General features: G+C 35.4%; 7 protein-coding genes across 12 annotated transcripts; 3 read left to right on the top strand and 4 right to left on the bottom strand.

Annotated features, from left to right (window-relative positions):
* Positions 1 to 708: 708 nt before the first annotated feature.
* On the top strand, positions 709 to 4925 carry LOC105157004 (CDPK adapter, putative (DUF1423)). Of its 2 annotated transcripts, none has more exons than XM_011073289.3 (5): positions 709 to 955; positions 2043 to 2437; positions 3205 to 3755; positions 3865 to 3928; positions 4361 to 4925. In XM_011073289.3, exons 2-5 carry the CDS (start codon positions 2050 to 2052, stop codon positions 4795 to 4797), a joined length of 1440 nt encoding a protein of 479 aa, XP_011071591.1. In that variant the 5' UTR covers positions 709 to 955; positions 2043 to 2049; the 3' UTR covers positions 4798 to 4925. The 2 variants fall into 2 exon arrangements, with proteins under 2 accessions (XP_011071591.1, XP_011071593.1); XM_011073291.3 differs by having other exon boundaries at positions 4364 to 4925.
* Positions 4926 to 8387: 3462 nt separating this feature from the next.
* LOC105157006 (bifunctional riboflavin kinase/FMN phosphatase) lies at positions 8388 to 15829 on the top strand. 4 transcript variants are annotated; one of them, XM_011073293.3, is made up of 12 exons: positions 8388 to 8574; positions 12233 to 12315; positions 12411 to 12557; positions 12986 to 13172; positions 13871 to 14001; positions 14134 to 14203; positions 14304 to 14369; positions 14566 to 14720; positions 14796 to 14891; positions 15064 to 15215; positions 15300 to 15383; positions 15463 to 15829. In XM_011073293.3, the coding sequence occupies exons 3-12, from the start codon at positions 12488 to 12490 to the stop codon at positions 15604 to 15606; spliced, it is 1155 nt and encodes a 384-aa protein (XP_011071595.1). In that variant the 5' UTR covers positions 8388 to 8574; positions 12233 to 12315; positions 12411 to 12487; the 3' UTR covers positions 15607 to 15829. The 4 variants fall into 4 exon arrangements, with proteins under 4 accessions (XP_011071595.1, XP_011071596.1, XP_011071594.1 ...); XM_011073294.3 differs by having other exon boundaries at positions 12416 to 12557; XM_011073292.3 differs by lacking the exon at positions 12233 to 12315.
* A 2032-nt stretch (positions 15830 to 17861) lies between these two features.
* Positions 17862 to 21460, bottom strand: LOC105157007 (uncharacterized). The gene is made up of 6 exons (XM_011073297.3): positions 21135 to 21460; positions 20677 to 20782; positions 20010 to 20054; positions 19627 to 19735; positions 18624 to 18855; positions 17862 to 18251 (listed from the first exon to the last, which is right to left on the bottom strand). Exons 1-6 carry the CDS (start codon positions 21180 to 21182, stop codon positions 18072 to 18074), a joined length of 720 nt encoding a protein of 239 aa, XP_011071599.1. The 5' UTR covers positions 21183 to 21460; the 3' UTR covers positions 17862 to 18071.
* Positions 21461 to 23913: 2453 nt separating this feature from the next.
* Positions 23914 to 26663, top strand: LOC105157083 (Pentatricopeptide repeat (PPR) superfamily protein). The gene is made up of 2 exons (XM_011073376.3): positions 23914 to 24526; positions 25002 to 26663. The coding sequence occupies exons 1-2, from the start codon at positions 23928 to 23930 to the stop codon at positions 26593 to 26595; spliced, it is 2193 nt and encodes a 730-aa protein (XP_011071678.1). The 5' UTR covers positions 23914 to 23927; the 3' UTR covers positions 26596 to 26663.
* Positions 26630 to 28336, bottom strand: LOC105157008 (C-8 sterol isomerase). The gene is made up of 3 exons (XM_011073298.3): positions 27550 to 28336; positions 27267 to 27416; positions 26630 to 27161 (listed from the first exon to the last, which is right to left on the bottom strand). The coding sequence occupies exons 1-3, from the start codon at positions 28219 to 28221 to the stop codon at positions 26874 to 26876; spliced, it is 1110 nt and encodes a 369-aa protein (XP_011071600.1). The 5' UTR covers positions 28222 to 28336; the 3' UTR covers positions 26630 to 26873.
* Positions 28337 to 31015: 2679 nt separating this feature from the next.
* Positions 31016 to 31859, bottom strand: LOC105157009 (uncharacterized). Its single transcript, XM_011073299.3, has one exon. The coding sequence runs from the start codon at positions 31634 to 31636 to the stop codon at positions 31268 to 31270; it is 369 nt and encodes a 122-aa protein (XP_011071601.1). The 5' UTR covers positions 31637 to 31859; the 3' UTR covers positions 31016 to 31267.
* Positions 31860 to 62707: 30848 nt separating this feature from the next.
* LOC105157010 (folate-biopterin transporter 1, chloroplastic) lies at positions 62708 to 69096 on the bottom strand. 2 transcript variants are annotated; one of them, XM_020692204.2, is made up of 10 exons: positions 68797 to 69096; positions 67315 to 67359; positions 66981 to 67210; positions 66324 to 66388; positions 66073 to 66235; positions 64896 to 65044; positions 64308 to 64562; positions 64051 to 64219; positions 63880 to 63972; positions 62708 to 63308 (listed from the first exon to the last, which is right to left on the bottom strand). In XM_020692204.2, exons 1-10 carry the CDS (start codon positions 69050 to 69052, stop codon positions 63009 to 63011), a joined length of 1725 nt encoding a protein of 574 aa, XP_020547863.1. In that variant the 5' UTR covers positions 69053 to 69096; the 3' UTR covers positions 62708 to 63008. The 2 variants fall into 2 exon arrangements, with proteins under 2 accessions (XP_020547863.1, XP_011071602.1); XM_011073300.3 differs by lacking the exon at positions 67315 to 67359 and having other exon boundaries at positions 68797 to 69095.
* Between the last annotated feature and the right edge of the window lie 1318 nt (positions 69097 to 70414).

Raw genomic sequence — 70414 nt, forward strand, 5'->3', positions numbered from 1 at the left:
GTATGCCTAATTTTGATTTTAGTTCGATAATTATGTTCATTTTTGTTTAGGTCTAGTAACTTACGAAATTGCTTATTTTTAGTCCTCTGGCTGATTTTCGGACAATTTTATCCCTATGCAACTTTTGAAAGGCAGTTTTAGTCCATATGCACTCATAGGGGTAAAATTGTCCGAAAATCTGTCAGAGGACTAAAAATAGGCAGTTCCGGAAGTTACTAGACCTAAAAAAAAATGCACATAGTTATCGAACTAAAATTAAAATTAGGCATACTTAGCGGACTAAAATAATAATCCCATTTTATAATGTCAGTTATAATTATGTCGCACTGCAGTGATAAAAATCGTCCTGTTCATTTTATTTAATTTTGAAAAAAAAAATCACAATACATCATGTATAATTTAAAGTTACGATTGCCAATTTAACCAATGTTATATATTCATACAAATATTAAGTGAATTTGTCTTTTTCGTTTTTTGATAAATATAAATAAATTTCGTTAAGTAAATGGTAGTACATCAGTACAATACAACATGAATAGTCTAAATGATCACCTCGACAGGCCAAAAACTTTGTCTTATTTTACACACGCAACGAACGTACCACGACTTGATGTTTAAGTATATAATACATATTATGATAATTAAAAGATAAAAAATAAAAATAGCATTGTAATTTCAAATTGGGATACATTGAGGGAAAAAAAAAAGAAAAAACAAAAAAGGAAAGAAAGACGGATGAGGGGACTCACGCGCCAATGGAGCGTGTAAGAGCTGCACGGTCAGGCGACGGAACTCCGATATATATATTCCGACAGGGAAATGAGAGTGGAGGGGCAGAACAGTCATTTACTAATTACGTTTAATACTTCCCTCTATTTAAGCACTTTTGGTCCGAATATGAAAAACAGTCTTCACTTCTATAAACCATTTTAGGGTTTCTGAATTGAATTTCACTGTAAGTTTAGGCACATTCTCTTTTTCTGTTTTCTGTATTACAATCAATTCATTGAACATTTGCTTTTGCAAATTGAAAATCTTTGTTAAATTTATATTAGTGAATCAGTGAATTTTAAGGTGTTTTTGGCTGCAATTTTTGTGTCGATTTTTTTCCAATTTTTTCGGTGGCTTATTTTAGGAGCAAAAATGTTTAATTGATGTGTAAAGTCAATTTCTTGTTATAATGTGTTTCATTTTCTATCTACATTCACATTCATTTATGTTTTTTATTTGAATTTTGGCAAGTTAAGTGATTTATTTATTTTATTTTATTTGTTTGTGCAAATTGAGGATTGCTGTGAATACCAAAACCCTAAAGCTGTTCATTTCTCACTTTGTATGTTTCCGGAGTAGGGTATAGATTTTCCAAGGTATATGTAGAGTTTGTATTTTTGTCCAATCTTTGAGTAAATTGATTGAAGATTGTTTCTTAAAATGTAGTGCTGTTCATTGAGTTGGTTAAGATGGAAATCCTGTTTGTGTATGAGTTGAAGATGATTTGATTTGATCATGGTGGATTTATGACATTTAAAGAAGATGATTGGTTTATCAGCCGAGTTTGAACTTATTGAGGCTCGGCTAGATGAGATTTGGATCATTTAAAGAATTGGACAACAGAGTTAGTTAAAGAAATTTATTTGGTATTTGTTAAATGTGAAGTAATAAATGAGCTCTCCGATGTTCCAGTTTCGTTGGAAACGATCAAATGTCTTTATTATGTACGTTGTCGTCGTACATGAGCTCTCTAATATTAATTTGGTTGAGAAATGGATTCATGACACGTGTTTCATCATCAAAGTTCTATCCGTACTTCCAAATTATACACATGCAATTCATCGAACTGGATACCTGTCTATTCTTGGAAACTTCCTGAGGCTATAATCTGTTTAATTCATTTTCCTAGAATTATCTGAATGTTTCCCTTTTCTCTTGATTACTCTTCATTTTGTTTATTTTCATTTCAAAAGGTTTTGAGTTTATTGTTGTTGTCATTAATTAGATACTCCATAATGACCAGGCTGTGATGATTCTTATTTGTTATGCAGCAGTTAAATGACTAGTGAGCTACAAAAGGAGTCAATGGACATTGACAGTCCTGGAGGAAGTAAAGGGAGTCCACATAGGCTCCAGGGAAATGGTTTTAGCCTCTATCCGGTGTCCGTTAATGATTCAGGTGAAGGCCTGCCATATGCTCCTGAAGATTGGCCTAATCCTGGCGATAAGTGGGGTTGGAAAGTTGGGAGAAGAACTGCAATTTCTGGATACTATTTGGATAGATACATGTATCTTCCCGTCCGTCTCCGTGAGGCTGGACATAAAAAAGGGTTTGCAAGCAGGCTCTCAGTTGAACAGTATATCAGAGCAAAATTCCCTGACACAGATATTGATGCTTTTTTTGCCTCATTTAGTTGGAGGATCCCTTCAAAATCATCTAAGAAAGGTATGCCACTTGAAGTTGATTTATGTTGAATGAATTGGTTTGAGCTGCACTTCATCAATCTAATCTTATGAATTAAGACATTTATATTATGCTTATAGCATTCAGTTGTTGAAGTAAAAGTCATGGTTCTTGTTCTTTGCTCCTAGAGTAAGTTTTTCATTGTCTATGTCAATTTAGTGCATGTTTCCTTGAAGTTAAACTACATTCTCAAATTTAATGCCTCTGCCTCAGTGTTTCAGATGATTTTATACTGCCGGCTTCTAGTCAATAAAGGAAATTATGTTTAGTTTGAAGTTTTGGAAACATATATTTGCATTTATCATGTTCCCAGTCTTAATGCAGTAGTCAGGTTAGTTAACCTTGTTACTTTGACTGACTGGTTCAAAAAAATTTCCTTTCTCCCAAAAATGGTAATACGTCTATCTACAAATCTTGCCTTTGTCTTTAAGCTTCCAGAAATATAGAATACTTACTGCAATGTAGAAGATAACATCAGACTTGTTCTATCATCTTCAGTCTATGTATGAATGACCATGACCATATGAAATTTTAAGTTCGTTATGAGTCACTTTCTGTAATTAAGTTATCCATCTTACATCAACTTTGGACTTAGTAAAAGCAAAATCCAACTACATTCTGAAATCCCCTAATAAATAACTTAAATTAATGCAGATGGTGGAAAGGCATTCAATAGGTGTTTAAGCAATAGAATATATTGTTGTTCTAACTGTAGCTCTGGTTACTCCGATTTGATTGATTGTTAATAGGTGACAGAGAGATGTTCAGACATCCAGGGGAGACTGCAGATGATCCAGGATCTGATGTCCATATCAATGGGGTGCGTTGTAAGGCTGGTAACAGTTTTTGCAGCAGCTTAGCTGCAGGAGAGGACCATGTTTCAGAAGTCATGTTCTGTGATATTTGCTGTAGCGAACCTCGTTTTTGCAGAGATTGTTGTTGTATTCTATGTTGTAGAATTATTGATAAAGCTTGTGATAGCTATGGCTACATTAGATGCGAAGCAAATATTGAGGGCTATGCTTGTGGTCACAGTTGTCATATTGACTGTGCTCTTCGAGCTTACATGGCCGGGACAGTTGGAGGAAGCATTGGATTAGATGCAGAGTACTATTGCCGTCGCTGTGATTCAAGAACCAATCTGGTTTCACATGTTATAAAGCTTCTCGAAAACTGTGAGTCAATTGTTTCACGGGATGACATTGAGAAGATTTTGAAAATTGGTATTTGTGTTCTGCGTGGATCAAAGAAAGCAAGTGCAAAGCAGTTGTTGCATCACATCGAGTTGGCCATGTCAAAGGTATCTGAAGAGAATGGTAATCTAATGATTGTTTTCTTGAAGCAGTTTTCTTTGTTGTTTCTAGGATTTTTAAAACGTCACCATGACCGTTCTGATATTTACACTTCAGCTTAAGAATGGAACTGACCTTGAAGATATTTGGAAGAAGGAAGATGTCTCTGCAGCTACTGCTGGTATGTTTTCTCCTGACACTCTTCTCTTTACCATACTTGTCTACCAGTGGACAGATTTAAAATGCCGAAATGGTATTAACACCCTAGGAAGGAAATTTCCGCCGCATATAGAACATCTTTATAAGAAAGCAAGGATGTGATTTATTTCTAACTTAACTTAGATACATGCACCGTCATATACTTGTGGTATCGCACCTAGGCCTTAACAAAATTTCCTCCTTTTCCATGACATGGACTATCTGTGATGTAGCACTAGCACATGGTCTTCAGAATGTTTCCTGCTTTCTCATATGCTATTCAATTCAGTTGGTGTTTTATCTCTGCTATGGATTCTCTATTCTCCTTTTCTCCATTATTCCTTTCATTTTACTGTTATTAAGTGGATTTTCTGTTAAGGACTTTCCATGATTATGAACCAACCTGTATAATTAGTAGGGCTGTCATCGAACTCAAATGGTGCATTGGGATTTGCAAAGAACGAGTCACAGGACCAAGAAACAGGCTCACCGCTATCATCAAAATTTGACCATCGAGTCGAATCACTAAAACTTGAGGATGAAGTTGATCAGATCCTGGATTCATTAAGAAAGTCACAAGAGATAGAATACAGACTTGCGGAGGAAAGGCTTTCAGCTCAGAAGAATTATATTCTAAATCTCTATCAACAGCTCAACAAAGAAAGATCCGACCTCTCAAGGCATACATCATCAGAGGATCAGGATTCATTGCTGGAAGCTGTTCTGAGTAGGGTCGATCAGGTAAAACGAGAAGTCTCCCGACTCAAGGACATGGCTGAAGTTGCAAAAGGATTCGGGAGGGTTCCTAAACACATTCTTAAGGAACAATTTGATTTAGATATTGAGCATTGACAAAAAACTTTTGTTTGCTGATTTTATACCCACCACAGCTCTGATGTTTGATATCACAATTTTGTAACAGTGTTTATTGTAAGATGAACGTATCGTTAGAGAATGTATAATGAATTTGATTGTCAGGATTTGTCAGTGTGATTGATTGATTCATGGTGTTGGCCATGTTTTGGAGTGGGTTCAATTGTTTTGGCAAATCATTTTTCGAGAATAATTAAACCGTTATCTCTTGAGATTTAGTGTAATTATACGTAAATTTATTATAGTGTGAAAAATTACAATACTTAGTAGTTTTAACATGTATCTATTCAACAAATAGATCATTTTAAATCTAACCCTGGTTGATTTATTACGCACACCCACAATAGTATTCCAAACATTTTTTGCAACGTAGGTCTTGTTGAGTATTTTTAAGTCTTTTATCCCTAGGCCACCATATTCTTTTGGTAAGCATATATTATCCCATTTAACCAAACTCTTTTTTGTTGAGTTATGGTTTACATTTTACATAATTCTTTTACAAAGTTTAGTGCATGTTCTATTCCCCAGTGCATATTCGTTTGGGGGCACTGGTGAGCCTGATTGTCTCTTGGCATGGTATAAACAAGGATATGGTATTGAATTTTCTTAACGATTCCCTTTCTTGACTTATATCTATGATCACCCTTGGGTTTGGGAGGGATTGATGAAATCACGAGGCACCACATGAAAGGGTCGGATTATAAATTCAAATTGCCCCGGGGTGAACATGTTGCTTCTTGATCTTGAAGTTGCTAGTCGTATGAGATGTTCTTCTGACAGATCCTGGATTTCTTGGTATTCTGATGAAGTGTTGTTTGTTGGGTGAGTTGAATTCCGAAAGGAGGCTCGAATGTAGGAGGCAATGAGGGGCTTGAGGTTGGTGAGGATCATTCCTTCTCGTGGTGAAGAATGGGGACACGGGCAGGATAATCGTTTGGACTAGTTATGGAGGCTAGTTGTGGGTGTGGGAACGGGTTCTTTGTTACTGGAGTCTAACAGTATGTTTGGATTAATGTTTTGGGTGTTTTTGTTTTGGTGTTTTGGAGATAGAGAAAGAAAAATAGAGATAAGTAAGTACGTGTTTTGAAATAGATGGTATGTTTGGATTTGTGTTTTGATATAATATAAAATATTATAAAATAAGTGGTGTAGGTTTGATATTGGGATTTGGGAGACAGGAGTTACTGTCCATTGTCAAATCATGTTTTTTTTTTATATATATATTTAGTAATATATATGTGTATGTATATAGTATTTGTTTGTTAGTGAAATATAATATATATATATATATTTATGTTAAGTAACTTTTTTTATTGAGGAATTTCTTTTTATATTTTAAATAATAATTATAATTTTAATGCATAATTAAATACATTGTAGTATTGTCTCCAAACTGATTTTGTTAGATTTTATATTTGGAATGAAAAAATATAATATATAAAATTTAAATAAAAAATATAGAATTAAGTATGTATTATTGGTATTTTGTCCTCAAATTTCAAATTTCTCAAACATTTCAATGAAATAGGAAAAATTATGAGTACAAAAGATTTAAATGGTTTAAGTTGAAAAATTGTGAACAAACGTTAAATGCACTATATAACATGTTGAAAATACATTCATTAAAATTTTATATGTGAACAGATAAATTTTAATAGATAATTGAAGTAATAAAGTTACGAATTAGGTATATAGTACTGATATATTGCCAGTAGTGTACGTAACTGCTACAGTATTTCCGTTAGGTATAAAAGTTTTACATTTCTTAACTAAGTAACACTGAAAGTAAATATCTTTAATATCAATGATTTCATAAGTTAATAATTATTTTTTAGTAGTAATTATTGATCACATTTCACATATATTATGTATTAAATAATATATAATATATATAATACATAATTTAAAAAAAAAATTAAATCTCAGTTGCTTTGGTGTTGAATAGATTTGTTTATATTAAATCGGTGCGTTGAAAATAATTTCATGGGCGTTTATATTTGTGGTGAAAATATTTACTTGATAAATCGAACAATAAATACTTTGCATTACGCATGCAGTAATGTTATATTGCCCAATATTTTTTGAAAATTTTACAAATATTGTTGGTCATGTAAAGAACGATGTATTGAGTAAAAAATACTTAAATAGTTAAAGGTCAGTGAATTAGTATCGATTAGTTAAAAACAAAATAGATAGAATATTTTTACTTGTACCATATAAAGCTGTCAATTTCTAGGGAATTATTCAAATCTTAAAACACATCGGCATCACATATAAGAAAGAATGCGTTTGACAATGACAAAATGCTCGAGTAGTTGTTCTATTTTTACTAATTAAATCAACATTTGACGTAGATTTATCATATTCGGCCATTGTATTTTTAAGGACCATCACGCCGCCATGGTGGGTGTCCCTGTGGTCAGCGTGAGCGCGCTGTGCTGTCTCCCTCAGTGTACGACTGGGCACCCCGATCGACGAATGTAAGACATCGGCATCACATATAAGAAAGAATGCGTTTGACAATGACAAAATGCTCGAGTAGTTGTTCTATTTTTACTAATTAAATCAACATTTGACGTAGATTTATCATATTCGGCCATTGTATTTTTAAGGACCATCACGCCGCATGGTGGGTGTCCCTATGGTCAGCGTGAGCGCGCTGTGCTGTCTCCCTCAGTGTACGACTGGGCACCCCGATCGACGAATGTAAGACATCGGCATCACATATAAGAAAGAATGCGTTTGACAATGACAAAATGCTCGAGTAGTTGTTCTATTTTTACTAATTAAATCAACATTTGACGTAGATTTATCATATTCGGCCATTGTATTTTTAAGGACCATCACGCCGCCATGGTGGGTGTCCCTGTGGTCAGCGTGAGCGCACTGTGCTGTCTCCCTCAGTGTACGACTGGGCACCCCGATCGACGAATGTAATCAGTCCACGATCCAATCTCCCCCACTTCTGATCCTAGGTCAAGACTGCATCGTGCGGGTAACGGGGTACTGTGTTTATATTTATATAAAGATACATATATACAATCTATTTTATTACTTACAAATTTATGTCAAAATTTGGTGATTCCTATAAATTAATCTAAAGATAATAATAATAATAATAGTCAATTAATGATGGATGGATAATTTAATTATTTAATTATTATTTTATTATATATACATAATGAGATCAATCACTATTTTGTACATTGGTTTAAAAAATTGGTCTTTTAATTTTTTTGGTATATATTGAAATCAACAATTTTTAAAAAATAACTTATATTATTTCTTTTAAGTAATATTAATAACTACATAAAATTATGTGCAAGTATTTTAATAATTTAATGTATATATTTATATATATATATTATATACTTTTATTAATTATTCAATTACTCAACTCATTAATTATATTTATAACAATAAATTAAATATTGTATCATATTTTTAATATTTTTTATGATTAATACAATAATAAGTATTTGTAACAATATACTTCTATTAAAAAAAATATACAAAACAATAATTTTATTAAAAAAAATATACATTATCTTCATTCTCTTTCTTTCTCACAACTCTAAATTCTAAAAACCGCAGTTTCTTTCTCATTGCTCAATTCTCACGACTCACCATCACCACCACTCAACTGTTTTTTCTTTCTACCCCAATTTTCAAATCTAACCCTAACCCCAAATCCATCTACCAGTGCCGTCTGCAACGAGGAAAGGAACTGCTGTGATGCCGGCCAAGCGCGAAAAGGTTTGCCATTACATCTCTTAAGGTCTATTGTTTGATTTATACGAACTTCAAACGAAGCCTGTAAAAAATTCGAAAATCATGGCTCTTAGGTTCTTCTGTAACCCCATTTTTTGCTTTGGATCATTTTCTGTTTTTGTTTTGCTTTTATAAATTTTGCAAATTTTCATAATTGTAATTCTTTAATTAGAGTTAAAAATTTTATATTTGAATTCGAGCCGGAACTAACGGATTTGCTGAGTTGCTGCAAAAGTCATCTCACATACAAAATTATGTAGTTTAAAATAATTAATTTTTGGGTATAAGTTTAAAATATAGAGTTTTAATTCTTGAAGAAATACTTACATATTTAATTTTTTGCAATTAAAATATAATAAAACCATACTGCTCTGTATATGTTTACATTATCGTGATTTTTCTTAGTATTTTTTGCATTTTAAAAGTTTATATATTTTTCTGAAACCTGCAAGTTTTGAATTATTAAGTATAGAAAATTTAGTGGAGAAATTATTTTAATAATATCAAAAAAAAAAAAAATACACAAGTAGTGTTGTTTTGAAACTTTTAAAGATATAGGTGGCACCTTGCTTCCATTTTTATTAAAAAAAATTAGCGGCACCTCGATTTCAAATCGCGGTGCCTTTTCTTATTTAAAAAAAAGAAAGAAAAATTCAGTTGCACCACGAAATCAATTCGCGGTGCCATTTTCTATATATATAAAAAAAAATTAGATATTTTTGTCCTAAGGATTGTGTCTATTTCATCCTCAAATTAATAATACACGTGGTTTTATCAATTAATATAATACAGATGGTTTATCAATTTAGATGGTTAATAATATGGGTAAACTACATTAATGTTTTTTGAGGTTAAATCAAATTACACAAACACCGTGTTTTATATTAAATTAAAATTATTTTTTCTATAAAAAATATATTCTAATAATAATAATAATAATTTTTTGCTCAGTATCGTTACTTCAATTAATTCACACGATATAATTGCTGTCAGTTTTAATTTTATTTCTTTTAAAATATAAATACGAATAAATTGGCTCCTAAATTTTTTAAATGGTCATTTATCTTCTTATTATATTACATCAGGGGGTATTAGTGACAATTTTCAAACAATAAAAAGGTATTTATAATTATACCAAATTTTAATAGAACTCGTTGTAATTTACTAAAAAAAAACAAAGGAAGAAATGAAAGATGATAATATACATACACAATTAAATTATTATTTCGAAACGACGTAATATAATAAGAAGGTAAATGACCAATTAAAACATTTAAGAGCCAATTTATTTGTAACTTATATTTTAAAAGAAATGAAATTAAAACTGACATCAATTATATCGTGTGACTTAATTGAAGTAACGATACCGAGCAAAAAATTATTATTATTATTATTAGAATATATTTTTATAGAAAAAAATAATTTTAATTTAATATAAAACACAGACGGTGTTTGTGTAATTTGATCTAACCTCAAAAAATATTAATGTAGTTTACCCATATTATTAACCTTATAAATTGATAAACCATCCGTATCATATTAATTGATAAACCATGTATATTAGTAATTTGAAAATGAAATAGGCACAATCCTTAGGGACAAAAACATCCAAGGTTTTTTTTTAATATAGAAAATGGCACCGCGAATTAATATTGCAGTGCCATCGAAGTTTTGTTTTTTTTTAAATAAAAATGGCAGCACTGCACTAAAAATCGCGGTACTGCCTATATCTTTAAAAATTTCAAAACAACACTACTTGTGTATATTTTTTTTATATTATTAAAATAATTACCCCAAATTTATGAGGACGGTGTAATTAATTCTAAAAATTAGAATCGTCATAAAAATAGGGATAAAATTATGTTTTATTTTTAATTTATGGTCTATTTATATAAATTATTCATATATTTTTGTGTAATTACAGAAACCGCCAATGACAATCTAGACATAGTGTTAGTTTGTCCAGTTGATATGTTTTCTGGGGGGTGAATGTCTAAATATTTAAAAAAATTGAGGTGATTTATATAAGTGAAATTGATGTTTCTGGTGAATATGTATGTAATTTTTTAAAACATAAAAATAATTTATATAAATCAATCATTAATTTGAGGTGTAAATATAATTATTAAAAAAAAAACAGAAGATTATGAATAAGATGTCTGGAGCCCCGTCATAAAACAAAACGGGTTCCGTCCAAAACTCTGGAAAGTTAAACCCCACCACTTTGGACCCCTTTCCCAACTTTTTAGTTGTTTTTGAAGATGAGAAGAGGCAAATTGTGTAGCCGGCCCTAGGGCGGATATGTCTTTGTTTTTCTGTAATCTTGTTTTGTGTTGTTATGTTCCGATAAGTGTTTTCTCAAGACAAAGCGCAGACTATCTACAAGTGGTGTTTTTACTTTCTTTCTTGTAATCATGTGAAGTGCATGTGAGTGTGTATAATTCAAGATTCCACTCATTGGTTGAAAAATTATGAATCCATTGTTTGGGTACTTACCAAGAATCCATTTTTTCTTTCACTCTCTAATCTTGTTTGGTTGTTTAATTGAATGTTTAACTAGTTTTTGAAGTCATGAGTTGTTTGGAATGTTGATTCAGTGGTAGAACAAATTACTGGTGTGTTTTCTTCTGTATTTCCACAATTGTTTTTTAGTTGATCAGGTGGCTAATTTTATAGTTAGGATTCAACTATTAGATTGTGGGTTGTGTTATTCAGAAAAAGCTTCTTTTCTATATTGCTCTTCTTTTGAATTTTATGATTTTTATTCAACTTTGATTGTCTTAGATTGTCTGATAATCGAACCAGGAATTGTGGTAGTCTATCAAGGTGAGTGAAAGTATTATTAAGATCGTGTTATACTTCGATTTTAATCTTGTGTGAAATTGGCCAGCAGACATGTCAACACCTTATCGTTTGTTTCTCAACCTGCTCTTTGTGCACTTTGTAAACTCTAATACTGTCAAACTAATCTCCCTCACTCTTTTCCTAGAACTTTTTTATTGAGGATCTGCACGCCAGCTTTTCTCCTTTTACGGAGGAATTGCAAATGGTATCACTTTTTGTGGTCACATTGTAGAAGAAATTTGAGTATAACTTGATAGAAGATAAAAGCCTAGAAGTTAGAAGGTTGCTGGCTTAGAATTATATATTTGGAACCGGTAAACTTATTTTCTTTTCTCATTGACGGATGGTAAATTGTCCATCTGTTGAATTCTTTGTTCCTTTGAACATTCACATGGTACTAAGATGTCATTGGAATTCTATTATTCATTTCTATTTTCTCTTGTCGCTCAACACTTCGGAAATTTTGCAGTATTATGTGAAAATGATGTGTTACATGGGAGTAACTAGGATATTGAATGTAATCAAGGCACTTTCTAATTCTGATATGTTACTGCTCATACCTTCTTGCGCTAGATATGTTTTCACTTCATGAGCGTAAAATACCTCGCATAAAATTGATGGATATAAAAGGACGAATCTGTGGTGTTCTTTTTTCCCCTTCTCTTCCGTGAGAGGAACATGATTTTCAATTTGTAAAATCAAACATTTGGAGTAAACTTTTGTTCTATAATTATGACAATTGTGGTTTGTATGGTTCGTCTTGGATTATTTCGTTAACTCTATGTCACTTGAATTACAGAATGGATATTTGATTTGCCAATTTTGTTGCTGTTGTGGATTATATGTTTCCGCTCTCTATTGCAAATAATGCACTCTGCTCTGGTACATTGTCAATATTGCAAATTATGTTTCTTGAATCAAATCCAAACACTATCATGAATTCCTTTTTAATGTGTCATGGTACATTGTCAATGTAGGACAGTGGCAGTGCTTTCTTTACGACCACCTGCGCTTGATGGAATCATAAGCTTTGCTTTACATTTGGAACATTTCAATGGCAAAGCCTTTCAGGAAGCTTGTGTCATGTGTTATCCTTGATTTGGATGGAACGCTTCTTAACACAGGTAGGCTTTAGCTGGCTGTTGAACTAATGTATGGGAAATAATGGATTTCTGTTCAAAATTTTGGCATGTCTATGATTCTCTCTGCAATGACATGAGGATAGTCTTGTACATCTCACTATGACATTTTACATATTGAATTCATCTTCATGAACGAATGTAGAGAATGACTGCATTTTTTTATGTGCTTTTATCAGATCTAATTATTAAATGTGCTGTTAGTCATTGATTTCTACCCCTTTTTCATTGCCTGCTTCTTTTATCAGTATTTGTTTATATCAAATTTGTTAAACTAACCATTCAACTGTCAATATATGCTTTATATTTGAGTTCTAGTGTTGAAATAATTTCATCCAGTGTTTGTATTGAACTTCTTAATTGTTTGCATGTGTTTTGTCTTCCAACTTTGATGTAAAATTTGTTTATGTCAGATGACATTGTGAGCAATGTTCTGAGTGCTTTCTTGGTTAAGTATGGAACGCAATGGGATGGAAAAGCCGCTCAGAAAATTGTAGGAAGGACACCCTATGAAGCTGCTACTGTTATTGTTGAAGATTATGGACTTCCCTTGTCTACAGATGAACTTCTATCAGAAATTACTCCAATATTCTCTGAGAAGTAATATTACTTGTATCTTAGCTTCTGTCTTCTTTTTATATTAATTGAGTTAGCCAATATTAAAATCATACCCTACTAGGGGTTGAATTCTTCTTGGTTGTACAAGGTCATGCTTACAAATAATGGAGTCTAATAACTGTGTCTGTTATTTTGAAGTCCGAAACTTTTAGCATGATATAGTCTAATGATGTCGGCATGTACCACTCTTGGAACTCTTATGAGTTGAGAAACTAATGCCAAGTTGCTGAGATAGGGGATTTTCTTGAATGCTCTCTGGTGAATTTTTTAAAAACAATCTTTCATCTCTCTTTTCTGTGAAGGGAAAGAAATCAAGTCGTACATGTATATGTGACCACATTTTGCAAAAGTAAGTTTCAGGAAAGGAAACCACAACTCCATAATTGTTTAACGTACTATGTTTGCCTAGTGAAATTTTCTGCTAAATGTGAAGAGTACAGGTACCAATTTTATTTGTTTATTTTATTTTATTTTATTTTATTTTGAAAATTTGAGACTCCAGAAAGTTTTATGTACTAGACTTGCATTAGTTGAAGAAGTATACACAATGTTTCAAGCTCTTTTCCTTGAAAAAATTTGCTTTTTCTCATGTTAAGGTCTAAAATATGAGTGTTGCAGAACTGTCTTCTGAGATTGCTTCATCATCATTTAACTGATTATATCTCTAACTTTTATGGTAGGTGGTGCAACATCAAAGCTCAACCTGGTGCCAGCAGGTTAATCAACCATTTAAGGTGTCATGGCATCCCGATGGCCTTGGCTTCAAATTCGTCAAAGGAAAATATTGAGACAAAGCTATCTTATCATCAGGGTATTTATGTTTGAAATCTCAGCTAAATCATTACATTCTGCCTATGTAAGTTTATTTTTCTATGACTACATAACTGTATGGTTTTTGTTTGCATCACCTATGTGATCTCATTGACCAGAAATTTAATTGTAGGATGGAAAGAATCGTTCTCTTTTATTATAGGTGGTGATCAAGTGACCAGCCCGAAGCCATCTCCTGAGATGTAAGATGGAATACGTTAACTAGACTTTGCGTTTATTTATGCTTCTGTCATAAAAGAATTGAATCAATGCTTATAGTGAATGGTTTTTCATTTGTTGAAGATATCTTAAAGCTGCTAAGGGGCTTAAGGTAGATCCTTCCAGCTGTCTTGTTATTGAAGATTCACCGTAAGTATCATGAAGCATTGCGGATAAGCCATCCAGAATTTTGAACACTTCAATTATGAGTTTCTTTGATTTTCTATTTATGTAAATCTTAGATGTTTTTCCATTCTCACTGAAATCTGTGTAACCATGGATGCCCACAGCCAATGTGATTATTACTACTGCAAATGCTTATGTGAGGATTGCTTATTATATCTAGGCCAGGTGTTACTGCTGGTAAGGCAGCTAGTATGGAAGTGGTTGCCGTCCCATCCCTTCCTAAACAATCCCACCTATTCACCTCCGCAGATGAGGTGATTAACTCCCTACTAGATTTGCAACCAGAAAAATGGGGCCTACCTGCATTCGAAGACTGTGAGCCTCTTAAACTAATTTGCATATTTTTAACATAGTGTATCACACTACAAATTTATTAAACTGCTGCCGCAGGGATAGAAGGTACATTACCAATAGAACCTTGGTACATTGGTGGTCCTGTCATCAAAGGTTTTGGCCGTGGCTCAAAGGTGCTCGGAATTCCCACAGGTTTCTCGACTTATGAATTCTCTTAAATGAAACAAACAAGGACATTCTTGTTGATTTTTATGTTGTATCTATGCTTGAGGTACTTTTATAGATAATATTACCACTAACTACTACAAGTTGCATTTTTCATGTGTTGTGAATGAAGTTTTTTCTTCTTCTCCTTATCTTCCAGCTAATTTATCCATAGAGGGTTACTCTGCAATCCTCTCAGAACATCCTTCAGGAGTTTATTTCGGGTGGGCTGGATTAGCAACTCGAGGTGTTTATAAGATGGTAATGAGCATCGGTTGGAATCCTTATTTCAGCAACACCGAGAAGACAATTGTGAGTTATGCTTCTTAATTGTCTGCATTTCAACTTTACTTTGTCTGATTCATGTATCATTCTTACCCGGTGACAATACTACAGGAGCCATGGTTGCTTCACGATTTTAACGAGGACTTTTATGGCGAGGATCTGCGTCTTGCTATTGTTGGCTATATACGGCAGGAGGTACTCCACAGCGGTACTTTATAGTCATTATTTTTGCTTTAATTTGTACTCAATAATTGCTTATGGTGTTGCTTTACAGGCCAACTTTCCATCCCTTGAAAGCCTGGTAGCAAAGATCCATGAGGACAGGCAAATTGCAGAAACAGCCCTTGAACTTCCCCAGTATTCCAAGTACAGGGACGATCAATACTTGAAAAGCTCTCCGCAGCAGCAGAGTTCCTAGTTATTTACCCGTTAATTTCTTTTTGCGGCTCGATTAATTCCGAATGTCGTCGGATATTACGACGTGAAACTCTATTTTGATGTAAAACAAGCACAAGATGTATTCTACCATACTTATCCGTGTAAGCAAAATCTTGTAATGGAATAAAGGTAAAATTCTAGCCTATGTCGGGTTTGGTCAAATAATTGACAAGTTTAATATATTAATTGTATGATGTTTTACATTTCAAGTGATTCACTTGATATGTGAACGTTTGAATTTTTTTTTCTTGGAATATATATAATTTGGAAAAAGAGTAACTTAAAATTAATGATAAATATATTTGCCTCCTGAATTATCTCAAGGGTACTAATATTCACCTATTTAAACTTTTGGATGAAGGGGGACTCCTTCATGTAGACTCCTACTTGGTGGGGAGTCCTCTTAAACTAAAGAGCCCAACTCTTTGATGGCACTTTCCTCCCTGCCGATTGGCCTTGGAAAGATGCAGCGGGCTTTTGTACTGGGCCTTCTTCTTAGGCCAAATTTGTGGGTTTCGTCCTTGGAGAGATTTTGGGGTGGGGGGCTCTTCCTTGGGCAGAGCCCAGTGAGCCTCCCTCTTGGGCCGATCTTGAGGATATTGGCCTCCTTCCTTTGTCATCTGTTTTCTAGGAGGCACTCACCAAGGTCGCCGCCAATCTACTTTTTAGGGGGTACCTGTCAAGGTCGTCCGTCTGTCTACTTAATAAGGGGCACCTACCAAGGCTGTCCGCATGTCTACTTTCTAAGGGGCACCTGCCAAGGCCGCCTATCAAGTGTTTTTGGGGCCTCTCATGATTTGGGTCTCCTAGGATGTTACGGGCCTCTCGTTCTTTTTTCTTTTTGGATCTTTTGGGCCTTTTTGGGCTAATCTACTTTTATGCACATCAATAAGTTGAGATTCCGATACTTATTAGAGTAGAAATCTTAGAGATGGGGTCCGAATGATGAATTTTCTTTTCTTCTCTCTCTTTTTTTTTTTTTTTTTTCCGAACTCCCGTAAAGAATATAATTAGCATAAGCATGCTTAGAATAAGAAGAACTTACTTCCTGTCTGTATGGAGCATGACTTTTTAGGAGGGTGAAAAAATAAAAATATTAATACATATTATATTTAGATATTTTAAATATATATGTACTCTATATATAATTATATATATTAAATTAACAATAAAGCAAAAAGTAGGCTGACAGACGAATTGACCTTCACTTGTCAATTCGGCTGCCAGCTGAATTGGAGAATTGGAGTCGCGGTTTAAAATTAAAAAAAAAAAAAAAATTTATGTGCCTTCGACTCTCAGTTGAAAAACTGAAAACAAATTTTTTTTTTTTGAATTTGCGGACTGTTATGATTTATTTTAAATATATTTTTATAATTTTTTTAAAATGAAAATATAATTAAACCTGCACTCAATCCATGTGAAAAAATGCATAAATATATAAATAGAACATTGTATAGCAATAAAATTGATATATTAAAACTTTGTGAATTCTTCAGTTGAAGAAAATAAAAGGATAAATTGCATAACACCTCTATATTTTAGAAAAATAGCATGAAACCCCTATGTTATGTTAATAGGTAAAAAACCACGTGTTATTTAAAAGGCAACAAAATACCCCCTCTCACCCCGTTAGAAATTAACGAATAATGCATATCACACGCCTAAAATGAGATTGAGTTTCTTTTTTAACACTTTTTGAGATTATTTATATTTGTAAACGTCTATTTTTCTCTTTTTTTTTGATATGTTTAAAATCTAAACCCTTCATTCTTATTTAATGAAGATTAACTATCATTACAAGGACATAACTGTCAACTCCTTGAAAAATCTAACACTGTTAACCTTAATTAACGGAGGGAGAGAGTGTGTATTATTTTAAAAACACAAGAACTTATTTGTCTATAAAATTAACATAGGGAGGTTTTACCTAAAAAATAAAAATACACCAGAATTTTATGCGATTTACCCAAAATAAAAAGAATGGCCTAAACGTGCTCACGTATGGGGTGACCGCAGAAGAGTAGTAATGCAAGACAATGTCTTTCTTGCACAGTACAAAACGCGTACAGTTGCTTGTAAACATTTCAGGAAGTGTCATATAGGGTTTGGGTTGTGTGGGATTTTCTCTAAAATCTATCTTTTTACTCTGGGAAGGATGATTTCCACCTTTCAATCTAAATGAGAATTGTTACCAGAACAAATGAAGCAAAAGATATATTTTCTGACTAAAGAAAAGAAAAAAAGGGAATTCTCTCCTTCAAGACTTAGACAAGTAACATGTAATCCACATGGTTTTACAAATGCTATAAATATTTCATACAAATGGTCATAACAGAGTTTCAATGTTACCTGACATAGCTGAAAGTTCAGCAAGCGCTGATGCAGAACGACAAGGTTCCAACTTCGTTATTTTTCAAATTAATGGAGACAGAATCTTCAGGAATTTCAAACATCAGATTCATCTTGATGATGCCTCCTATGCCTACGACGAGCTCGTCTCTCTCTACGCCTCTGTCTCAAAGATGATACGCTGGGGGTATCAGCATGAGGAACAGTTTCGACATCTCCAGGTTGCCCAAAAATGAGATCAAATGGGTTCTCCATAATGTCCCAGGCAGTATCCACCTAATATTGGGGGAAAACACGGATATAATCATTCCATAATATGAATATTTACTTCAGCCCTCCACTGTAAATTAACATAATATATTCGTTGAATTATCACGCAAAGTTCCTTAAAACTTGCCCCTCAGTAATGGAAGAGGGGGGTCAGCTTATCTGTTATTCATCAAGACAAAGAAAAGAGTGCGACGATATGCTTTATGCACCAAGAAATAAAAATTAGCACAATTTGCTATTTTAAGTCCTATGCTTTGAAGGCCATTAAAAGGTTAATGACAACATATATATGATCATTGATGCAATTTTGTTCCTTGACCACATTCCCTTGTGTCGTTTTAATCCTTAAAATTTAGAAATTCTGGAAGATTCACTCACATTAACGTGCTTTGGCTCGGTTGTAGTTTTCTTGACATCATTATTCTGAGAATCAGTTTCGTCCCTGTAGGATGTACTCTCGGAACGAGTAACAGGATCTCCAAAAAAGTTACGGAAACGCCACCTAAGTGTTGGCCTGTCTACTGATGAATCGTCATAAACTTCTTCTGAGTAAAAATGCTTTGAGAGACGCTGCATCACCCATGGATCATTGTGATACTTCATCAACATTCTAAGGATAAATGCAAGCAAAAGAAATTACCAACCCAAACAAGATATATAGATGGAAACAGAAGAATACAGCATAACAGAAGAAATCTCAAGATTGATGGCAGAAAATAATCAGTTGTTTCTATGAGTCTTTAAGAAAGATCTAAACACAATATTAGGACTTCTCATAGAGAACCTAGGGAGCAGGGTTATTTATTCAGGCAATAGAAACATTAGCTACCATCAAGGAAATTCTGCTAGTGTTTCAGCTACTACAATCCCGACCAAAACATTCAGATGCCAAAGCAAGTTCTCATAATAAATATTCAAGTATCAATATGAGAAAAAGTCTGGAATACAGAAAAACTCATTGGTCTCTAAAGATCAACTTCTGAGTTTTCTAATCTCATCTTTAGTAAATAGATGAATATCATCCAGTTGCTATATTATAATATGTACAGTAAATGATATCTTGATGAAGCAAATGCTTTTTGCCTACTTTACAACTGCTGGTCGACATTGCCGAAAAATAAATAAAGTATTCCTGTTGAAGCATTAGATTGTGGGGACCCGAACGGATAAATCGTAGGAATGGAGAACTCTCCTAAGGTTAGAGAACAAATCAAATTAAGAACCAACGAGTAGTTTTCATGGTAGCTCTGAGTATATATATAAACAATTTGCCAATACATTAAGCACAAAATCAATGCTTATCTAGTAGCAATTTGTCAATTTCCATATACCAGCCAAATGAAATGAAGTGCAAAACTAACTGATTTTGTTAAGAACCTACATGTTTGCCAACTCTCTCTGTATCCGAGTCCCTTCCAGTGAAAGAATATGTTCAACAGATGATTCAACGGACCTACCAACTCTCCAGAATCCACAAGCAGCAGCAGCCCCTAAGTGTAAAGCAGAAAATGGATCATTCTGTTACAGTGACCATTAATACGGTCAATATAGATGAGCATAGTTGCAACTGGAATATGTGAGTGGATAATCACTTTGACTGCAGCAATAGACAGCAAGTGTTCCTTATCTTTTCGAAAATGGTCTTACATTAGTTGTCACAACAAAACTGATAAAACATATGCAGACAATCAAACTAGAAAAGTAAAGGTTCAAAAGTAAAGGATCTGCAAATAAGAAAACGAAGACAGGAACAATATCACTCACCCAGTGTAATGTTAAGGCGGAGTAGATAACGTAGCCTTTGGGTCGCTGACAAAAATAAAGTCGGATGGTTTGGTCAGGCAACAACGTTAACACCCACCAAAAAAGATTATAATTGATAACAAAAAATATCAGAAGCAATCAAGTGGCGTACATCCAACCTCAATAGAACAGACATATTAAAGGCTAACACCAGACATGGCAGAGTAATGCTGTGAATATTTAGTCTTTTCCCTTCCATACACAAGTTGACTTTCTATTTACTCTATATCAATGACTTCTAAAGATCGACTTAAGAATGTCACACCATCCAAGGGCCTTTTAGCACATTTCAGAAGCTCAGACATATCAAGCAACTAGAGAACTTGTCGCAGTTTTAACACATTGAAACAGAGCCGCAATTAGCATCTTTTTAGGCCTCACTTTTCAACAAACCTCTATTTTTCTTTACCTCTTCTTCAGCACCAAACAAGCAAATGATAGACAACTAGTCTTCAAGGGCACTTTATATTCTATGTCAGCTACTTCCTTAAAATTCTAATGGGTACTATACTTTTTGTGTGCACAACACGAACAAGCACGCAAACACATCCATATTTAGAGGGGCATAACTTTGATGCATAAAACAATTCTAACCGAGAATGTATAATATGATCGTCAATATGCATACCTAGCCAAGTAACAATTGAACCACCACCGAAACCAACTGTGAAGTCTCTCATAGCCTGAGCCCTCCATTGCAGCAATACATTTGCTTCTTCCAGTGTCAATTGCTCCTGATATTTTGGTTCAAGACTCTCAACAAAGTGGAAAATTTAAATATAAATATACTAAAATCAAGCAAATTTTGGATTTTGCGCAAATTTAATCCCTAATACAACAAAAAACTCGGCACACGACATTTTGTCTTGAACGGGTCAATTCCCCCACCCTTAACCATTACCAAAAAAAAAAAAAGAGGAACAATTTCGAGAAATCAAATCAAAAACCCCTCTTAAAGTATTCAACAACTAGTCCCAACAATCCAAAATCCTAATAAATCAGCACTTTTTATCAAAACAAGGAAACATCAACGCGTTTCTACTGCATAAAAGTGCAAGTAAAGGTAACAAAAAAAAAAAAATGCACCTTTTTTGAGCGAAGAACATGTTCGAGATCGAAAAGGGCTTCACCCATTTTCTTGATGAAGTGCAAATGGATTTCACGAACGAGCTTTCAGACGCTGATTTCCATCTCCACAAGCATATTTATACAAAAAGCAGCAGTTAATCGAGCTCAACTGTCAAGAACCCTAACGAACTGATCCACTAATGTAATGATGGAATGACCAATCGCCACGTCCAATTAGTACCGACGGCGCCCGTGTTTCTCAAAATCCGTTGTCGCCCTTTCCAATCAGCGACTTCTCTTGTCTTTCGAGATTGCCATTATGGATTCACTTTCTAGAATTCAATTTTGAAAGAACAGTTGTAGTTGTATTCTATTCTAATTAATCATAATTCAGAGGAAAAATAACAAAGGATAAAACAGACTTTCTATCACATAATTTTGATAGTTGAATCGAATTATCAAATTACCCGTAATAAAAAAAAAACCGACAACTACATGTAGATAATTAATTGGAGGGTAAAATCGTACTTTTATATCAGTCATCATAAATGAAAGAAAAATTGTCAAGAATAAGTTGGATAACATAGATTTTTTGTTGGAAGAGGGCCACATGACGTTGATAGTTCAAACGAATTATCAAATTATCCGTAACAAAAAAAAAAAAAAAAAGAAAACTCAACTGCATGCAAACAATTAATTGGAGGGCGAAGCCGTACTTTTATACTAGTCATCATAAATAAAAGGAAAAACATCCAAGGATAAAATAAACTTTTCACGGAAGGAGGACCACACGATTTTGATAGTTTAAATCACCTGTAACCAGAAAACGACAACCATGCTGCAAACAGTTAATTGGATGGTGAAGTCGTACTTTTGTATCAGTCATTATAAATAAAAGGGGAAAAAAATTGATGTATAACATAAACTTTTCGTTGGAGGACGGCCGCATAACCTTGGTAGTTTAATCAAATTACCAAAACATCCTCAACCAAAAAACCACAACCACATTAATTGGAGGGCGAAGTTGTACTTTTGCACCAGCCATCTTAAACGAAAGAAAAAATGTTGAAGGATAAAATGGATATCACCAAAGGAGGACCACACCATTTTGATAGTTCAATCGAATTACCAAATTATCCATAACTAGAAAACAACAACCACATACAGGCAACTAATTGGAGGGCAACATCGTACTTTTATATTAGCCATCGTAAATGTATCTTTTCATATAAATATTTTATACCATAATAGATACCTTGAGGATTTCTGTAATATTGAAACCGTTCCAAAACTATGCTCAAACCGTTTCATGAGAGATTACAATTACTACATTTTCTTGAATTGATTTTACAAAGTCTTATATCCTTTGTTTTTGCAATATTTTCATTATAGAAATATTATTTTTTAAATGAATTAAATCCGGATCCACCTTGGTTGAGACGGGTTTTGCAGTTTTAAATAGGCCTCGAGATCGGTCTGGATTTTAGTGGTTTGGACTCGAATCTGTTCTAATTAATGTTTCTATTTTGTATATTTTATGTATACTTATATAAAATACTTTGTACATAAACAAAAAAAATATAAATATTTTTTATGCTTACATATAATACATAAACTTGATGTTTTTATGAATTAAAATAATGATATAAAATTTATAAGTATTATAATGTTTACATAAGTAACACACATTCTATTTTTTTTAATATTTTAATGTCTATAACATGCATATATAAATTGATAAAAAAATATTAATATTTCAATAATATTATTGTCTCATATTTATAAAATTATGATAGTATTATTTATTTTTAAAAAATATTAATTGGATCTATCAAGTCCAATCTTGATAGGTCCCGAATTTGGGTTCGGGTTTAAGATTTTTTTGGAAAGGGCGGGTCCCAGATTTTGGCAAACCCGCCCCATTAGCATTCGTAAAGATAGATTTTTTTTTTGGATATACGAGCTAATAAATCCCATTGAATATGATATAATTGTTCAAATTTATTTAAATTTTATCAAATATTATAGATCGCTAGTGAATTTGATTTAATCATGAACTAATTCCGTCTTTTATATATAAAATGAGTAAAATTCGAACTCAAACAATTCAATAATTTTATATACAATTTATGGTGAATTACAACGAACTCTATTAATGTTTGATATAATTACAAATATTTTTTCGTTGTTTAAAAAAATTACTAATACCCCCATGATTTTAACGGCGGGATAGCAATTAGCTTAATTCGTTAGTTTTTGTTAAGTTTTCATCAATTTTTATGTGAACTGATCAAAATAATATTGTGGACTATGTATTATAATTTTATTTATTTATTTTTTTTTAAATTTTTATGGACTACTTGGATATTCTTTTTAATATAATATTTAAATTTTTTCCATTCACTTCGTTCAATTTCTTTTTAAAGAAAAATACGACAAGATCCAAGTTGACAATCCGTCTCTATCAAAGAAATTTTATCAAATATTAAAAAATATTTATAATTTTTCAAATAATAAAAAATATTTGTCTTTACGTCGAATTTCAAGAAAACACGTTGTAATTTCTCAATAATTTATAATTCATTACAAAATTAGGACAAGTTGAGCTGAAATTGGTTTGAATTAAAGCAAAAAATATATTGAAGCCAATCTTATGTATTCAACAAAATGAATCTAAATAATCTTTTAGAAATTAATCTTAAATTTAAATTAGGGTAATGATTTTATTTTATTGTTTTTTAACTTATTTTTTTTATAAGAACAAAGTGAGAGATTTCCCTCCATTTCTTTTATCAAACATATTTCATCCTCATGGCCCAGCCCCTCCTCTCCACGCCTCTCCACCCTCACTACCCCGCCGCCGCCGCCGCCACGGCCCTCCCCCAAGCCAACTTCAACAAGCTCATCTCCACCGCCACCTCTCTCCCCCACCTCAAACAAATCCATGCTCACCTCCTCAGGAATCCACACCACGGGCACCACCACCATCACCTCTTCAACCTCATCCTCTGTTCCCTCTCCTACCCTTCATACGCTTTGTCACTCCTTTCCTCTATCCCCGCCCAACGCCAACCACCGCCCCAACTCTCGAGCAAGCTCCTCAAACACCTCTCCCGCTCGAACAATGCCGATGAGACGCTCATCTTTTTCCAAACAATGCAGAAAAAAGCTTTCCCCATTGACAGGTTCAGCTTTCCGCTGTTACTGAAGGCGGCGTCAAAAGCTATGGCGCTCAGTGAAGGGAAAATGATTCATGGGTTAGCCGCGAAACTTGGGTTCGACTCCGACCCTTTTGTGGAAACAGCGTTAGTGGGGATGTACGCTGCTTGTGGGCTCATTTCGGAGGCCCGTCTTGTGTTTGATAAAATGTCGTATAAAGATGTTGTCTCTTGGACTATTATGATAGACGGGTGAGTTTGTTTTTTAAGGATGTGTCGATAAATTTTTTAGTCAGTGTAATTTTCTTGCGTTTTCTGAAGTGTGAAGTTTTTCACTATTAAATTTCATGATTTACCTTTATGAACTACATCATGCATCATTTCTATAGAAGTGGAAATGTATCATTTGTATTATGTTATAGATGGAAAGGATGCCGCCATCTTTAAAATCAAACAGGATTTTTTATAGCACATACTTGGATAATAGTGATAATCTGCTACCTAAAACGAAGCATATTTTTCATAATGGAATGTGTCGTTTCATCTTGCTTTTGCTATAAACTTATGAGGTGTAATGATTGGAAGATCAAATTCTATTTATGTACATAGTCAACACACTGAGGTTGCTACTTTTTAGTAAGTAAAACTAAGAGGGACTTCAGATTTGAAATGGTTAGATCTAGATTGGGTGTTTCCTGATTGTGATTTTGTGTACATATTCAAACAGGTATTGCCAAAGCCAGCTTTTTGATGATGTACTGGCCTTGCTGGAAGAGATGAAGGGCTCAAAAGTGGAACCAGATGAGAGAATTTTTACCACCATTCTTTCTGCATGCAGCCGTTTTGGAAATTTGGATGTTGGAAAACTAGTGCATGGGTTCATATCCGATAATAACATTGTGATTGACTCTCATTTACAGAGTGTACTTGTGAACATGTATGCAAGTTCAGGCGCCATGGACATGGCACAAAGTTTGTATGATAAGTTGAAGCCAACTAATGTTGTGGCCTCAACTGCCATGATCTCTGGGTACTCAAAAGTTGGCAATGTTGAAGCTGCTCGATTAGTGTTTGATGAAATGGTTGATAAGGATTTGGTGTGTTGGAGTGCAATGATTTCTGGTTATGCTGATAGTGATAAGCCTCAAGAAGCTCTTAAGATATTTCATGAAATGCTGCGACATGGAATTAAACCTGACCAAGTTACCATTTTAAGTGTTATCTCAGCATGTGCACATCTTGGTGCATTGGATCAAGCCAAAAAGATCCATCTATATGTGACTGACAATGGATTTGGGAAAGCTCTGCCTATAAATAATGCCCTCATCGATATGTATGCCAAATGTGGAAGTCTTGAGGAAGCAAAAGAAGTTTTTGGTCGGATGCATAGGAAAAATGTCATATCTTGGACCAGCATGATCAGTGCATTTGCTATCCATGGAGATGTGGATAATTCCCTGAAACATTTTCAACAGATGAAACTTGAAAATGTGGAACCCAACTGGATTACATTTGTGGGTGTTCTTTATGCTTGTAGCCATGCAGGATTAGTTGAAGAGGGACAAAAAGCATTTGAAAAAATGGTAAACGAATATGGAATTACACCCAGATTAGAACATTATGGATGCATGGTAGATTTGTATGGTCGAGCTAATCACCTTGCAGATGCCCTGGAACTTGTTGAGAGTATGCCAATGGCCCCAAATGTTGTCATCTGGGGATCCCTGATGGCTGCCTGCCGGATCCATGGTGAGTTTGAATTAGGAGAATTTGCTGCAAAACGTCTTCTCGAGTTAGATCCTGACCACGATGGGGCCCATATCTTCTTATCAAACATCTATGCGAAAGAGAAAAGGTGGGAAAATGTTGGAGCGGTGAGACAATTCATGAGACATAAAGGCATATCAAAGCAACAAGGACGCAGTATGATTGAAATGGATAATGAGATACATGAGTTTTTGACCGCAGATAAAAAACATAAACAAACAGATGAAATTTATGTGAAGTTAGATGAGGTTGTTGACAAGCTGAAACAAGCAGGCTACACTCCAAATACCAGCAGTGTTTTGGTAGACTTAGATGAAGATGAAAAGAAAGAGGTTGTACTTTGGCACAGCGAGAAATTAGCTCTGTGTTACGGACTAATAAGCAGGGAAAAACAATCCTGCATCCGTATAATCAAGAACCTCAGAATCTGTGAGGACTGCCACAACTTTATGAAGAAGGCATCAAAGGTGTTCAATGTGGAAATCATCGTAAGAGATAGAACTAGATTTCACCATTGTAGAGATGGTTCGTGTTCTTGCAAGGACTACTGGTGAGAATCAAGTAAAATTGTTCCATAACATTGAGATAAAACAGTGAATATATGTATATAAATCTTGGATTCTATCCATTGCAATCTATTTCTGCATCATTTCTATAATATCCATATGTTGCCTTGTTGAAGTAAAAGTGGTACTCATCAACAATATATCAATGAACAACTGCTGAAACATAAACCAGCTGCACCTAACTCGTATTGTCTCTAGAGCCAAAGAAATTACTATAACATCAAAAGATTCTCACAAGGAATGAGAATCACATGCTCTCTCATGTCTTAAGTAGGGATTGGGATACTCCTTTCTGTATAATCAAAATCTTGGCTTCCAAACACAGATAGCAGCCAGAATTCCTGCATCATCCTTTTAATCTCTCTTGTTAGCCTGATCTTCAAGAACTCCCCTGCAGCCGAAACCAGTTTTGGGTTGTCCATGAGAAAGCTCCGTTTATACTCAAGGATCCAAGTATTTGGGTCCAACTGCACCACAGAGGCGGTCCATTTTCCTTGCTCCCACGAACTATTACTAGCCCTCGGTATGAAATACTTGGCTTCCACATTGGACCACTATAACAAAATGATGCACAAATGACAAAATCTTACAAGAAACTTAGTCGATATATAACATGCAGTCGTAGTTACATATATCATGCAACTTGTAAGTTGTGTTACCTCTGCAACTCGTCCCGATATAATGCTAAACGATCGTGAAGAAAATTCTGCTTTGAGCAATCCAGCAGCTTGCAATGGCCATCCCCAAATGCTTACCTCCTCGATCATGGATTTGTAAAGCACACACCGTGAATGCAGCAATAAACCATCCTAAAATTGGATTCACAGTAAACCTCAAGCAAGGAAACAAAAAGATCAAATAAAAATGGAGAAATCAAAGTTCTTTCACACACAGTGACTCACAAAACACTCAACACATGAGCCGAAAGATTCAGCAGTAAACCTGATTGATTCTCCACAAGGAATTATCAGAACTGCAGCTTGAGACCTCCTTACCAACCAAACCCTCTAACTCATTCTTCAAGAAATGAAACCTTCTACCCAAACTCTTGAAATCCCGCGAGTTTGCACCCAAATTCTTCACAATATCCAGCGACAATCTAGGCTTCATAACCCCAGACACCAGCCAAGAAAACCCATATTCCACCCCAAGAACCAAGATCAAAACCCAAAATACTCTCACCACAAGGACCCCATGTCCCAACTCCTTCTTTTCGCTCTCCACCTTCTCCTCAAGACCTGTCCTCTCAGTCGAACCGGGAGGCGGAGATGCAGCCAGAGTCCTTGTCCGAGCGCTTGATTTCGGGGTCGAAAGATCAGCAGACGAAGTGCCGAACGAAATAGGGCTTCTTGAAATCACAGGCCTCGAGGCAGAGAATCTTGTGACAGAGCTTCTATGCATACTCTGCGGCATCAAATCAAGAGTCGCGTTTATGCTGGCAATGCAGATCTCGCAGTTGCAATTTGCATCCTTCCTGCATCCTGGGAAGTAAAAACTGTCTCGTGTTTCTGATGGGTTGCTGTCCACCGTGATGCTGGACTTCACAGAGGAATTTGGAGTGAGCATCACTGGTTTCATGGTTGCTTCGACGGTTTTCTGTTTTCTTGCAATCATTTTTCCTGGGATTTGAATGTCTCCGTTGGAACTTTGATTAGTTTTCCTCGGACTTGGTATAGAGAAACCAAGAAAATGCTGTGGGTTTTCTTTTCAAATTTTGAATCTAACGGTCGAGTGAGAAAGGTTTCAATTTAAGCAGCCGTTGGAGTAGGACAAGAGAGCAGGAAAGACAAAATGACCGTTTTGCCCCTAAAACCTTTTGATTTATTACAATTTCAATCCATTTTCTCCTCCTTGCTTGCTCTTTTACTCTTTTCTCCTTCCAAAGTTTTAAATTTAAAGGCCCGTGAACTTCTTTTCTGTGTGAAATAAATGATTGATAGAGCCTGTTGGATAAAATGCGGGCTAGAATAAAGAGTTTTTTTTAAAATATATATATGGAGAATAAAGGATTGGTTATACCTAAACTTTATTTGAAAATGTAAAATTATATATATATATTTTTAAAAATTTATATTTATATTCTCTTCGAAAATTTGTCGTTTACACTCGACTTCCTTCCTAGGATTTTGACTAAAAATGGTAACGGTAGCAAAAAAAAATTACATAAATTTTTTATTTTGCTCCTCATTTAATATTTTCGTGTATTGTTTTGTACTTATAAAATGATAAGTGTAATATACGCTATTTTTCGTCTAAATTCTGATAAAAGAAAGTCAGGTGTAAAAAGTAAAATTTTACAGGGGTATAAGTGTAATTTTAAATTTTTTGAAAAAAATGTAATTTTGTATTTCAAAAGAGGGTCTAAATGTAATTATCCCTAAAATAGATGAATAATTTCTATTAGTATTTTCTCGATTGGATAAAATATAGGATCAGAGCCGGATTATACTATCACAACCAAAAAGTAGGATAAGTTATCAAGCCTTAATAATATTTAGTTTGAGAAAATTTGTTTGACTTGCAATAAGTGAATAATAAGTCAATTGAGAGTAAATATGAATTTTTCCTGCTAATATCAACAAAAGTAAATTTTGACAAATGGGGATCTATTTACTATACAAAAATAAATATTAAGGGAATTAGATGTAATTTTTCAAGTTACAGGGGATTTATGTCTAATTATACCAAATTCTAGAGGAGTACTATGTAATTATGCCTAAATAAAATGTGGGATAGAAAAATTTAATAATTTCTGTTGATATTCATCCAATTGGATAAAATGTGGAATTAGGGCGGAGTATACTATCACAACTCGAAAGTATGGGATGAAAATGCAAATTCTAATTTTTACAGGACTAAAAATATAATTTAGCTTATTTTGCTTTTTCCCTCTTTCTTGTGTCAGCTCCTGTTACAGTGAAGAAAAATAATTTGGTTAGTGCAACTAATGACTCAATGTCAAGAACGTCTTACAGAGAACAAAATCTGCATAATGTTCCATATACACTCATTGTCTGTTGTAGTTGTCTATGTATCTTGAAATCCAGTTTTCAACAAAATTAATACTGCATTTGTCTTATGATATCGATCGACAATTGCTCGGAGTAAACTTCAAGAGCAACAGAGAGAAGAGTAGCTGCCTTCTTCTGTATGCGATCGACAAAAGATTAAAAGCAAGAAAGCATCATATACCGGCATCTGGAACGAATGTCAACGTTTTCCAATCATGCGAAAAACAGACAGCTATTAAGGTTAGAAAGTAGTGGTCCGAAAATTTCAAGTAAAAGGGAACTTGTTCATTTTTGAGTTGATCTAGGATTATCAAACGGTGTAAATCATGGCACGTTAATAGTGGGACGTCCTACATTATGCAGACATGACATGATTCATGGATTTACATATCTTTTTCTTGGTATTAATGTTATGTTTTGTCCTGTTTGTTTGGTAGTAAACAAGAATCAGTGATGTCTTAAAATCTCAACGCTCAGTTTATCGTCTCAGATGAATTGTTTAATTCGGTTACTCTTACAACAGAACGATACGTACGTCTTAGGAAGATTGTTAGTCCCACATTCATCATCAGAAGATTTGAGGACAGATGAAGCTTATCTTTGATGATCTGCTTGATTCTCTTTACGTCTGCTTTGTGGAAAGAGATACTGCTGAAATCATTACATCAAGTTGAGGAGTTAGTTGAGTTTGTTGACAAAATTTAATATTGTCTTTGTCTTGACCAAGTTGGTAAACTAATCAGTTGGAGAAAGAAATGCTCTACTCAATGATCATCACTCATCTTGTGGGGTGGATATTATGCAGGTGGATTAGCGTTGTCTATGCTCCATCGGACGGCTATCAATTCGATCGAAGCTTCATCTGATTCATGATCTCAAAGATCATGGTGATGCAACTCAGAGCAAAATCTTTGAGTCAGAAATTAGGTACATTATCAAGCACTATTATTACACTAACTAAAGCTTTGTAGCATAACTTTTTATGAACTCTTTTCTGGTTAAGTGGGAAGTTGACCTTTTATATTTTAGTTTAATGCATGTTACAGATTCCTCTCTCTCTCTCTCTCTCTCTCTCTCTCTCCCTCTCTCTCTTTTCTTTTCAAAAGAGATTTGGAGGATCCTTTTGTTGATGAAGGAAAGAAAAAAGTAGTGGATGTGATGGGGAAGTCTGTCCCAATGTTGCCTGAGCTCTCTAGTTACACCTAGTTGTCGGTTGGCCGTCCGTGGAGATAGTATGATGATTCTGTCCTAATAATAGAAACCTCGAATCAGGTAATAAGAGAAACTTGAGCGATCATGGACGACGTAGGAGTAGTTCTGCATGTCTATGCTATTACTCATCACTATGCATTTCCGAATAGATTTCAGTTGATGGGAATGGTGTGTATGATCCAAAATGAAACTCAAAATCACTTTCCCTCAAAATTTGAACTATCTCTTTTGTCTAAAGAGGAGAAGGATTTCAAATACAGTAGATAAGTAAGAAAATAAAAGGACAAGAACAAAAACCAGGTAGCAGCCTCAACTGAATTGACCTCCCTGTACAAAATCAGACAAGATGAGAATTTATCAAGAATGATAGACATATACCTTATTTATTTCAACCAAAATCTTGGAGGGCCGCCTCAAATTTTTGGTTCCTATATGACTTAGTAGTAAGAGAATGTGGAGTCATGATATCCCATTCGTGATGTGCTTGCTGATCTTGAATATTTCTTGGACGAGGACGGAGACGTCGACATATCCCCCGACCTTCTCCTCAGCATCTGCCTCATCCCATCTGCGACTTTAACTGCCGGATTCGATTTATACTTACGACAAAACGACATGTGTGCCTTAACAGCCTCTTCCATCCCAGATTGCTTCTTCCCAGCTCTATTAACCTCATCTCTTACAGCCTCTGAACACAGACCACACAGCCATTTCCCATCAAAATTTGCTTTCACTTTACTTATGTAGTCCTGTGTGCAGTCCTCCTTCAGCCCACAACACTCACACTTCACCAATTCTATGTCCATCTTTCCTAATCTCCTGTCTTTTCTCAAACAAAGGAAAAACAGACAAAGGTTTCAACTGACATATATGAACAAATTCAAGAAAAATTCCACAGCATTTCTATGTTGTCTTTTTTTCCTTTTCCTTTGCAAGAAACTGAGGAAAGAATTGTGAGTGTGTGTGTGTGGTTGGAGTGTGAAGAGGGGCAGAAGAAGGAGAGAGGTTTTATAGTCAGGGAAATTAAATCAGCCATAATTTTCTCCATGTTATAAGGGAAATTTGGGCAGTGGAATATGAGACAATGTGGTCTGTGAGGGCCCCTTAAGTGGTGTGGCCCTTTCTCTTTCAACATAAAAAATGTTAGCAGAGGGCTGATGAATTGGATTCTCTACTTGCCTTTGTCATGTTCTTACCATTTTTTTTAGCTGTTTTTTTTTTATGGGGGGGGGGGGGGGGGGGAGTTTTTGTTTAGTTTCAAAGGGATCCATGTGGTTCCATCAAAAGTAGAGGATAATTTATTCAACATTGCTAAGGTTGTTGATTTTAGTTCTGTTGGTATTGTTTCTCTACTTTTTCATACTTTAAAGTTTCGGCTCATATTCAATAATATCGGTTGATATGTGTCCAAATTGAATTTTAATAATCTATAAATACTTAAATTTATTATTCTTCGGTCTCTTTTACTTAGCGTGATGAGATTTAAGTGGTATAGATAATTTTAGGATCGCAATCCGGCCATAATTAGCTACAATAGCGGGCTTTAACTCTAATACTGGGCCGATTCAAAACAAAATAAACAAAAAATTCAGGGTGATTTCTTTTTTGGATATTCTTTGGACTATGATTATTTGGGTCATATTTACTTTGTGGGAGGGGATTATTGACGATATAAATAATTGCATGATTAAATTGGGGATATGCCATGACAAGATAAATTTGTCTTTTGTTTACTTAGAATGGCAAAATTTAAGACTAATTCATGATAATTTATCTCGTACACATCTCATTTTTGGTCTCTATCACTTAAGTCCTATTCACTTTTTTGGCCCTAATTATTACGGAGATTTCACTTTAAAGAATAATATTTTATATTTTGTCTTATTTTTAATCTATTTATTAAATAATTAAAAAATATAGTTATGTGAAACTCACGTGATCGTTAGGTGGGAAAATGGAGGGATAACTTAACGGTTTTTTACTTTTCGTTATGCAGTTAAATATTTGATGAGAACAACCGCGTGATGCTCGTGTGGCCGTTAAGTTGGGTGTGTTGGGGGAATTCGGGCATGTAAGAGGCACATGCTTCATTCTTTTAGGAATTATGACTGCAACCTTCGATTAGAGAAGGAAACTATTAAAGCTTACAGCCTTACACATTTGGGTCCTCCGAAACTTGCGAGAATTGAACTTCTCTTGGTCTAAAAAAATAAGTGATTCAACTAATGTAAATTAAGTATCATGCGAGAACCTCATTGGTGCTTCAAGTCCAGATAAAAGGTTCTATGATCGTGACAATATTGCAAGTGTCAGTTTGCACTACCATGAAGAAGTGATACATGGGCTCCTTCACAGGTTGGACAAAATAGAAAAGAGGTGCCCATCGTGAGGAAAAAGGTCAAGATTTTCCTCCAAAACACCCACTTAACGGCTCCATGAGTATCACATAGCTATTTCCATCAATTATTTAATAGCAAGATGAAAAACGAGAAAAATCGTAAATCCTTAAAGTGAGAATACTGTAACCATTGAAACTAAAAGTAAACAAGGCCAAAGCTGTGGAATAATAAGTGAGATTTTCAGTGAGAAGCACATGTCTCTTTACCCTCCAAACTCCAACTTAATACTCATGTGAGTCTCACGTGACTATTTCTATCAATTATTTAACGTAGGGACTAAATGTAAAATAAAATATAAGATATCATCCTTAAAGTAAAATTTTAGTAATTATTGGGGTTAAAATGAACGCCAAAACAAACAAAGCGAAAGACGACGACATCCTAGGAGAGGACTTGGAATATCTAATTTTCTGGTATTTATGATTTTTCAAACTATCCCATAATTAAACAATACTTCACCATTATCCATGTTTGCTCAATGACTTTTCTTTTCCTCCATAAAATATAATTTGCTCATTTACAACATTATACGAGAGCTATTCGCATTTTACTGTACATAAAAGAATATTTTCTTGTAATCACCTATTTTCTATTATAAATTCAAGTTTAATAACAATATTTTATTTCATTTTATGCTAAAACTTCTTAATATACACAGTAAATTACAATGAAATCTCATGAATTTTGGTATAATTACATACAAATACTCCTCATCATTTGAAAAATTAAGAATATTCTTGGTGTTTGATGAAATTATGTAAGTTTTGAATGGAAACCTTAAATTATCAACTTTGTCCTTACTGTATATTTATTTTTTTTCCAAAAAGAAAAGTTGAAAAATTGTAAAAACAAAATAGACAAAGTGGATGAAAATATTTGAAAATTTTGTAAAAAAAGTTGTCCAGTTACCCCATAAGAAAACGTTCCATAATAATCAAAATTATAATTTACACTTCACAAGTACATTTTAGTTAGTTCATCATAAAAAATAGATAAAAGGCTTGAAAGCCTAATGGAGATCAATAGATTAGGTCACTAGTTGCATGGATCAGCGTACCAACATTATTACAATACCGCGTGTTTGAAGTATGGTGGGTGATCTGAGGTCCAAATTTGGATTAGATTTTAGGGTTAATTACAAATTCCTTTTGAAAAGTATAAAATTATATTTTTTTCAAAAATATTTTTAAATTATATTTACACTTCTTTTTAAAATTTATCATTTACATTCGACCTCTTTTTGTTAGAATTTGGGCAAAAATACTGACATAAGTAAATAAATTATAAAAATTTTCAATTTTACCCCTTATGTAATAATTTTGTACTTGTAATGAAAATAATATAATGATGTTAACCTCACCCCGTTTATATATATAACTACAAAATATACATGAAAATTTTAACTGAGGAGTAAACTTAAAAATTATGGTAACTTTTTTTCCTAATGTTATTATTTTTCATCTGACTCCTAACAGAAGGGTCGAAAAAAGTGTAATTTCACATTTTTAGAGGGATGTGTAAGTGTAATCAACCCTAAGTTTTACTTATCTCCTTTCTTCGGTATCAGGTTTTCATACATTCCCAATCTTGGTACAACAACATAAAAGATATTGATTAGAGTTTTTCGATACTTAAATTAGTAAGACCGAATCAAGGTGAAGCTTGGGAGAATAGAGAAAGTATTAAAAATTGTACCGAATATCTGGAGAGTGTATATTTTACCTACTTTGTCAAGTTGTACAATTCACAATAAACTACTAATCCAATTTTGACCGGACAACAAAAATGATCAAGTACATTATCCAATTTGGTTCGTAAAGCTGTCGAGTCGAATGTAGATTTGAGAAGTGCATATTTCACCAGCAATAACATGTTTGGAAAATTATATTTTTGATCCCATATGTTAGAGTCTTTATCAAATTAGTCTCATTTATTATGATTTTTTCACATTGCGTTCCATAAGTTGAAAATTTTCTCAATCTTAATCCATATAATGTGCATTTTTCATCCAATAATTAATTGAAAATTGTAAGTGAGACTACTAATGGCTCAATTAATTATTGGGTGTAATACGAGCGAAATATGCGACCTCTCCAAGGTAGGTTTTGAGCTTGCAATACTCCTCCCAAATATTGAAATAGTCCCTGAGAAGAAATACAAACGTTAAGCTAGTTAGGTGTGTCCCGACTAAGACCCTCCAACGTTCAAATCAGTTTGAGTTCGAGATGAAAAGTAGGTGATATTAAATAATAAATAAGGTAAAAAGTAATAAATATGTCATACCATAAATACTCTGGAAGGAGGGTATTTATAAGCCCAAATGTACTTCATCAAGTGGGCCATGTGGCTTCATCTTAAAGCCTCCATTGTCAGGGATCGTGTGGTTACAATGCACACGTCAGTCGGGTCTAGGTGTCGGATTGGGGGACGCGACCCGACCCAACCGACTTTATCTGCGCGGATCCTGTGACATTTTTTCTATTTCTCACCCTAAAAAAAGGGCATTCTAGTTCTTTTTCCAAGGACGGGTTATATCCCATCAGGGCAAAAAATATACATAAAGATTAAAATTAAAAAAAAAAACTTTAATTTATAAAATACAATGTAAAAAAATCATAGTAAATACAACTAAATTGAAAAAGACCCTAATATATAAGATCAGAAAATACGATTTTCCATCACATGTTGGACCCCCACTCATATTGTCCAAAATTTGTTGCATATATACATATGACTATATATGTTTTTGTCTTTTTAATTTTAATGTTATAAAGATTTCATAAGAGACAGCTAAATCAATGTTGTGGGACATATATATATATATATATATATATATATATATATATAAATGCATGAATTATTGTAGAGATGATCAGTTAGTACACTGTCTTGCATTGATTTCAAACTTGTTATATATGGCCATGATTCACCATTCATGCCAAAATTTATTGGAGAAGTTCTTACATAAATGTGCTGGCAGACAGTGTTAATTTCTGCCTTTAGATGCATTTCCAGCTACTGTTTTTTGACATTGGCAATCAACTCTTTAGAAACATGTACACATGTTATTACTGGTCGGTCAGTAGCTTTGAATTCAATGTATTTCGATTAACATGCACATGACCAAATTATTATTCAAACAAAAATGTACATCACAATTAAAATTGAGATAAATTTCAATTTTTGGGATGTAATAGGAGAAATCATATTAAACAGAACTAAGTTGAAAATAGCTCTAATGTGTAGGACCAAAAAATGCGAGTTTTTCACCAATTGAATATAAGAATTACATCGAGAGATATATGGTCTTACGAACCATATATATCTATACTATTATATAAAAAAAAATTCCTACTGTTGTATCTGATCGGGGAAGATTACGCGCCCACGTGAAAAGGGGTAAAATCCCATTAATTATTCCCCAAGAGAAATTTATGGATGCTGCGATCATGGGATTACCCAATTAAGCTACAAATTAGAGTGCATAAATAAGGCAAGAAAGCCATATATCCGCACTTACTCCATTCTACTTGGGGAGGAGATCATACTTAAAGGAGCAAAGAGGCTCCTAGCCGGGTAATGTTCACTTTATACTCTTGAGAACTAAATCACTCATATCTTTTCCAGGCTAGAAAAAGTACTGACTTGAGCGTCGGAGAGCCTTCGTCGGGAAACCTCCCGACTGGCTTAACCCGTTTTCTGTGCTCTCAGGGATTGTCTTGAAGCTCGAATCGGGATAGAAGTCACTTATCGCGACCTGACCTCGAAGAGAAGTCTTCTGACAATTCAGTATCAATTTTTGAATACCCAAATTTACTCCGTAATTTATTTCTTCTCTTAAAACAAAATTTGATTAGAAAAGTAATTTACCTTTAATTCTTTTTTTTTTCAACCCACTGCTCCATAACTCTCTCACCCATTCTATTTTTTTTTTCCACACAGATTTTTATATATTTAATAAACCCACAATTACAATTATTTTTTTTCCCCCTCAACTTACACTACATTTGTATCATTTCATTTGACGCTATATATGTGTTAAAATTGATTAAAATACGTAATTTAAACATAATGATTAATGTACAGTAACGTTTTGGGTAAATTATATCGATACCTTTTGAAGTTAGATTAGTTTACACAAATATTCCCTACTTTTTACAAAATTACAATTACATCCCCTAAGGGGTGTTAGTGTAGTATTTTGGTAAAATTATAGCTACACCCCCTGGGAGGTATTATTGTATTCATTACAGCTACACCTCCTGAAGGGTGTTGGTGTAATATTTTTGGGGGGTATTTGTATAAGTTTTGCATTTGTATGGGGAGTGTAGTTGTAATTACAATTATAACATCTTGGATTGTAGAAGTAATTTTGTAAAAAGAAGATAGTGTTTTAAATTTAGGCCTAATCTCAGTGGTGTCAACGTTATTTGCCTTAACAGTTTTATCGATTTTCTTTTTATTTGTCCACACATATGCGTGAACGGATAGTATATATATGTGTATATATCACTAATTACATGTAATAAATTATCGTAATAATAATTTTTATAATTTAATTAGTTTCAAGAATTACATGAAAATTGACATAATGTGTAGTTAATGACAAAAAATACAAAAGGTAATCTCATTATAAGAATAGTCTCAAATGCACCTGTTACGATTTTCACCGCCCGAAAACCAATTTGGTCCGCAAGTAAGTACAATCAGTTACACCAAAAGGTGTAACCGATACTTCTAGAATCACACCTATGATCCAAGTCAATCATAAAACGCACAAAGTTGTCATTATAAACAGTTAATGACACATGTAGAGTAAACAATTTAGTTGACATCTTATACACAATCTTTATTGTTGTTAAATTTTCAAACATTCGGGTAATTTTAGAAAAAAATTATAATTTCAGTCTTGTAAGTATGTGGGGGTGATAATTTTAGTCCTGTATGAATCTATTTTATCAATTTTGTTCTGTAAGTTTAAAACTATCTTGCATTGAGGATAAAAATGACTGAAATTTTCTAAAATAGCCTGAAAAGTGCATGTTACGAGCTTAATTGGGTGCACTTTTCTGGTAATTTTAGCACATTCCGACCATTTTTTTCCCTCAGTGTAGGAAAATTTTAAAATTACAGAACAAAATTGACAAAAATGAATTCGTACACCTCATATTTACAAGACTAAAATGATAATTTTTTCGATAATTTTTATTATTCTCAATATATAGTTTTCCACTAATTTTATCTTTTCTTGGAGTAGTTTAAGATAATAATTTTTTTGTCACACACAAGATCAATGAAAATTGTTAGTTCTTGCGCGTTATATAGACTTTGGCGTATCCCTTGGTCTGTCGAGAGAGACGCCACTTATTGAGCACTGTTGTACTGTACGATCGTACTATTTATTTAATAAAAATTATATTTACCAAAAAAAAAATCAATGAAAATTAGGAATGATCTTTGGGTTAATTGCAGGACTCGAAGAGTATTCATGTAATGGACTATGATTCTCCATAATTGTAATAATAATTACATGGAAGGTGTTGGTCATGCTAAGGATAATCTTATTATTATAATGCCAATTTGAGTATTTTTCAATACCTTACTAATAATTGCTTTTCTCTCACGTAATGTTGATAACATCATTATCAAAATGACACAAATTTCAATAATTAAAGCATGATACTCTTAGATTTTCCGCATTATAATTTAAAATAAATTACGATGGAGTTTTTTTTAAATTTATCATAATATCAAATATCTTTTCATTATTTGAAAAATTATAAATAATTTTTGAGAATTAATGAATATTTAACAAATACCCCTACAATGAAATATATTTATTAGACGATCGTAAACTTTAAAAATATTTATAATTTTTTAAATAATAAAAAATAATCATAGTTATCATATATTTAAAAAAAATCGTTGTAATTTATCCTATAATTTAATACTTAAATTATCCTATAACTTGATTTGGAGTGGTCCAAAGACTTTGATATACTTTGGAATAAATTATATTTATAAATTAAATACAGATAAGTACGGTATTAATTTTTTTTTAAGTTAAAATTCAGTCAAGTTATATTTTATCAAGATACTGAGGAAAAATTGTAATCTTTTCTATAATACAGAGGTTGAGTTTGGTATTAAATTTGGAATAAATTATATTTATAAATAAATACAGATAAGTATGGTATTAAATTTTTTTCGAGTTAAAATTCAGTCAAGTGATATCTTATCAAGATACTGAGGGAAAATTATAATTTCAGTTCTATAATATAGAGGTTGGCATCTTTTATCCTATACGAATTAAGTTTTGTAATTTAATGTTGTAATTCTTAAATTGTTAATCCTTTATCGACCAATGACGGAGTATTGAATGTGCTCTGCATATAATCCAATTAAATTATAATTTTAATTCTATAAATCAATCTGTGTAGGACTAAACATGCCAATATCTTAAGTTATAGGACTAAAAATGACAATCCCTCTTAAACAAATGCAATTTTGGTTCTCAAATATAATCACTAATGCAATTTTGGTTCTCAAACAATTTAAGATTGCAATTTTGATCCTAAAATTTTAAATTTTTTTGGCATTTTTGGTCTTTTCGTTAACTTTTTCATTAAACTTAATGAAAATTTCATTTAAAGTGGAAAAATTGCTATTTTCCTCCTATATATTGTCGTGTCCTTTAAGTTGTAATACAATGCATTTTTTTTTCTATTTTTCTTTCAAACTTTAAAAGAGAATAAAAAAAAATTAGTCAACAATTTTTTGAAATTGTTGGTAGGAGGGGGTGGGGGTGGGGGTGGGGGTGGTAGGAGGGGGCACCAGGGGGTAAAGGGGTGGGTGGGGTAGTTAGTTTTTTTTTAATATGTAATAATAAAATTTTAAATTATTTTTATATAATATAAGTTAAATAATTTGTTGAATCTAAATTTTTTATTTTTTTAAAATATAATTGTTGAGATTAATTGATTAGACTAACGATCAATATTTGATCAACAAAGATCTAACGGTCATTAAAATAAGAAATAATATATATTAAGGGTATAAAGGTCATTTTCTAAAAAATTAACACCGTTAGTTGAATTTAACGGAGAGGGGGCAGTTTCACACATATTTGAGTGGTAACAGTTTCCTAGTAATGTGGTTTTAGTATTGCAGAAATCAGGATATTAGGCCTATAAGTTGTTGAGTCTGTGGTGTTGCTGGATAAATGACACAGCTGTTCCTGTGGCTCTTCTTTAGAAAGTGAATGATTCCTTTACTCGAAGGAGACGCTAGCGTTAACTTTTTGGAAGAGAGGTAAGTTTCATGAAGTAATCAAAATTCATTACAAGTTTTTATGCTAACTTTGTTAAAGGTTGAGGCGTCTTGTGTGTTTTATGTTTCTTGTCGCTTGAGCTTTTGCTGAAATGTCTTAGTAAAACAAAGCTAACCCAGTGCTAATTGATTTTTGTTAATCATCCCATGTATTCATTGCATTTTGGATTTTGGTTTACTTTCTGATCTCATGTTGCTTTTGAGCAGTATGAGTAGTTGGATTACCTTGAAGGTACTTTTCTATTTCTTTTTTATTTTTCTTTTTAAGTAATTGAATGCACTTTTCTGAATCAGGTAAATTGCAGGTATAAATTGCAGGAATTGAAGTGCAGGCAAATAAAGAGGAAGAGTAGGAATGAGAAGAGGAGGAGGAGGAGTCACCATCATTCAGGTGATGATTCTTCTGATGATTCTGCTGATCTGCGGCATAAAAGGAGGAGCAGGAAGGCATATTCAAACCCTGATTCCGATGTCAGTGCTTTAGATGATTCGCGAGTAGGTAGGGGCAAGAAGCGGTCTGAGAAGAAGAGCAGGAAACATCGCCATGAAGAGGACTAGCTTCTACAGTGGGTGATGTGTCTTGTGCTTTTAGGGTTCTTCTAAACTGCTGCTAAGTGTGCTCTATTCAATCTTTAATCTGGTGGTTGATGAGCTTCTTGATGAAAACCATTTTGCTTAGTGGACAATGCACTAGTTTGGTGCATTTGCTGTTTTTCAGTTTGATGCAATGTATCATTTTAATTACTTTGTACTTCTGGTTGTAAGAATTCTGATATTTACTGAGTATGCTATGTGTGATTCCGACATGTGATCGGTCCTGTTAGTTGAAATATTGCAGTAATGCTTTGAATTTTTATTGAGTTTAAAGTTGTTTACTTGTTGGTTGCTATTCGATGCTTTGGGGGAAGTCTGCCTGTGGGCATCAAGAAGAGCTTATTAACTATTGCTGCTCTTTCGAACCCAATGCTATTATTGGAGCAAAAAAGATTGCAGCATTTCCCAGTGTGTTTTATATATGTAATTGTATTAGGGCAATAATTTTATCATTAATATTATTCAGTTCTTTGGATCAACCTCTCTGAAAATCATGATCTGGTGTAGCAGATTTCTGTTTAGATCATGATGTCAACGAATATATTTTTATATGTTCTAATTAGCTACTGCATTTTTTTTCAATTTTATCGACCACAAATTTGAAAAGTTTTGCTGAATGATACCCATCCTTGTTCTGGCTTTTCCATTTCCTTATCTGTGCGTCTCTTTCATTTGTTATGTGTGTGTGTATGTGGTGTGTGGGGGGTGTGTGTGTGTGTGTTTGTGTGTGCATGTGGGGGGGAGTGGGTGCATGTGTGTGTTTGTGTGTATGGGGTGTGTGTGTGGGGCGTAGGTGTGTGTGAGGTGTGTGTGTGTTTCTGTGTGCGTGTGGGGTGTGTGCGTCTGTGTGTGCGTGTGTGTGTGGGGTGTGTGGGTGCGTGCGTGTGTGTGTGTGGTGTGTGTGGTGTGTGTGCCTATGGGGGGTGTGGGTGCGTGTGTGTGTGTGTTTGTGTGTGCATGTGGGGGGGAGTGGGTGCATGTGTGTGTTTGTGTGTATGGGGTGTGTGGGTGTGTGTGTGGGCCGTAGGTGTGTGTGAGGTGTGTGTGTTTCTGTGTGCGTGTGGGGTGTGTGTGTGTGTGTGTGTGTGTGTGTGTATGTTTGTGTGTGTGGGGTGTATGGGTGCGTGCGTGTGTGTGTGTGTGGTGTGTGTGCCTATGGGGGGTGTGGGTGCGTGTGTGTGTGTGTGGTGTGTGTGGGTGTGAGTGTGTGTGGGTGTGAGTGTGTGCATGTGGGGGATGTGGGTGCGTGTGTGTGTTTGTGTGTATGGCGTGTGTGGGTGTGTGTGTGTAGGGCGTAGGTGTGTGTGAGGTGTGTGGGTGTGTGTGTGTGTTTCTGTGTGTGTGTGTGTGTGTGTGTGTTTGTGTGTGTGGGGTGCGTGTGTGTGTGTGTGTGGTGTGGGTGCGTGTGTGTGTGGTGTGTGTGTGGTGTGTGGGTGTGTGTATGTGTGTTTCCGTGTGCATGTGGGGTGTGTGTGTGGGGGGGGGGGGTGTGGGTGTGTGTGTGTGTGTGTGTGTGGGTGTGTGTGTGTGTTTCTGTGTGCATGTGGGTGTGTGTCTGTGTGTGTGGGTCACGGTAAAACATGTTTTACTTCCATTTTGAACATAGAAGAAGCGAGGTGTTGCTTTTATCAACGAATATATTTTTTCAATAAACTTGAGAAGTTTTGCTGAATGATTCTCCCTCCTTGTTATGATTTTTTCATTTCCTTATATGTGCGTCTTTTTTTTTATGTGTGTGTGTGTGTGGGTGTGAGTGTGTGGGTGCGTGTGTGTGTGTGTGGTGTGTGTGGGTGTGAGTGTGTGTGTGGTGTGTCGGTGTGTGTGTGTGTGTTTCTATGTGCATGTGGGGTGTGTGTGTGTGTGGGTGTGTGTGTGTGTGTGGGTGTGTGTGTGTGTTTTTTTGTGTGCATGTGGGGTGTGTGTGTGTGTGGGTGGGTCACGGTAAAACATGTTTTACTTCCATTTTGAATATAGAAGAAGCGAGGTGTTGCTTTTATCAACGAATATATTTTTATATGTTCTAATGAGCTATTGTATTTTTTTTTCAATTTTATCAAACCAAACTTGGGAAGTTTTGCTCAATGATTCCCCCTCCTTGTTATGATTTTTCCATTTCCTTATATGTGCGTCTTTTTTTTGTTATGTGTGTGTGTGTGTGGTGTGTGTGTGGGTGTGAGTGTGTGGGTGTTTGTGTGTGCATGTGGGGGGTGTGGGTGCGTGTGTGTGTTTGTGTGTATGGGGTATGTGGGTGTGTGTGTGGGGCGTAGGTGTGTGGGGGTGTGTGTGTGTCTGTTTGTGTGTGTGGGTGTGTTTCTGTGTACGTGTGGGGGGTGTGGGTGCGTGTGTGTGTGGTGTGTGTAGGTGTGAGTGTGTGTGGTGTGTGGGTGTGTGTGTGTGTGTTTCTGTGTGCGTGTGGGGTGTGTGGGTGTGGGTGTGTGTGTGTGTGTAGGTTACGGTAAAATATGTTTTACTTTCATTTGGAACATAGAAGAAGCGAGGTGTTGCTTTTATCAACAAATATATTTTTATATGTTCTAATGAGTTACTACATTTCTTTTTCAATTTTATCGACCCTAAACTTGAGAAGTTTTGCTGAATGATTCCCCCTCCTTGTTATGATTTTTCCATTTTCTTATATGTGCGTCTTTTTTGTTGTTATGTGTGTGTGGGTGTGGTGTGTGTGGGTGAGTGTGTGGGTGTTTGTGTGTGCATGTGGGGGGTGTGGGTGCGTGTGTGTGGGTGTTTGTGTGTGCATGTGGGGTGTGTGTAGGGTATGTGGGTGTGTGTGTGTGTGTGGTTTGTGTGCTAGTGGGAGGTGTGGGTGCGTGTGTGTGTGGTGTGTGTGGGTGTGAGTGTGTGTGTGTTATGTGGATGTGTGTGTGTGTGTTTCTGTGTGCGTGTGGGGGGTGTGGGTGCGTGTTTGTGTGGTGTGTGTAGGTGTGAGTGTGTGTGGGGTGTGGGTGAGTGTTTCTGTGTGCGTGTGGGGTGTGTGTGTGTGTGTGTTTGTGTGTGTGTGGGTGGGGTGTTTGTGTATGTGGGTGTGTGTGTGGGGGGGTGTGGGTGTGGGTGTTTTTGTGTGCGTGTGGGGTGTGTGTGTGTGCGTGTGTGTGTATGTGTGTGTGGGGTGTGTGGGTGTGTGTGTGTGTGGTGTGTGTGTGTGGTGTGTGTGTGTGTGTGTGTTTATGTGTGTGTGTGGGGTGTGTGTTTGTATGTGTGGGTGTGTGTGGGTGTGGGTGTGTGTGTGTGGGTCACGGTAAAACATGTTTTACTTCCATTTTGAACATAGAAGAAGCGAGGTGTTGCTTTTATCAACGAATATATTTTTATATGTTCTAATGAGCTACTGCATTTATTTTTCAATTTTATCGACTTCAAACTTGAGAAGTTTTGCTGAATGATTCCCCCTCCATGTTATGAATTTTCTATTTTCTTATCTGTGAGTCTTTTTTTTTGTTATGTGTGTGTGTGTGTGGTGTGTGTGGGTGTTTGTGTGTGCATGTGGGGGGTGTGGGTGCATGTGTGTGTTTGTGTGTGTGTGTGGGGCGTAGGTGTGTGTGAGGTGTGTGGGGGTGTGTGTGTGTGTGTTTGTGTGTGTGGGTGTGTTTCTGTGTACGTGTGGGGGGTGTGGGTGCGTGTGTGTGTGGTGTGTGTTGGTGTGAGTGTGTGGTGTGTGGGTGTGTGTGTGTGTGTGTTTCTGTGTGCGTGTGGGTTGTGTGTGTGTATGTGTTTGTGCATGTGGGGTGTGTGGGTGTGTATGTGTGTGTAGGTCACGGTAAAACATGTTTTACTTTCATTTGGAACATAGAAAAAGCGAGGTGTTGCTTTTATCAACAAATATATTTTTATATGTTCTAATGAGCTACTAAATTTCTTTTTCAATTTTATCGACCCCAAACTTGAGAAGTTTTGATGAATGATTCCCCCTCCTTGTTATGATTTTTCCATTTCCTTATACGTGCGTCTTTTTTGTTGTTATGTGTATGTGGGTGTGGTGTGTGTGGGTGTGAGTGTGTGGGTGTTTGTGTGTGCATGTGGGGGGTGTGGGTGCGTGTGTGTGGGTGTTTGTGTGTGCATGTGGGGTGTGTGTAGGGTATGTGGGTGTGTGTGTGTGTGTGTGTGGTGTGTGTGCTAGTGGGAGGTGTGGGTGCGTGTGTGTGTGGTGTCTGTGGGTGTGAGTGTGTGTGTGGTATGCGGATGTGTGTGTGTGTGTTTCTGTGTGCGTGTGGGAGGTGTGGGTGCGTGTTTGTGTGGTGTGTGTAGGTGTGAGTGTGTGTGGGGTGTGGGTGTGTGTTTCTGTGTGCGTGTGGGGTGTGTGTGTGTGTGTGTGTTTGTGTGTGTGTGGGTGGGGTGTTTGTGTATGTGGGGGTGTGTGTGGGGGGGTGTGGGTGTGGGTGTTTTTGTGTGTGTGTGGGGTGTGTGTGTGTGCGTGTGCATGTGTGTGTATGTGTGTGTGTGTGTGTGTGTGGTGTGTGTGGGTGCGTGTGTGTGTGTGTGTATTTATCTGTGTGTGTGGGGTGTGTGTTTGTATGTGTGGGTGTGTGTGGGTGTGTGTGTGTGTGTGTGTGTGGGTCACGGTAAAACATGTTTTACTTCCCTTTTGAACATAGAAGAAGCGAGGTGTTGTTTTTATCAACGAATATATTTTTATATGTTCTAATTAGCTACTGCATTTATTTTTCAATTTTATCGACCCCAAACTTGAGAAGTTTTACTGAATGATTCCCCCTCCATGTTATGAATTTTCCATTTTCTTATCTGTGAGTCTTTTTTTTTGTTATGTGTGTGTGTGTGTGGTGTGTGTGGGTATTTGTGTGTGCATGTGGGGGGTGTGGGTGCATGTGTGTGTTTGTGTGTGTGTGTGGGGCACAGGTGTGTGTGAGGTGTGTGGGGGTGTGTGTGTGTGTGTTTGTGTGTGTGGGTGTGTTTCTGTGTACGTGTGGGGGGTGTGGGTGCGTGTGTGTGTGGTGTGTGTAGGTGTGAGTGTGTGGTGTGTGGGTGTGTGTGTGTGTGTTTCTATGTGCGTGTGGGTTGTGTGTGTGTATGTGTTTGTGCATGTGGGGTGTGTGGGTGTGTATGTGTGTGTAGGTCACGGTAAAACATGTTTTACTTTCATTTGGAACATAGAAGAAGCGAGGTGTTGCTTTTATCAACAAATATATTTTTATATGTTCTAATGAGCTACTAAATTTCTTTTTCAATTTTATCGACCCCAAACTTGAGAAGTTTTGATTAATGATTCCCCCTCCTTGTTATGATTTTTCCATTTCCTTATATGTGCGTCTTTTTTGTTGTTATGTGTGTGTGGGTGTGGTGTGTGTGGGTGTGAGTGTGTGGGTGTTTGTGTGTGCATGTGGGGGGTGTGGGTGCGTGTGTGTCGGGTGTGTGTAGGGTATGTGGGTGTGTGTGTGTGAATGTGTGGTGTGTGTGCAAGTGGGGGGTGTGGGTGCGTGTGTGTGTGGTGTGTGTGGGTGTGAGTGTGTGTGTGGTATGTGAATGTGTGTGTGTGTGTGTTTCTGTGTGCGTGTGGGGGGTGTGGGTGCGTGTGTGTGTAGGTGTGAGTGTGTGTGGGGTGTGGGTGTGTGTTTCTGTGTGCGTGTGGGGTGTGTGTGTGTGTGTGTGTGTTTGTGTGTGTGGGGTGTGTGGGTGTGTGTGGGTCACGGTAAAATATGTTTTACTTCCATTTGGAACATAGAAGAAGCGAGGTGTTGCTTTTATCAATGAATATATTTTTATATGTTCTAATGTGCTACTTCATTTCTTTTTCAATTTTATCGAACCAAACTTGAGAAGTTTTACTGAATGATTCCCCCTCCTTGTTATGATTTTTTCATTTCCTTATCTGTGCGTCTTTTGTTTTGTTATGTGTGTGTGTGTATGGTGTGTGTGGGTGTGAGTGTTTGGGTGTTTGTGTGTGCATGTGGGGGGTGTGGGTGCATGTGTGTGTTTGTGTATGTGGGTGTGTGTGTGGGGGGGGGGGTGTGGGTGTGGGTGTTTTTGTGTGCGTGTGGGGTGTGTTTGTGTGTGTGTGTGGGGGGGGGGGTGTGGGTGTGTGTGTGTGGTGTGTGGGTGTGTGTGTGTGTGGGGTGTGTGGGTGTCTGTGTGTGTGTAGGTCACGGTAAAACATGTTTTACTTCCATTTTGAACATAGAAGAAGCGAGGTGTTGCTTTTATCAACGAATATATTTTTATACGTTCTAATGAGGTAGTGCATTTATTTTTCAATTTTATCGACCCCAAACTTGAAAAGTTTTGCTGAATGATTCCCCCTTCTTGTTATGATTTTTCCATTTTCTTATCTGTGCGTTTTTTTTTGTTATGTGTGTGTGTGTGTGGTGTGTGTGGGTGTTTGTGTGTGCATGTGGGGGGTGTGGGTGCATGTGTGTGTTTGTGTTTGTGGGGGGGGGGGGGTGTGGGTGTGGGTGTTTTTGTTTGCGTGTAGGGTGTGTGTGTGTATGTGTGTGTGTGTGGGTGTGTGAGTGTGTGTGGTGTGTGTGCCTGTGGGGGGTGTGGGCGCATGTGTGTGTTTGTGTGTGTGTGTGTGGGGGGGGGGGGGGGTGTGTGGGTGTGTGTGTGTGTGTGGTGTGTGTGCCTGTGGGGGGTGTGGGTGCGTGTGTGTGTGTGTGTGGTGTGTGTGCCTGTGGGGGGTGTGGGTGCGTGTGTGTGTGTGGTGTGTGTGGGTGTGTTTCTGTGTGCATGTGGGGTGTGTGGGTGTGTGTGTGTGTGTTTCTGTGTGCATGTGGGGTGTGTGTGTGTGTGGGTGTGTGTGTGGGTGGGTCACGTTAAAACATGTTTTACTTCCATTTTGAATATAGAAGAAGCGAAGTGTTGCTTTTATCAACGAATATATTTTTATATGTTCTAATGAGCTACTACATTTCTTTTTCAATTTTATCGACCCCAAACTTGAAAAGTTTTGCTGAATGATTCCCCCTCCTTGTTATGATTTTTCCATTTTCTTATCTGTGCGTCTTTTTTTTTGTTATGTATGTGTGTGTGTGGTGTGTGTGGGTGTTTGTGTGTGCACGTGGGGGGTCTGGGTGCATGTGTGTGTGTGGGGGGGGGGGCTGTGGGTGTGGGTGTTTTTGTTTGCGTGTAGGGTGTGTGTGTGTATGTGTATGCGTGTGGGGTGTGTGGGTGTGTGTGTGTGTGTGGGGTGTGTGGGCGCATGTGTGTGTGTGTGTGGGGTGTGTGGGTGTGTGTGTGTGTGTGTGGTGTGTGTGCCTGTGGGGGGTGTGGGTGCGTGTGTGTTTGTGGTGTGTGTGGTGTGTGGGTGTGAGTGTGTGGGTGCGTGTGTGTGTGTGGTGTGTATGCCTGTGGGTGGAGTGGGCGCATGTGTGTGTTTGTGTGTGTGTGTGTGTGTGTGTGTGCCTGTGTGTGTGTGTGTGTGTGTGGTGTGTGTGCCTGTGGGGTGTGTGTGTGTGTGTGGGGTGTGTGGGTGTGTGTGTGTGTGTGGGTCACGATAAAACATGTTTTACTTCCATTTTGAACGTAGAAAAAGCGAGGTGTTGTTTTTATCAACGGATATAATTTTATACGTTCTAATGAGGTACTGCATTTATTTTTCAATTTTATCGACCCCAAACTTGAAAAGTTTTGCTGAATGATTTCCCCTCCTTGTTATGATTTTTCCATTTTCTTATCTGTGCGTCTTTTTTTTATTATGTGTGTGTGTGTGTGGTGTGTGTGGGTGTTTGTGTGTGCATGTGGGGGGTGTGGGTGCATGTGTGTGTTTGTGTGTGTGTGTGGGGGGGGTGTGGGTGTGGGTGTTTTTGTTTGCATGTAGGGTGTGTGTGTGTATGTGTGTGTGTGTGGGGTGTGTGGGTGTGTGTGTGTGTGTGTGGTGTGTGTGCCTGTGGGGGGTGTCGGTGCGTGTGTGTGTGTGGTGTGTGTGGGTGTGAGTGTGTGTGTGGTGTGTGGGTGTGTGTGTGTGTGTTTCTGTGTGCATGTGGGGTGTGTGTGTGTGTGTGTGTGTGTTTCTGTGTGCATGTGGGGTGTGTGTGTGTGTGGGTCACGGTAAAACATGTTTTACTTTCATTTTGAATATAAAAGACTCGAAGTGTTGTTTTTATCAACGAATATATTTTTATATGTTCTAATGAGCTACTGCATTTATTTTTCAATTTTATCGAACCAAACTTGGGAAGTTTTGCTGAATGGTTCCCCCTCCTTGTTATGATTTTTTCATTTCCTTATATGTGCGTCTTTTTTTTTGTTATGTGTGTGTGTGTGTGGTGTGTGTGTGGGTGTGAGTGTGTGGGTGTTTGTGTGTGCATGTGGGGGGTGTGGGTGCGTGTGTGTGGGTGTTTGTGTGTGCATGTGGGGGGTGTGGGTGCGTGTGTGTGTTTGTGTGTATGGGGTATGTGGGTGTGTGTGTGGGGCGTAGGTGTGTGTGAGGTGTGTGGGGGTGTGTGTGTGTGTGTTTGTGTGTGGGGGTGTGTGTGGGTGTGTTTCTGTGTACGTGTGGGGGGTGTGCGTGCGTGTTTGTGTGGTGTGTGTAGGTGTGAGTGTGTGTGGTGTGTGGGTGTGTGTGTGTGTTTCTGTGTGCGTGTGGGGTGTGTGTGTGTGTGTGTTTGTGCGTGTGGGGTATGTGGGGGTGTGTGTGTGTGTGTGTCTGTGTAGGTCACGGTAAAACATGTTTTACTTTCATTTGGAACATAGAAGAAGCGAGGTGTCTCTTTTATCAACAAATATATTTTTATATGTTCTAATTAGCTACTACATTTCTTTTTCAATTTTATCGACCCCAAACTTGAGAAATTTTGCTGAATGATTCCCCCTCCTTGTTATGATTTTTCCATTTCCTTATATGTGCGTCTTTTTTGTTGTTATGTGTGTGTGGGTGTTTGTGTGTGCATGTGGGGGGTGTGGGTGCGTGTGTGTGGGTGTTTGTGTGTGCATGTTGGGTGTGTGTAGGGTATGTGGGTGTGTGTGTGTGTATGTGTGGGGTGTGTGTGCCAGTGGGGGGTGCGGGTGCGTGTGTGTGTGGTGTGTGTGGGTGTGAGTGTGTGTGTGGTATGTGGATGTGTGTGTGTGTGTTTCTGTGTGCGTGTGGGGGGTGTGGGTGCGTGTGTGTGTGGTGTGTGTAGGTGTGAGTGTGTGTGGGGTGTGGGTGTGTGTTTCTGTGTGCGTGTGGGGTGTATGTGTGTGTGTGTTTGTGTGTGTGGGGTGTGTGGGTGTGTGTGTGTGTGTGTGTGGTTCACGGTAAAATATGTTTTACTTCCATTTGGAACATAGAAAAAGCGAGGTGTTGCTTTTATCAACGAATATATTTTTATATGTTCTAATGAGCTACTTCATTTCTTTTTCAATTTTATCGAACCAAACTTGAGAAGTTTTGTTGAATGATTCCCCCTCTTTGTTATTATTTTTCCATTTCCTTATATGTGCGTCTTTTGTTTTGTTATGTGTGTGTGTGTGTGGTGTGTGTGGGTGTGAGTGTGTGGGTGTTTGTGTGTGCATGTGGGGGGTGTGGGTGCATGTGTGTGTTTGTGTATGTGGGTGTGTGTGTGGGTGGGGGGGGTGTGGGTGTGGGTGTTTTTGTGTGCGTGTGGGGTGTGTGTGTGTGCGTGTGTGTGTGTGTGCGTGTGTGTGTGGTGTGTGTGGGTGCGTGTGTGTGTGTGTGGTGTGTGGGTGTGTGTGTGTGTGTTTATGTGTGTGTGTGGGGTGTGTGTTTGTATGTGTGGGGTGTGTGGGTGTGTGTGTGTGTGTGGGTTACGGTAAAACATGTTTTACTTCCATTTTGAACATAGAAGAAGCGAGGTGTTGCTTTTATCAATGAATATATTTTTATATGTTCTAATGAGCTACTGCATTTATTTTTCAATTTTATCGACTCCAAACTTGAAAAGTTTTGCTGAATGATTCCCCCTCCTTGTTATGATTTTTCCATTTTCTTATCTGTGCGTCTTTTTTTTTGTTATGTGTGTGTGGTGTGTGTGGGTGTTTGTGTGTGCATGTGGGGGGTGTGGGTGCATGTGTGTGTTTGTGTGTGTGTGTTGGGGGGGGGTGTGGGTGTGGGTGTTTTTGTGTGCGTGTAGGGTGTGTGTGTATGTGTGTGTGTGTGTGGGGTGTGTGGGTGTGTGTGTGTGTGGTGTGTGTGCCTGTGGGGGGTGTGGGTGCGTGTGTGTGTGTGTGTGTGTGTGTGGTGTGTGTGCCTGTGGGGGGTGTGGGTGCGTGTGTGTGTGTGTGTGTGTGTGGTGTGTGTGTGGTGTGGGGGTGTGTGTGTGTGTGTGTGTTTCTGTGTGCGTGGGGGGTGTGTGTGTGTGTGGGTCACGGTAAAACATGTTTTACTGCCATTTTGAACATAAAAGAAGCGAGGTGTTGCTTTTATCAACGAATATATTTTTATATGTTCTAATGAGCTACTGCATTTATTTTTCAATTTTATCGACCCCAAACTTGAGAAGTTTTGCTGAATGATTCCCCCTCCTTGTTATAGTTTTTCCATTTTCTTATCTGTGCGTCTTTTTTTTATTATGTGTGTGTGTGTGTGGGTGTGTGTGAGTGTGTGCATGTGGGGGGTGTGAGTGTGTGTGTGTGTTTGTGTGTGTGGATGTGTGTGTGTGTGTGGGGGGGGGGTGTGGGCTTTTGTGTGTGCGTGTGGGGGTGTGGGTGTGTGTTTGTGTGTGGGGTGTGTGGGTGTGTGTCACGGTAAAACATGTTTTATTCTATTTTGAACATAGAATAAGTGAGGTGTTGCTTTTATTTTCTGCGCCAACGAATGTCATCTGCATCTTGTTACATTTGCTTTTACTCTTGGAATAGGTGTGTGTTTGTTACACTCCTTCTGAAAATTCACCGTTTACACATGACCCTCTTCCGTCAGAATTTTTTGAAAAATATTAAAAATAGATAAATTTTCAACTTTATCCTTCATTCAACAATTCCAGGTAATACTTTTTACCTTTTTATATTTTCATGGTTAAAAACTAATAGCCCTAGTAAAAAGTTATTGACTATGGTCACACAACGGTTACTAATCGTGTTTTGTGCGAGTGTGGCTGGTACATTCATGGCTAAAAGCCATGGTAATAGTAAGTGTGTGTGTGAGTGTTTTTTTTTTTTTTATTTATCTAAACGACTTTAATCCATAACTAATAAAATTGCATGTAATAGTAAGTTTTTTTTAGTCAATGAAGTGATAAAATTGAACATTTATTATTTATTTATTTTTACGTTGTCGTTAGCAATTTTTATCTAAATTTAATAAAAAGAGATCAGATGTAAACATAGTACTTTTAAAGGAATTGCTAGTGTAATTTTAATTTTTTTTTAAAAATATATAATTTTATATTTTTAAGGAGGGTTTAAGGGTAATTAACTCCTATTTACTTAATTACTGGAGTGAATGTCAATCAAAGTGATGGCAAACATAATTTTTGTAGCTTGAAGGGAGGCATATATATATATATATATATATATGTCAATTGTCAACCATATATTTATTAAAGAACATTCACAACCAGTTAACAATTACATATCTTATCCTAATTATGAGCATGAAATTAGTGGAGCAAGTTTCCCATTATCCAACAGTTTAGATATTATTAGGGATAATTGCGCTGTCCTCCCCTGAAGTTTAATATATTATATTAGATTCTCTATGGTTTGAGAAATTATATTTAGTATTCTTGACGTTTGTTTCTGTCTGATAAGTTGTGTAAAAATACTCTATATTCACCTCGATTGACTTATTAATAACCTATTGCAGATAAAACAAATATTTCTAGCTGAATTACTCTTATACACCTACACACACTAATGTATGTGATAAGGTCTATCTTCACCCTTATAAGGATATTTTGGTTAGGAAATATTTGTTCGATCCGCAACAAGTGAGTAATAAGTCAATCGAGGGTAAAAATGGACTTTTGTTCGATCTTTTTTGTTAATATCAACAAATTAGGTAAAGTTTAACTAACAGAGGGATTTATTTGTCAGATAGAACTAAAATTCAAGTGTACTAGACGTAATTTATCAAATTATAGAATTTACATGTAATTATACAAACCTCATGGGAGGACGGTGTAATTGTCCCCTATTATTATGATCTCCCATATGAATTAAAGTTGTAATAAAGTAGCAATAATTAATCAATATAATGTTTAGGGTCAAAAAGATAATGCTGCCAATAGACGTAACGTTCGATAATCCATCATTATGTCTTTAATTAATTTAAAATCATTGGATTTCTTTTTTTTTTAATAAATTCACTTCCCCTTGCTTGAAGGTGATTGGTGCAGTGAATTTAAAGAAACATACAATATGGTCAATGTTTATAAAGTTTCCCATTACTATAGACATTATTTTATTTTATTTTTCTATTTTTCCCTTTCTTTATTATATTTTTCAAGAAATATATAGAAGTGCTACCAACTTAATACACTACAATAGAAAATAATATTATTAATAAAATATTAAACGATAATTTTTAATATTGTCTCTAAAGATATATATTAAATAACAATTATTCTGATTTTATCGTAATATTATTATTAGTGATAAAAATTATACATAAAATGTTACTGTAGCTAGAGCAGGGCCACCAAGTTAACATATTTAATAAACGATACATAATATTAGTGATAATAATATTAAATAATAATTTTGATATTAACACGTTTAAAAGTATATATTAAGTGACAATAATTTTAATTTTAATTTTATCATAATATAATTATGGGAAAAATATTATTTTAGTCCGTTAAGTATGCCTAATTTTAATTTTAATTCGATAATTATGTCCATTTTTGTTTAGAGCCAGTAACTTACGAAATTGTTTACTTTTAGTCCTCTGGCAGATTTTTGGATAATTTTACCCTTATGCAACTTTTGAAAGGCAATTTTAGTCCATATGCACTCATAGGGGTAAAATTGTCCAAAAATCTATCAGATGACTAAAAGTAAGTAATTTCGTAAGTTACTGGACCTAAACAAAAATTGACATAGTTATCGGACTAAAATTAAAATTAAGCATACTTAGAGGACTAAAATAATATTTTTCCCTATATAATTATTAATGACAGAAATTATATGTAGAACTATTACCATAAACAATTAGTATAGTAACAACATATGTATCACTAGGAATAACTAATTTCAAAATAATTTTGTATAAAGTTGTTATTATAAATAATTAAATAGCTGTTGTGGCATGCTGTTCTTATGTGTATATAATAAATAATTTTTCACGCTTTAAAATATGTTATAAATAAGAGTACAATATATAAACCAACACACCACATTAAAAAATGAAAGAGAGAGAGAGAGAAACTGACTTATCAAGTAATGTAAATTTTAGGAAGTTGGATGTACGAGTTGAACGACATTTTTAGAATTACAATAAACTGGTGTAGCGTGTCAAAACCGCAACTCTGTGTCTGTAGCACCTATTTTTTTTTTAATTTTTATAATAGTATAAAAAATGACATCTATAGAAAAAAATAGTGAAACAAATAGAAATATCACTATATTTGGATTGTCGCTAAATATTTCACTAACTATCTAATAATGATAATTTAATCACAATTTTATCACTAGTAATCATATCATGACAAGATTAAAATTATTGTCGCTTATGATATATCTTTGCTGAGAATTTTAAAATTATCACCTCAAATATTTGTGAAAGTTACGATATCAGTTCTCCTAAAGTTTCGCATAATTACAAATACTTCATAATTGTTTAAAAAGTTACAAATACCCCTGATTTTGACGTCCGTATAACAACAAACATATTCTGTTAGATTTTCATCCAATTTTTGTAGTGAACTGCACAAAATGCCATTTTGAATATTATAATTTTATATATTTTTTAAAAATTTAATTTTTTTTTATAAACTATTATTTCCAATGAATTATTTACTTTACATACCCTCAAATTTTTTTCATATTTCTTTATAAAAATTTCTTATAAAGGTAAGTAGTAATTTTACCTCAGCGTCTAAAAGTTACATAATTATTTTTTATTTGAAGGGATATTTCTAAAATTTCAAACAAGGAGAAAGTATTTGTAATCATTCTAAACCTCAAAAGAAATATATGTAATTTACTCCAAATATTGTGTTACCAAATATTTTTTTTTTCCATGCAGCGTTGCGATAAGCGCATTCGACACATATAAAATCTTTTAATATTACAATGTTTTATGTAAAATAAAGTTATCACTTCTCCAAAGCCGAAGATATGCCAAAAAAAATAAATAAATATGAGGTACATATATAATTGCAAAATTCTAAGAACTTGGAGAGTATTGACAAAAGTTCCCAAAATATGATTAATCAAACAACATGTCTTTGTCTAGACCAAAAATGGATAATCCACTTGTTATTACTGTTCGTCTTTATTTGCCCTACTTAGAATTCGAGACCCCTCCACTTTTTTTTTTTTCTATAAAAGAAATTAGCAATAATAATATTTACACTCCTAATCTATAAATGTATTTATATAATTATCTTCCTTTTTTGCATAATTATAAAAATTATCTTTAATAGACAAAAAATAATGATAATTTGTATAACAATATTAATGTTTTTTTTTTGGGGAGGGTTTGTATGTGTAATTTTTTTAAAAGGTATGGGTGATTTGTGTAAATAATATTGATTTTTCTAATGGATGTCTGTATAATTATACAAAATATAAGAGAAATTTGTGTAAACAAACTAAGATAAAAAAGTGTAATTGTAATAATTCGAAAATTTTAAAACATCCCACAAGGTATTTCATAGTACTCGACAAACAAACCCTATTATGCCTGCCAAAAAATTTAATGAATTCGAAAAAAAATATTAAAAAATAGTTACCGATTTAACTTATCGAGAATTATTTGCATAAGTAATTATATGACAATAAAGGTCGTGACACAAAGCTGGAACGCAGGAAGACCATAACGCCACCGTAGGGTACGATAATTTTATGTAAATTTCAGAGTTACGTAAAGCATTTTTATATATCCAAATTAAGTCTGATGGAATCAAATCAATCATATGACAAATGTATTATATTTGTCCTGTGATTAATTACTCTCATGATCTGATCGAACCATATGACTGGTCTCTATTATTGTACATATGATAAGTGTACTGTCGTTAGTTTTGATATAACGTGCATTTATCCAAATTAGAATTTTCCCTTAGTGTAACAAATATTTACTAATACAAACATGAATTATCAATGAAAAAACATGTCCTATAACACATATTAATGTTTATAATTTTATTACTAGCTAATTTGTAAAACATAGGTCTACTTGCTAAATTCCTTTTTTCCCCCTCTTATTCTTCTTCCTTGCAATCATATATAAGTTTGGCTAACATGTGGGGTTGAGCTAAGAGCCGGAATACCACGTTCGGATTTAAGACCACACAAAAATATGATGTTCTTGTCCAATTGGCAGCCGGCAGAACTTCCCTGTGAATGTCTTTTTGGTACGGAAAAGATCACGGGCGTAAATTATATCGAGACTTTCTGATGTTAGTTTTAATTATACAAATATTTTTGTTATTTGTAAAATTGTAAATACATTCGTTGAGGAATGTTAGTATAATGTATTTAAAGGGGTGTTGTGTAAAATTTCACTACTGAAGCGAGAGTGCATTTTAATTACAATTACAATATATCAAGGGACATTCGTAATTAGATCCAATCTCAAGGGCATTAAAGACGTAGCTTTCTATTTGCCTTTGAGATCGGTAATGCAACGTACTTATCTGGTAGTTGGAATCTATATCCTCACTCTATTTCGGGGATAGCATACTGAACGAACGAAGTTCACCAGCATTCTCTTCGTCGGCTCCCTCGAACGACACATGAAATTTCTCACCAGCTTGTGAATAACTAGATTCTTCTGGTTTTTTTGCTCGTAAACTTTTAACAGTCAGGATCTTCTACTACAAATTGGTATTACAGGTCGACTACACATCTATACGTACATGATACATATGTGTGAAGCACAATATGACATACAACATTAATTGATGATAAAATATTTAAACTATTTTTTGAGACTAATCAAATTTACAAACAACAAACAACTAAAACAAAGCTTGACATCAAAGTAGTAAGTCCAAATCTCTATTTCTTGATGCTATAAGAACAAAGTGGTTTAGCTAACACTTAAATAAAAAATTTGTGACAATAAATATACAAATTCATTGCTTCATAAATTAAAGAAGTCCCAATGATTTACCCACATGGGCTTTTGTTTTCTTCCTCCATATCATCATATGAAGGTATATATGTTTGAATTTCTTTCATTTTGTAGGGGACCTGAAATTTGTATTCAATGCCCTTCACATGGCTTCCCACATGTACTCTCTCTATATAATATGCCCAACCACTTAATTATTCCTTGCTCTCCTTCTCAACCAATTCTTCATTAATTCATTCCTACTTCAATCACCCACCATTTTCTTTTAATTTCCTAAGTTGTTTCATAGTATGTGGATATATATAGGATGAATTACATTTAAACCTTTTCAACAAATATAAATTATAATTTCTTTTTTATAAAAAATTTTGATATTATACTTGCATCTTTTTTGAATATTTTTTGTTGGAAAAAATACAAACAACCCCCTTATGATATTGTAAATGAGCAAATTACCTTTTTATGAAACAAAAAAGTAGTAATTTACCTTCCCGTGTTTTTGAAAATACCACAATACCCTTCTGTGTTTTTCAAAATGAAGCAATTTATCTCCCTATCTAAAGAGGTAAATTGCTTCATTTTGAAAAATACAGGGAGATAAATTGATATTAGTTTTTAATAGGGAGGTAATTGATAATTTACATTATCACAGGAAGGTAAATTGCATTAAACCGATTCTCTATTTAAGATTATACCTGGTTTGGACGAAAAATGCTGACTTCAACCCCAATAAAATAAAAAGAAAAATATAGACTTTTTAATTTTATATCTGATCATTTAGCACTCTGTATAATGTATTGACACTATAACTAGCTTTTTCATTAATCAAATATAAAAAAATTACTAAGATATTTTCGAATTATACGGAATATTAAACAAGAGGTAAAATTAAATATTTATATAATTTTTTTGAAAATATTAACATTTTCTATTTAAATTCTGACGAATGAAATACAATGCATAAATAGAGAATTCTTAAAAAAAATGCAAGTATAATTTTAAATTTTTTTCAAAAAAAAAGTATAAAATTTATATTTTTAGAGGGGTTTAAATATAATTAATCCTATAAAGTTGTGGTTGCTCTAGTTGCTAGATTTGGTATCATGTGTAGTTATATATATTGAAGTTTGATTGATTACTTATTATTTTTGTTATCCATTGCAATTCAATGCACTTATTCATATGTGTGGCGGCGGTTAACTTATTATAATCACAATTATTGTTCATACAAGAGCTGAGGTCTATATATTATTCCTTACATTATAAATTATTATAACTTAAATATTATCTTATATCAATATTATTTACTACAGTCAGATAAAATCGATGCAACCTAGATTTTGATCAGAGTTAACAAACAAAAATATTTGTCATAGTTTTTATCAGTAGTAAAAATTTTGACCTTGCTTGCAAAAATAAATGGATAATAGCCGTTGCGCAATTGTTTTTAATTAGTATCTGCCATGATTTTTTATTTTTAATCATAGTAAATAATTATAGTGAAAAATCATATTTCTTCCAAAAAAAGTAAGATATAAATTTTTGAGGGGTCAATTAAAATTTACTTTGGTTATATGAATTATATATATTATGCAAAAATAATGAAACAAGATATGCTACTCGTATATATATCCTGGGATAAAATCATGTGGATTGAATGAAATGAAGTTACATATAAAAGAGGAAAAATGCAATTTACCTTTGTGATATAATAAATGAGTAGAAAACTTCTTGTGAAAAATAAAATAGCAAATTACCCTTTGTGTTTCGAAAAATGAAGTATATATACTCCCCTATAATTTTGATTTTTTTATTTTTTATTTTTGCATTCGTAATTTTGGGAGTACAATAACAGAGATAAAATTCTTTATATTGGATAAAATTTTACAGCAATAAAATTTTTATGGAATTGGATAAATATTCCAAAGCAATCATCTTCACTTTTATCTCCAAGGTTGATGGGAGTTGGAGAGTCTTCTTTGTCATTATGAACTTCTTGTAGAATTTTTTTTTCCATTTCTTCTGGTGTAGTGGCCTTGGCTAATCTTGCAGACAAATTTTGTTATGCAAATAAAAATTGCTGCTGCTGTGGATTGATCTCTTTTCCAGTAATCATACAGTCTTGCACATTGCAAGATTTTATTTGAATCATTCAAGAATTGCCGGTTGTTCAAAATTTTCAATGTTTATTTTGTCACACCATTTGACATAGCATTTTTTCCAAGAGGGAAATATGAGGGTGTTTTCATGAATTTGAATGGGTTTGAATTGTGATTCAAAATTTTGAGTATCCAGGTCAGATTGGATTGGATATATAATTTAAGAAGATTGGGAAAGCATTGTCCTGTAAATGAATTGGGTTGTAGATTTTCTGTTAAAAAAATTGAAGGCTTCTTGAACAGGGTTTGGGAGGATTTGCAATTCTGGACCAAAATAGTACCACCATCTAACAATATTTAGTGCAAGTCTCAATAGAACCCTTGATGTCCATTCTCGAGCTTCTCGACTTGGAATATTTTAGATCCAACCGTCAAAAGTCGATTTCATAATTGGCATCAAATGCGTAACCCAACTTCATTGGTTGATTAGTGATCTGTGGTCTTTGTTGCAATGTATGAAAATTACAGGAGTAAGAACAACAAAGTAAGGTCAAATGAAAACTTACTCTTATTCATTTAATTCATTATTACAAAATGAAAAGAAATTGGTTAAATAGATTACAAAATAGCAATCTAATTAGTTTTTTTATTACCTATTCTAACATAGATCCTCCATTGATCATGTGTATTACTCCTTTTCAAGGACGTTAAGTCCTTAGAGCGTCCAAAGGACTTATGAGCCTCATTTCTGGGAGGATATAGATTGGCTTCATCTGGGGCTTTTCCTTTACTTTGTTCTCGCTTCGGTAGGGACTTGTACCCTGATTTTTTTCCTCAGCCTAGAAATTCTTGCAGATATCCATTTCGCACAAGTTGTTCTATTTCATTCTTTATGTCGGTACTCCTCGGTAGTGTGTCAATAATCTTTATGGAAGTGAAAATACTTGTCGGATTTAGGACGAGTGGGGCCATCCCTAGCGCTTCTGGGTCAAGCCAGCAGGCTTTTGCCTTTTACAACCATGAGTGCTTGAGTGATAGGGGTATTTAAAGGGGTGTACACAAGGCTCCTCTTTGAAATGGTGACTTCTTGACTCATAATTCCGGCCTTGCTTTCTTGGAGGGATTTCCTCTTTGGACTCCTTTCTTTTCTTGTTGCATCCTCCTCTCTTGGAGGCTTGAGCGTCCTCTATGTTGATATAGTTTTTCGCCCAAGTCAGGAGGCCATCAAATCTTGAGGCAGGCTTCTTGGCTAAAAATTTGAAGGAGTCCTCATCCAGGAGTTCTTGAGAGAGGCACTATCATAGACTTTTTGGGTGGCAGAGGGCACCTCCAAGGCAGCTATGTGGAATCTGTGGATATAGTCCTTTAGGAACTCCCCGTCCTTCTAGCGGGTCGCAAAAAGATTGAGCTTTGTCTTGCAGTGCTTCTGTTATTAGAGAACTGATGTAAGAACAAAGATCGAAATTCTTGAAATTTCCACTCACGCCTGCCAACAATTGGTTAAACCATTGGTGGCAGCCCTTGCAAAATGGTGACGGGGATCCGACATTTGATTCCATAGGTGTAACAGTGTAGGAAAGCTACATTCTCGAAACTCCTGGGGATCTGAGGTGCCATCGGATTCCATAATGGCAAGAGTCCGACAATTTAAAGGAATTTCATCCATTATGACTACTTCAGTGAAAGGGACTCCATGATGTTTCTCCAAAGGTTCTCCTATGACTTGATGTTGGACGTCTTGAAGTCCTTTCTGCATACACTCCAAATGAGCTATCCATTGGAGTGGGATCCTTGTAGGAGTTGAGGGGGTTGATCTTGCTCCTCGTAGGGGGCCACTTGTCTTTGGGCTTGGAATGCCCCCTTCTCAACAACCGCCTCGGCCTCCATGGAAACCACCGAAGTCACCGCATCACCGCCATCAATTGCTCTCAAACCACAGATGCGATTATCTATTGTGTAGCCCCCATCAATCCTGGAGACAGCCCCCCTGAGGAGGTGTCTGACGACGCACTGTTCCGTGCAGGGTCCACTGAGGGTTCAGAGGGCCTAGAGGATCCTACGACCGTTGGTCCTCTAATCGGGGTTCGAGAGGTGTCTACCGTCACCTGGAGAGCTTGAGTATTCCCGGTGGCCTCCACAGCCTTCTGCTTGTTGAGGTTGTTATTTGGAGCTTTCATTAGTTCTCACATCCTAGTTCTGTGCTCCCACAGATGACACCACTTGAGCCTGCAAAAAACGCAATTGTAGAATTAATTATGGACTTGAGCTCCTTGGTGGGCCAAATTCTTTGCATGCTTTAAGAGAAAGAAATCTATATATATATATAAACACTCCAATGTCCAAATCAATTTATAATATTGAGGTAATAATGTAGGAAAGGAGAACATGGAAGAAGAACAATAAGCTATGATGAAAGTCGTGAGCAAAAATGCTTATGTGTAGTAAAAATTGTTTATGAATGCTTGAAGAACCGGTCCCTGCTTGAGGAGAGTGAACCTAGTTTTGTACTCAAAGTCCACCAATAGTGAGGGAGTCTAGCCTCTGAGGGAGTAGGAAAGGTGGTTGCCAATAGATAAGTCTTCTTGGAGTCCTGATCTGTTAGTTGGAGAAATCTAAGGAAGTCTATCATATTCAGAGGAGTGAGGATCCCACTTCTCCAAGGGTTTGTCCTCCTGGATTTTCTCATCATGTCCCTCTTCTAATGACGTTTCTCCACCTGGACAAGTGCTTCGTTGTCTGCCATGATGGCATTAGGTCTCTAAGGGACAAGTCCTTGTCACAGTCCTTGACTCTCCGCATTTTAGGCCTGCTGTTGGGCTGATAAGTGGCCTTTACTTTGGACTTTCTATTTGTGAACACATCAAAGTTGATTCAAACAAAAAAAAAAATAGTTATATTTTCATTCCGTATGATCTATTTACACAAACTACCTATCTTTTGAAAAAAATACATATATACCTACTAAATCATTCTACATAATTTACACAAACCATCCCGATTTTTTACAAAATTATACATACACCTTTTAAAAATGTAATATCATTACACAAACTACTACTACTTTTAGATTGTCATGAGTGGTTTTTGTAATTACGCAAAAGATAAGGATAAATTTTCATATAAACCATAGATAAAGATGTATAAATATAATTATCCCAACAAAAAATTACAAATGATTTCTTATTAACTTCTACAACTTATTGATAAAATTATAAATCTTATAAGTGTTCTGTTAAGCACTCCAACTTCAATTTTTCTCACTTTTAAGCACGGCAACTTTGATTACTTCTTGTCTTACAACTTCACACCTTAAATCAAGAAATGTGAACCTTGTTGCCTATGTGACATTGTCTACATAGCTTCACGACCATTTACAGCTTAACTGACAATCAACAAAGACTTGAAAATCTCTAGAAAATATTTAGACACTATACATCTTGCTTAAAAACAAATAGTGATAATATATGCCAACCTTTGTCTAACCGATAGAACTCTGTAAATCTATATCACCATATGATTATTTACAACTATTTATGCATCTATTACTACTCCTAAAAACTATATTACGTAAGTTATCAAAATAAATTCATGAACTGGGAGGTTTCAATCTTTAGTTTGTTTCCGTTTGCACATCACCGCAATCTTTAGAGTCGACATCAGATATATCTTGAGGAAGGAGACCAAGTAGAGGCAAAGGTAACAATGAACTGAGATTGCAGAGGATAATCAGTAAAGTCAGATTGTCAAATTCGTCCTTAGTGATACCAAACAGTTGAGTTAGTCCAGCCCCGATCAGACCTCCAAGAACACTGCCACCGTTTGATATGGACATGAGGGTTGCAAAGAGCGTAGCTTCCATGCCCTCCGGGCATATTTTTGCTGCTAGTACAAGAACGGGCATGAACGATACCTGAGAATGACACTTGTTGTTAAGCTTGTGAAAAGTACAATAGCGTAAATGTTAGTGTTAATTACGACGAGCTTCCATGAGAACTGGTGTAATTACTGACCTTACACCTTCTTTTCCTAATATTACAAAAACATCTCCATCAAATTTATAATCTTTTAAATTTTTTCATCCACTCCGTCCGATTTTTTCACAAATTTTTATTTTTGTTAAAAAAAAATACAGCAAGGGTATAGTTGACAATTTCATACCTCTATCCAAGGATTACATAATTTCATCAAACATCAGGGGGGTATTTGTAATTTTTCAAACAACAAGGGGGTATTCGCAATTATGTCAAACCTCGGGAGAGATTGTTGTAATTTACCCTAAGAAAGGGTAATAATGCTTTAGTTTCAAAAACATGGAGATGTAACTAATTTGTTTCTAATTCTAGAAGGAAGATAATTGTATGATTTTTCCAATGACGAAACGTAGGCAGTTTCAAGCGGGGAAGCATACGGTCAGTAATTCGACTGACTCCAAGGAGTGCATCGTAATTACCTAAAAGATATCAGGGCAGATAAAGAAATACCTGACCAAGGACTGTTATTATCAACGAGTCGCCAATCGCAAACCACTCGTCACTGACACCAAACTGCCGGTTCAATCCAGTTACAAGCAAAACCTAAAAAACAGCACATAAGTCCAATCAAATGCATTTTAAAGGTTGGAGGGTCCAAATAATCAAATCAGCAAGTCATACTTGAGTCATTCCGAGAGCTGAACCAATGACAGTGGTCACGAGGAATATCTTCTGCAGAGGGACGCTTTTCAAGCAACCATTATAAAGTCCAACACCAACTAATGATGCTACAGAAGTGACAAGCTTCACACGTCCCAGAAACTCTGGAGTAAAACCAAGTTGATTCGTACTGGATACAGAAACTTCATAGTTAGTAAACATCACTAACGTGACATAAGAGGACATTATAATATTCATCAAGATCTCAATCGACATACGTGAAATAAAACATGGCAGAATCGGACTGAGGTGTTGCTTGCCATAGGAAAATAAATAAGGTGGGAAGAAAAACCCCAGGTTGCTTTACAGCACCCCACAACTGCGTAATGCTGTTCTTTGAGCTTGCTAGAAAGGCAGAACTGCTCAACAAAAGATTCTGTCCCCTTGCCTGGCCAACCACAGGCTGTTCTTTCACAAGGACAGCAACTGCAGATGTGATCAGCGGAAGCAAAGATGTCAATCCAAAGACAAACCTGCAAGTGTTCAGAAGTTCATCAGTAAGTAGAAAAGCATAAATGAAGGTTTAATTAAACAACCTCTTGTACAAGCTTATTTGATTACTTATTATAACCCTTCCACTTTTGGAAATTACCAAAACCTCCTCTCCAGGTTTATAACATTTACATGCCATCTCATTCAGTTTGAATACATGTGATAACATTTAGAAGATGGGATTGGATGTTCTGTTTCAGAAATATATTATTTCATATCTAATTTAAAGAGAAGTGTAAGGTCTTTCTTAAACTGAAAACATTTTAAAGGGAACATTGTAAGTAACCCATGAAACGATAGACCATGTGGCATACCTCACACCGTAAGCATCCACCAATGAACCACTGAAGTAGGAACTTAAAATGCCCCCAAAAGCTGAAGAACCCCAACATAGCGACTGAAGCGATCCAGACATGCTTTGTGATTCACCACGAGCCCTCTCTACAACCATTGAGTCCACAACCTGCACCATGCTTTACATCTATAGGTTAGCTGGCGGAGAAATGAAGTAACAGATAAAGACTCACTACAATAGACAATGGCTCTGGAATATGTTGAGCTAACATTTGGATAAAGAGTTCTGTGATTCAGTGTATACAGATCTACCATGTTCAACGAATGTCTAAGATATCAAATTATCTTCTTTGAGCCCCATATAATACAGGCAGCCAAGTCAAGCACTGCTCATATGTAAATCTAGTTTATGCAAGTTTATTAGGAGATCTCAGCCAATAAATGAAATGAACTTGAACTACCAGAAAAACATGAGCACAGTATGCGACTTGCAAAAGGTCAGTGTCACCGTGGTGGAAATCCACCACTCTTACTTGACAAAATAGTATACCCACATCAAACATGACATAAATATACTTTTAAGACAAAAGAATCTTCATAAGCACCAAATTACTCATGCAAAATACAAGCTATAAAACATAAACGTACATCTCTTCAGATGTTTTGATTAACATGACTAATTTCTAAGTGCTTTCTAGTTTACTATTCTAAAAGTAGACTAAGGGACAAGTCTCATTAGTTTCAGTCACAATGAAACTTGAATCCAAGCTGGCATAGTTGTATGAAGTGTTTGGAAATAAATGAAGGATAAGAAATTCTGGGAAGAGTCGAAACTAGAAATCATGAAACAAAAAATTGCTGATAGCCCCATTTGACAAATCCAAGATTGAGGACACCTAATAGGGCATCTTTATATCACATATCTTCAAGTCCAAGAAGGCGAAGAACAATATTCATACCAAGCAGGTAAACAAAGTGACTATAAAACCCGTTTCGAGACTTTCAATCTTCAAGATCACTTGAAACATATTGATGTCAGATGTCAACAACTCTACTGATGACAAAGACATGTACCTTCTTCTCTATCTCTGCAAAACTACATCCTAACCTCCCATACTAATTGACTTGCAAAGAATTGTCATCATCACAAACATCTTGGAAATTTTAGAAAGCACAACTCAAATTAATAATACTTACAACATCAGAAAATGCTACAGACAGAGATCCAAGAAGAATGCAAAAAGCAGCACCATATTTGCTATCAACAAAGGTAGCCATCAAACTCCATGAGATAGCTCCTAGAAGTCCTGACAGAACCAAATATGACCTTCTTCGATAGCCAAAAAGCGGGAACGAATCACTGTAACAACACTTCAATAGCTAAGTTCAGTATTTAGGACCAAAGCGAGGAAAGGGGAAATCGATAATTAGGGTAAGTTGATCTGCACCTGATGAATCCATACAGGGGCTTAACAAGCCAAGGTAATGATGAGATACCAGATACGACAGCTGTCTAGTCAAACATGTATAAATGTAAGTCCTTGATGTATTTATCAGGAGGAACAAGTAAAAGGCGTTCAAAGTATACAAAGAAAGCCCATGATCATAAGCAAGTTAAATAACATCCTGAAACTAGAACCATAAGTCCAATCAATTTCTGTGCACAATGGAGCGGCTAGAGATGGAATGGAGTGCAAGGAGGCATCATTAGATAATGAAAATATGATAACAGTAAAATTTTCCAAATCATATAGTTCATACTTGAAAATTGCAACATGTGTCAGCTCTTCACCACAATAATATCTATGCACAGCTGAAACACTTCTAGGGTCTAGATTGAAAATTGAGCCACCAGGTTGATTCAACAGTCTTTGTCTCACTAGTATATGCATCTGCTCTCCATTTGTTCATAGTAGGTGGAAAGCATAGACTTAGTGCAAAAATAGCATTTATTTCCAAATTTTTGGGTCCTTGTACAGAGAGAGGGATTCAGAGAAAACCAGAAATAAAGTAACTTATAATTTATCCCAAACCTGTATGCCTTAATTCAAAATAGGTAAAGCGTCCACTCATCACTTGTGATCCAATTGAGTATATATGAATACCTCTGCGGGGTCCAAATGTAGGTCATCTTTCAAGTAAAAACTGACTGCAAGCCTGGAGAGACCCAAAACACCTTGCACAAAATATACCATTGCAACAGCTATGTTATCCGCAGTTAAGTCAACCCCAAAGAAACTGGTCGATACAGTAGAGTACTTTTTCTTCCGCACAGAAGTCTTAATGGATGAGGTCGCATCATCATCCACAGTGGTCGTCAACACACTCCCTTCTCCTGCAGCCAGATGACAGATATCAGTAGGCAAAGAGCTACCATGTATGTGCAAGAACCCAGTTTCTAGATGATGAGGGCCAAAATAAAATCAGAGTGCAACTAACTTGGAAGAACTTCAAGAATGTACTTCTTGGAACTCCTACAATATACTAGCATCACATGAAAAGAGCAAGTCAGCAGTGCGACCACCAAGAGTAGAATGATCTAGAAGTTTCAGGTTATCTAGCTTCTAATATCTTCAAATTAATATTAGCCTCAAAATAGGGAAAATGGACAGAAAAGATGTTGTCATAATCATTTCAGGAAAAGACAAAAGTAAATGGTGCGCCACAATAGAGCTTCTTTTAGAACTATTATTTTTAACATTCAGTGCTTGTACCCTCACTTCTAAATTATACCATAATCATCTTATATATACTGTAAATCTAATTAATGATTATGACAATAATGATCTTAGTACTTAACAAGAGCTAATGTTATTCTAAAAATAATAAGGTTCATACTTGTAATTGTATAATATCCAGCTTATACTTATTTAATCATATTAATTTTTCAGGTTAGTATAAAAAAATTTAGGTAAATGTCAAAATCGATTGAAAAACTCATTGATTACCGTGGTAATATACATATACATAAAGAGTTCAAATCCAAAAAATTAATATTTTTTCCTCAAGTACAAGATGTAGAAGTATATTTGAAGTATTAACACTTATGTCTAACGTACGAGTGTAATACAAATTCTTAACATTAGATCTTAGAATAACAAATAATAAAGTTCACTCTTCATGCTTAAACAACTTTATTCTTTTCAAATTCCCAGTATACAAATCTAAATAAGAACTTTTACATGCCATGGTAGCAAAGAATGTCACATGATCATCAACAAGAAGCCAAGTAGAAAAATGGAGAATCCCACTCCCATTCTATATACACTTCTCCTAGAAATATGCTTTAGCATAGTAGCGATTGGAACACACTTGATATGTGTAAATAGTTTAAATTTTGTTATATTTTTTAATTGAATAAGATAATAAGAAAGGTAAAATGAATTATTGATCAAAATTTACATAATTAAATTAATTTCAAATATGTATGAAATAAAAAATTAGGAATAAGTTTAACTATTAGAACAATGGTTATTTATGGAAGAATGAAATATACTGCATACTAGGCAACGAAAGCTTTGTCAATCTTCGTAGTTATTTTAGGTGTCTCCCCTATAAATAGTATAGATTACATTTCAATAAATAGTATAGATTATCACATTTGAATTTATCATCCATTTCATTTCTTTACTGCCTTCACTAGAGAGAGCATTGCGAAATTATCATCTTTCGCAAAAGAAATTATTATAATAAACTTTCTTGGATGGATTTAATTATTATTTTATAATTTATTTAAACAAAGTCTAGCCACTACCACAAGCCTTTCTATCCACAAAAATCCACACATTTTGTAATATCAATCACACGGTTCAAAAGTAGAACCTTAATCTTCCCATATAACATCAAAACTCCACCTTCAATCTCACGCAGAACGTAAAATCCATGACGAAATTAACATATAACATAAGTACCAGAACTTACGATATCCGGAATCTAACAAGGCTCCGGTCTCCGAGTCCCGTCGAAGGGAGGTGGACTGCAAGGAGACGGCGCCAGACATGTCGGCATCCGTCGGCGGTTTCCGTCGCAGTCTACATCTGATGCAGGAGGAGGAAGCGGCGAAAGCCGGCCTCCGGCGAGAGTGCCGGAGATAAGTAGAGAGGGAGAGAAAGGAGAAAACTGGATTTTGGGAGGGTAAGATTGGGAATGAAGTTCGACTCAACGTCGTCGTTGCCATGTATGGATGAGTGCGTTTCAGCTAACAGTGCAAAGAGGGAAGCAGTGTGTTTAATTGTAGGAGAAAGAAATATGAAGTGGGTGGGGCCCTTATGTTTGGTTTTGTTATGACGAAATTGCCCCTGTGTAAGAGCTGGCTAAATAGCTACCATGGAATTTGTTTTCTTTTTAATTTTCATGTATTAAGAGAAAATAATGTGGTCGCTAAAAACGGGATGTCTTTGTCAATTTTTTTTTTTTTAATAAATTAAGATTAGCTTTTTTTATCTTTATCTTGTCATAATTATAAATATTTTTTTATTACGTAAGAAGTTACTAATATTTTCTATTTTTAGTAGTTATCTAATAATTAGTTCAATCCATTAGCTTTTTGTAGGTTTTCTTCTATTTTTATTGTAAATTAATCAAAATGTTTCTGCCGATGGACCATAAACCGAATTGTGAAGGAACGAGGGTCAAACTCTGTTTTAATTCTGTTGGAAAAATAATTTGATTTCAAGCAATCGAAACGATGTTTTGAAATGTTACAATCGGATTTAAGAAATCAAAAGCAATAAAACCACGTTGGAACAAATAACAAAACACAATTAGAAACGCTATTTACGACAAGAAATTTAAATAGAAAACTTACAACGAGAATTGTATCGTAACAATTCTCAGTCCAATTTGAAGTCGTTAATATTTATTTAACCGAATCGCAGAATAACTGCTTGCCTTGAAGAAAATATACGCCCCGTATCAGCAGTGCACCGGGTTCAACGTAATTTCTCCCAGGATAAGACGGTTACAGTTCTTCGGTTTTAGCACTATACCGAAGAACACCTCGATCAAACACTCAGAAGCTTATCGAAACAAGATATTCAAATACCAAAATTTGAAAGAAATTTGGATGCCAAATGAAAGAGGGCAATTGAGAGAGTGATAAGGGAGAATGAGAATTGTTGTGTGTGTTCTCAAATGAAAGAATGCAAGCCTTTATATAGGCTTCCAAAACAACCAGCAATTAAACATGGCAATGAAGACAAATTGATGGCCATGAATTCCCATTCAAAAACCGAAATCTGATTTTGAATAAAAATTGCTGTTTCATCTCAATCAAGTGCAATGGGAGGTTGATTTTGAACAAAACTGCAGCATTACATTCAAAATTGAAGTTAATGCATTTCAAGGCAATTGAAAAGGGTGTTGGCAATGATGAGGAGAAATAATAAGGCCATTCACTACCTCTTCAATCTGTGAGTTTCTGCATTTGAAAATCAAATTCAACAATCCCCCACAAACTCATAGATTTGAATCTCAGGTTTCCATGACTTGCTTTCAACAATGGTACCTTCCGGTTTGAACCACTGTCTAAGTTATCTGA

The sequence above is a fragment of the Sesamum indicum genome, linkage group LG3 (genome assembly GCF_026168435.1).
Source record: "Sesamum indicum cultivar Baizhima isolate 11 linkage group LG3, ASM2616843v1, whole genome shotgun sequence".
In the NCBI taxonomy this organism is placed as follows: Eukaryota; Viridiplantae; Streptophyta; class Magnoliopsida; order Lamiales; family Pedaliaceae; genus Sesamum; species Sesamum indicum.

Bases quoted from the DNA above. Each gene is read 5' to 3' on its own strand.
- LOC105157004 (XM_011073289.3), top strand. From the start codon at position 2,050: ATGACTAGTGAGCTACAAAAGGAGTCAATGGACATTGACAGTCCTGGA. The intron at 3,756-3,864 runs GTATCTGAAGAG...TTTACACTTCAG, and splicing joins TCGAGTTGGCCATGTCAAAG to CTTAAGAATGGAACTGACCT. The intron at 3,929-4,360 runs GTATGTTTTCTC...CTGTATAATTAG, and splicing joins TGTCTCTGCAGCTACTGCTG to TAGGGCTGTCATCGAACTCA.
- LOC105157006 (XM_011073293.3), top strand. From the start codon at position 12,488: ATGGCAAAGCCTTTCAGGAAGCTTGTGTCATGTGTTATCCTTGATTTG. The intron at 13,173-13,870 runs GTAATATTACTT...CTTTTATGGTAG, and splicing joins ACTCCAATATTCTCTGAGAA to GTGGTGCAACATCAAAGCTC. The intron at 14,370-14,565 runs GTAAGTATCATG...TATTATATCTAG, and splicing joins CTTGTTATTGAAGATTCACC to GCCAGGTGTTACTGCTGGTA.
- LOC105157007 (XM_011073297.3), bottom strand. From the start codon at position 21,182: ATGGGTGAAGCCCTTTTCGATCTCGAACATGTTCTTCGCTCAAAAAAG. The intron at 20,055-20,676 runs GTATGCATATTG...TATTTTTGTCAG, and splicing joins TTCAATTGTTACTTGGCTAG to CGACCCAAAGGCTACGTTAT. The intron at 18,856-19,626 runs GTAGGTTCTTAA...ATTTATCCTTAG, and splicing joins CAGAGAGAGTTGGCAAACAT to AATGTTGATGAAGTATCACA.
- LOC105157083 (XM_011073376.3), top strand. From the start codon at position 23,928: ATGGCCCAGCCCCTCCTCTCCACGCCTCTCCACCCTCACTACCCCGCC. The intron at 24,527-25,001 runs GTGAGTTTGTTT...ATATTCAAACAG, and splicing joins TGGACTATTATGATAGACGG to GTATTGCCAAAGCCAGCTTT.
- LOC105157008 (XM_011073298.3), bottom strand. From the start codon at position 28,221: ATGATTGCAAGAAAACAGAAAACCGTCGAAGCAACCATGAAACCAGTG. The intron at 27,417-27,549 runs GTTTACTGCTGA...ATCCAATTTTAG, and splicing joins CCTTGTGGAGAATCAATCAG to GATGGTTTATTGCTGCATTC. The intron at 27,162-27,266 runs GTAACACAACTT...ATTTTGTTATAG, and splicing joins TATCGGGACGAGTTGCAGAG to TGGTCCAATGTGGAAGCCAA.
- LOC105157009 (XM_011073299.3), bottom strand. From the start codon at position 31,636: ATGGACATAGAATTGGTGAAGTGTGAGTGTTGTGGGCTGAAGGAGGAC.
- LOC105157010 (XM_020692204.2), bottom strand. From the start codon at position 69,052: ATGGCAACGACGACGTTGAGTCGAACTTCATTCCCAATCTTACCCTCC. The intron at 66,236-66,323 runs GTGCAGATCAAC...GTGTTGTTACAG, and splicing joins CCCCTGTATGGATTCATCAG to TGATTCGTTCCCGCTTTTTG. The intron at 65,045-66,072 runs GTAAGTATTATT...AGCATGGTGCAG, and splicing joins CTGTAGCATTTTCTGATGTT to GTTGTGGACTCAATGGTTGT.